The sequence below is a fragment of the Eucalyptus grandis genome, chromosome 2 (assembly GCF_016545825.1).
Source record: "Eucalyptus grandis isolate ANBG69807.140 chromosome 2, ASM1654582v1, whole genome shotgun sequence".
NCBI classification, from domain to species: domain Eukaryota; kingdom Viridiplantae; phylum Streptophyta; class Magnoliopsida; order Myrtales; family Myrtaceae; genus Eucalyptus; species Eucalyptus grandis.
Window position 1 is genome coordinate 44,767,860 of NC_052613.1, and position 70,588 is coordinate 44,838,447.

At 39.8% G+C, this 70,588-nt stretch overlaps 5 protein-coding genes and 2 pseudogenes across 12 annotated transcripts; 4 read left to right on the forward strand and 3 right to left on the reverse strand.

The window, feature by feature from the left end:
• The first annotated feature begins 17,791 nt into the window (after positions 1-17,791).
• Positions 17,792-25,212, forward strand: LOC104434578 (putative disease resistance RPP13-like protein 1). Of its 3 annotated transcripts, none has more exons than XM_039307448.1 (7): positions 17,792-22,281; positions 22,372-22,850; positions 23,450-23,512; positions 23,605-23,998; positions 24,459-24,519; positions 24,748-24,989; positions 25,093-25,212. In XM_039307448.1, exon 1 carries the CDS (start codon positions 17,876-17,878, stop codon positions 21,032-21,034), a length of 3,159 nt encoding a protein of 1,052 aa, XP_039163382.1. In that variant the 5' UTR covers positions 17,792-17,875; the 3' UTR covers positions 21,035-22,281; positions 22,372-22,850; positions 23,450-23,512; positions 23,605-23,998; positions 24,459-24,519; positions 24,748-24,989; positions 25,093-25,212. The 3 variants fall into 3 exon arrangements, with proteins under 3 accessions (XP_039163382.1, XP_039163381.1, XP_039163380.1); XM_039307447.1 differs by having other exon boundaries at positions 17,792-21,401; positions 21,524-22,281; positions 23,605-24,519; XM_039307446.1 differs by having other exon boundaries at positions 23,605-24,519.
• Positions 25,213-26,359: 1,147 nt separating this feature from the next.
• Positions 26,360-27,307, reverse strand: LOC120290749 (meiotic recombination protein DMC1 homolog). The gene is made up of 5 exons (XM_039307130.1): positions 27,216-27,307; positions 26,869-26,935; positions 26,684-26,780; positions 26,540-26,604; positions 26,360-26,461 (listed from the first exon to the last, which is right to left on the reverse strand). The coding sequence occupies exons 1-5, from the start codon at positions 27,305-27,307 to the stop codon at positions 26,360-26,362; spliced, it is 423 nt and encodes a 140-aa protein (XP_039163064.1).
• A 1,533-nt stretch (positions 27,308-28,840) lies between these two features.
• On the reverse strand, positions 28,841-31,362 carry LOC104423309 (meiotic recombination protein DMC1 homolog). Of its 6 annotated transcripts, none has more exons than XM_039307453.1 (4): positions 30,333-31,362; positions 30,189-30,254; positions 30,029-30,107; positions 28,841-29,765 (listed from the first exon to the last, which is right to left on the reverse strand). In XM_039307453.1, the coding sequence occupies exons 1-4, from the start codon at positions 30,435-30,437 to the stop codon at positions 29,587-29,589; spliced, it is 429 nt and encodes a 142-aa protein (XP_039163387.1). In that variant the 5' UTR covers positions 30,438-31,362; the 3' UTR covers positions 28,841-29,586. The 6 variants fall into 6 exon arrangements, with proteins under 6 accessions (XP_039163387.1, XP_039163386.1, XP_010045772.2 ...); XM_039307452.1 differs by having other exon boundaries at positions 28,841-29,774; XM_010047470.3 differs by having other exon boundaries at positions 28,841-29,780.
• A 736-nt stretch (positions 31,363-32,098) lies between these two features.
• On the forward strand, positions 32,099-37,470 carry LOC104434480 (protein WHAT'S THIS FACTOR 1, chloroplastic-like). Its single transcript, XM_039307131.1, has 3 exons — positions 32,099-32,167; positions 32,558-32,787; positions 34,237-37,470. The coding sequence occupies exons 1-3, from the start codon at positions 32,099-32,101 to the stop codon at positions 35,459-35,461; spliced, it is 1,524 nt and encodes a 507-aa protein (XP_039163065.1). The 3' UTR covers positions 35,462-37,470.
• A 4,095-nt stretch (positions 37,471-41,565) lies between these two features.
• LOC108957358 lies at positions 41,566-42,367 on the forward strand. Its single transcript, XM_018867827.2, has 5 exons — positions 41,566-41,728; positions 41,809-41,848; positions 41,928-42,018; positions 42,113-42,240; positions 42,323-42,367. Exons 1-5 carry the CDS (start codon positions 41,673-41,675, stop codon positions 42,365-42,367), a joined length of 360 nt encoding a protein of 119 aa, XP_018723372.2. The 5' UTR covers positions 41,566-41,672.
• A 3,352-nt stretch (positions 42,368-45,719) lies between these two features.
• On the reverse strand, positions 45,720-48,204 carry LOC104434479 (annotated as a pseudogene).
• Positions 48,205-70,475: 22,271 nt separating this feature from the next.
• LOC120290750 overlaps positions 70,476-70,588 on the forward strand; it is an 837-nt pseudogene continuing 724 nt past the window's right edge.

Consider the following 70,588-nt stretch of genomic DNA (forward strand, 5'->3'; position numbering starts at 1 on the left):
TCATCGTCGCCGGCAATCGTGCAGCGGAAAAGAACATGAACTGAAATCAAGCGGAGATCGCGAAACTCAGTTGAGGGACGAAAGCATCTTCGACGACGATGGAGTTGCAGGAGAAGAGACTTTCGATTTTTTTCTGCGGATTTTGGAAACGATCGCAAATCAGAGGGAATCTTATATACTATGAAGCACGGACACTCTCCGGGACCCTTCGTGTCGTGTCCGACACTCCGACACGCTCCGACACGCGGTCAACGCGAGTCGGAAAAACCGACACGCGGTCAACTATTTCCGACACGCTCCGACACGCGAGTCAGAAATTCCGACACGTGACTCCGACACGCACGGGGTTATTTTTATAAATTTTCAAAATTTCTGGGGTCTAAATATAAATATATGAAAAAAAAAATATAAAAATAAAAGCTAAACTTCAATCACGCACGGGGTCTGGAGAGTGGAGAGACTCTGGACTCTTCTCTTCAGTCTTCATGGGAAGTAGTTGTTGGAGGTGAAGGGGCTAGGCGAGGCGCTTCTTATTTGTATATTTTGTATTAACAATTTACGCATTGTGTCGAATCCGAGTATTACATTGATGCTTATTAGGAGAACTGGGATTGCTGAATTGTTGCTTGCAATTATGGTAGAAGGATACACGGACAAGAGTAAGGGAAATTCTGAAACCTAACAATGATCCAGAGATTAAGGCGGAGTTGAATTTGCTAGGCATTATAAAAATGATTTCAAATGGGAAGAGTTCTTATTTGCTGCTCTGCACCAAGTAGGATTTACCTTGAGTGAACGGACTGATTTTTGTCATTTTTATGTATTGAGCGGTCTATTTTGAATAAGTCATCTATGAAGTAAGTGGCATCAAAATTGAAAACCTGAAGGGCATATCGGTTTTGATATGATTTTTTCTCTATTTTTATTTCCTTTCACTTTTGATATGATATTAACAAATGTAGGATTATTGTTTTTAGTATAGATTAATTCTAGGCTCTTTTTAATATTATTATTTAGTTATTTATGCATTTTTATATAAAAATATTTATTTAATATTTAACGTGTCGGAATTCTATATTTTTGAGAAATGACGTGTTGCGTGTAGGTGTCGTGTCGTGTCGCGTGTCGGTGCTACATAGCTTATATAGAGAGAGAGAGAGACGGGAAGCATGGAAGAATGGCTCTCCACTTATTATTATTATTATTTTCTTTTTAAGAAAAAAAGAGGTTTGACTGAATTTCGTTATTCTGAGACAAATACTTATAAATTGAGGTTTAATATATCTGTTTTAAGAATTTGTCAGATACACTACTAAAGAGGGAGAGGAAAATATTGGTTTGATTTTTTTTTTTTTTTCGCATTATAACTCTCTCTCTTTTTTTCATTTAGCTTGGTTTTATATTCATCTTAATCATGATCAGCTTTAATTTTCTTAAATTAAACTATATTAAGTTCTTCTTAGAAAATGAAAATAATCAATCTAACTAGTTTAATTGCATTATGTTCAAACTCCATTCTTATTGCTCATAGAATCATGAAAATATCAACGAACAATTGAGTGATTCGGAAAGACTAGTAAGAACTTTCTCGTGACTGGTATGATTATACTATATTTAGCTCGGCACACATCCTAAAATTTGTAACTTGGTGATTCAATAAAAGGTGATGAACATGGAGCATATGTTTTCTTTTGTTGAACAAGGAGCACATTTAATTTTATTTAATGTCGAACCTTTTTTACTCCAATTTACAAAAATAGGCAAATCATACTTAAAATGTAGAACTATCAGTAATCTCCGACATATTTTTCCTCATATTTTCCTTAAAAATTGTTTTTTATATAAGTTTTTAAACATACGTAAAATGAGAGGAGACTTTTAGGTCTCTGTAAATTACAAGATACAATGTTTGGTTTCGATATGGTTTGATTTTATTTTTTTCACTAAACTTTATTATGATTTTAAATCGGACTTTTGATGTAATCTCAAACGCCTCAATTTTATAATAAAAAAAAAAAACACAATAATATCGCCATTTATAAAACCCTTGAGCTCTTTTAATTATTTAAATCAAAATATCATCTCTCACACTACGAGAGATGCAAAAACAAAACGACAAGCCGTCTCATCTCTACTGCCGGTTCCCTCTTCTTCATGCCTCGCTTCTTCTTCTTCTTCATTCTCCGCACAAACCACGCCTGAAATCTCATCCAGCTTCTGTCGAAGTTGAGACTGATGCTGATCGAGTGATTCGAGAGAGGTGGTAATCACGCATATACAACAATCTTCTCGAAAATTCTTAGCAAACTCATTGGAGATGATGTTGAGTAATTTGCTTCCAAATGTTGCAGCTAGATTTCTTCTTGTGTGCATATAAACCATGTTATCCAAAATTGTATGTGACAAATCAAACTACTGCTACTGCATAGCTAAATATATTGCACTGCATCATTTTCTGGTTTTTGCTTTATATCAAAATCCAATGGTTGATAGATATCATTTCTTTTGATTGCGGCGATTAGATCTCTTCTTAAGCCTGACAAGGTCCTACGACCTCTCAATAGCATGCTATGCTCAACTAAGTTCCTAAGAGCATATAAGGTTCATAAGAGCGGTAGATATTAACTTTTATCCCTCTTGACTAAGATTTATTAGCATCTTAAATTGAAGTCTGTGCGATGCCAAATCAAAGGCTTACCGTTAAATGCAAATTTCTTAAAAGAAAGGTCAAGCATCAATCTTAGCTCCAATTAGAGCAACGAAAGGAGTAATGTACCATGGAGGTTGAGCGTCAACCTCATTTGGAGCACTACGAAGGTTTTCCAGATCTCATACGATCGAGGAGAAAGAGGAGCATCAATGTTTATCGGTTATAATCACTTGCTATCATCTTCTGTTGCATGGCAAAAGGCATTGTGAGCATCATATCTACTTGTTTTAAGAAGGGATTGAAACTGTACGCCAATGTTTTCAAACTTGGGCTGGTCAGAGAAGCAGTTAGGTTGCCAGTTTGTGGTCCAAGCGATTGGACTAGGCGTGAATTGGTGATTGTGTCATGAGCAAATAATTCTAGATATGTAATGCTATCGATTGCCCATGAACACATAAATCGATCGACCTTGGTGTAAAGTGAAGTGCCGGTGGTCCGTAGGAGTTCAGTGCTTGAGTCCTTCCATGTGCAACAACAGCCGAAAGCCCAGTTCTATACCCGTGACTCTAAAATTGGGTTAATCCCATTTTGAAATACGTTTGTTTCGCTGGTTTAGCGGCGTAGGGGTGAGCATGGTGTGGGTTAGGCCAGTCCATCCCTTAACCCTATGACCAACCCGTATAGTACTGGTCCTCAATTTTTGGGACCAAGGACCAACCCTATTGAGCTTGGGACCGAGGACCAAACTGGCCCAATGGGTTCGACCCCAACTCGCCCGTGGACTTCCTGCTGTCAATCGGATTTCCACCAAGCCTTCTCCCCGAACATTGCAAAGACAACAACAACCGTCATTAAGTCATACTACGGGAGTCTGTTCCCTTTATTTATGTCGGTAGTTGGCAAACGACATTATGTCGGTAGTTGAGGCGGTGCAATCTCGTCCGCTGATAGAATCCTAGATCAATGGTTGTAATCCGAGGCCCTCAACTATAAAAGGGGTGCCCTCCTTCATTTGTAAACAACCACTACTTCCGCAATACAAAGCAAGTCTTCTTTCCAGAGCTCCTCTCTCTAGATACTTTCTCTCTCTACGATCCGGGCAAGGCGAGCGAGTGAGCGTTCGACGGTGCAAGGCTTGGCTTAGGCGTTTTGGCGATCCATCCCGATCCTAAAGTGCCCGAGTCGCCGCACGGTTATGATCCCAATCGATCGGCCCGTGACATAATGCTATCGATCGCCCATGAACACATAAATCGATCGACCTTGGTGGTAAAGTGAAGTGCCGGTGGTCTGTAGGTTCAGTGCTTGAGTCCCTTCATGTGCAACAACAGCCAAAAGCCCGTTCTATACCCGTGAGACTCTAAAATTGGGTGGATCCAATTTTGAAATACGATTTGTTTTGCTAGTTTAGCGACTGTAGGGGTGAGCATGGTGTGGGTTAGGCCAGTCCATCCCTTAACCCTATGATCAACCCGTATAGTACTGGTCCTCAATTTTTGGGACCGAGGACCAACCCTATTGAGCTTGGGACCGAGGACCAAACTGGCCCAATGGGTTCGGTTCGGTTCGGTTCCAAAGTCAACTCGGGACCAACCGATAATTTTTTTATTTCATTTTTTTGTACTCCTTAAAAAAATGATTGAGGACCAAATTGACCCAATGGGTTCGGTCCAGTTTCAAGGTTAACCCAGGACCAACCAATAATTTTTTATTTCATCTTTTATACTCCTTGAAAGGGCAACCGAGAACCGTACTGACCAATGGGTTCGATGATGAGTGAGATCAGCTAAGGAAAGCAAATGGCGAGGATCAAATGGGGTGAGCGTTGAATAGAATGAGCATGGAATGTTGAGCGGGGAGTAACAAGCCAAGTGAGCATCAAGCGCCGAGCGGCACGAGTGACCCAAAGTGAGTGAGGCGAGTGTTGCGTGGCGATCTTTTGATTTTGGCAAATTGAAGACTAAGAGACCAAGTAAGAAAAAAGAGAACGAATACTAGAGGATGATGCCATAAGGTGCCTTTTTGGACGCCGTGAAGACTCCTCACAAAAATATTTTCCTCATTCATAAATTAAAACTATCGACATCATAAAAGACATTAAAAACCTAAATTATTAAAGAACAATGTAAAATTACTTGAACTCCTCACTAAAAGGTTGTTTAATGTTATTGACACCATTTATTTTTTTCATGCTCTGAACCCCGAGCGCGTGCTCATCCCTCTCTGGTCGATAATATTTTGTGACTTTCCAGGATGAGTCACCAACCCTTTTCGTTTTAATGCACATGCGAAAAGTGAAAATAAATCCTCTGACAGTAATCATCTCAAGATAAAAAAGCATAACAATAGATTCACAAAATGAACATGTTTTTATATTCACATAGAGTCCGTACAAGGTTTATGACAAAAAGACTACAAAGATTGGCTTTCCAAAAAGAAATGGTCCTAACTGACCTACACTTCCGATCACCTCCTTTCGGCTCTAGGTACTCCACTCGACGATCCTGAAAATTTAACCCATAACGGGGTGAGATATAAATCTCAGCGAGTTCACACTCTAAACCTCGATTAGGGGGGAAATACGCCTAGAAGCGTCCTAACCACACAATCACACAATCAAGAAGACTTACCTCATCTTAGATTCACCCTGTAAGTTAGTACAGCTTATATCTCAAGCAATCACAAAAGTATGAGCAGTAAATAAGCTCCAATAACTGGAACGCTACACTTAATTCTCAAACCAGTACAGGGATCATGATTATAAGACCAAATCGTTATGACACGTCCTATAGCATGCCACACAATTTTGTCTCATAATCCGACGCATTCAACTCAATTAAACATGCATTCCTAGTTTTAATCTCGACATATAGCACGTCCTACTCTTTATTCGGTAGTCTTCTAGCATTGCCAAGTTTTGTCTCACCCCATTGAGCACGGCATATCTCTATCAGCGGCTTTCCCGAATGAGCATAGGGTCTAGAATCTACTGTGACCGGCTTTCTATTGTCTAGGGGCATCCCATATAGGGGTTACCGTCCAGCTTAATAGCCCAGGATGGGTTTTCTTAACCAACACACAATCACTTAATTATAGCCAATGGCACCGTGTATTGCACTCAAATATCTTAATTAAAATGGTGAACTTGGCATTTTTCTTCATATTAGAAATATATGGTAAAATAGTTGTGTGTGGATACATAGTCAACTCAACCAAAAAAAAAAAAATTTGATATCTTTCAATTTAAAATCTCACTGTTTTATATAGTATATAAAACTATTTTCGATGTCAAAATCCGACACCGAGATTTTCTAAACAAATATTGAAATTCATAATTTTTGAAATTAAATACTCAAAATTCCAATCGGTACTCAATTTGCATAATTTAACACTCAATTGTAGAATTAACCACACCACTGAAATCAGCACGAAATTTTGGTCACCGGCTATTCCAGACTAATTTTCGGAAAAATAATTAATAAAATTACTAAAATTAATTAAATAATTCAATTTAAATTCTAAAAATATTAACTTATGCCAAAATCCTAAATTAAATACCGAAACAAGCCCGAAAAATTCTCAAACCCTTCTAGAAAAATAGCACAATTTATCTAGGCCTTACTTAATCTAAGCTAACCACCTAACATGCATAATTGTATAATTAAATCACTAATTTAATCTAATTAACCACCTAATTCCTAATTAACTTAAACTAAACACCCCTTAAACATCATTAGCCTACTAAGAAGATTTTAGTGCATAAACTCACCGGTTTATTGCGAAAACTAGTTCACAATGCAACAGCGACAGAAATCCGAATTTTCGGCAACGTTGACGGACACTCGGACTGGGCCCAAAAGCCTTGCAAGCCCATAGCAAGTGTTGAGCTTGATCTTTGGCTTGGGTTGCAGCTGGGTTAGGCTTGCGAAGGGCTGAATTGCTTAATTAATGGGCTGGCTTTTTGGGCTGAAACTTGGGCCGAACTGCTGCTGTGGAGATGGGCTTCCAAAACTAACTGAAACAGAAAGGGGTCAAGTAAGAGTAATGCACGAAGAAGGGGGAATGGATGAGGATGAAGTGCCAAAAGTCCACAGCTTTATCTCTTTCACTAAATTCTTGTCCTCTCTAATTCTTTCTTGAATAGATTTTCCATAATTAAACCAAATTAAAATCCCAATTTTCAGCCTCATGCTTAATTTCGAGTTTCACAACTTTAGGATCAATTTCTTCACTCAATTTCCTAAATTGAGATCCAATTTCGATGAAGAAAAATTCCATAAAATTTTATGTAAGTCTCCAACACTCAAAGGCTCGACTTGGAAGTCCAAATTTCTTTTAATTTGGCCCATTCGAATTTCCGCTATTTTTCCGCAAGGTCTCAATCGATTTCTCGTAAAAATCTTGGAATCTCCGAAAATTCTTCAAAGGATGAATCAATGTTCCTAAAATAGATCGTGACACCACATAACTTTCAACTTCTGAAATCGGATTCAAATTCGCGATTAATTTCAATCCGACGTGCTTTTAGCGTAACCTAGTCTACTGAGTAATATTTAGGAATTCTTGGTGCAATTGACCTATGATCGATTTATCTCGAGTCACAGTGTACATCTTTGACTCATTGGTGACTCTCGATTGTCGTGAAAATCTCGAGATTTCAAATACGGACACTGAGTACAAAAATGACAGAAAAATCGGTCTAGTCTTTGTCGCGAGGATTTTGCAATTAAGTGGAATCACCCATGCACTAGTCACATATCTCCATCGAATCAACCTATTTCCGATCTCTGATTGATTTTTGGCAGTACCATAATGACCATTGCAGATCAACACGGTCGAGCAATCGATTCTTAGTCGAATTCTCAAAGCCATTGCATTTAGATTCCTTAATTGCTTCCTCAGATAATCTAATTATCTCGTGAGTGATCAGTTCAGAGAATAACACTAACAACGTATCGATGAAAGGCTCGATCTATTTAATCAAAAACCAAATCTAAAAATTCAGGCTGTTACAATTTTATTGGTCGGGTTTGATCGACACAGAAACTCTTAGGATCGAGGATCGACTCGCACAGTGCTGGTTCAGGAATTCTAGGACCAAGGATCAACCCAGTCTCCTTGGAAATCGGACTAGGATTGGCAAGGTTAGGTCAATCCAGGGTCGGTGCAGGGTTGACCCTGGACCGATGCTCAACCCTATTAGCAAGTGAACCAATGTTCAAACTGATTTGATCTAATTTTGGTCAAATTCCCTGCACATGCGTTTTTAGTTTTGGTGAGAAGATCAAAGGGAAAGCAATGGAATTGGCCAAAAACAGGGTCAAGAGCAATACTTTTTAATCGAATGATTACAGAAAATCTAAAGGATATCAACATTAAGAAATTTATAGTCTCCAAATGGGCTTGACATATAGCCACCACAATCTTTTTGCAATGGCTTGAAATTAACAAAATTATTAAATATTCTCTTTCACACGAAAGAATGAGAAATCTTTAAAAGAGATCATTAAAGTGAGGTCAAGTAATGAATTGAGAGGATGAATTTGTAAAATAAATTTCGCATAAACAAAAGTGCATTTGAGATCTAAATTTAGACAATCAACACATGATATATTCTTAGATAATGACTCACTAGTATCTTAATTATTATCCTTATTGTAATCAAGTACTTAAATTATTTTTTCCATTCAGTCAATTACCTCAATTTTTTTAACGTACATCAAGGCCTCTAGTAAAACTATAAACGAAAAATGTTGATATTATACTAAAACCATTAAATAGTCATCAACTGTCCATGTTGGCCACATCAACTGAGATATATTAGATGCTACAATCATCTAAGTCAACACACTTTTTTCTTTCCTCATCACTCAATTTGAGGGTGAGAAGCCATGTCACTTATTATGTTTAACTTTTGTTGAGCAAGTGAGTCATGTCAGCAAAACCATACAACATGGCAAAGTTATTTAACCAATGCCTCAGATTGAGCCACTTTTGAAATGTTGAGGTTCTTGATTGAAAGGAAAAAAGTTCAGGTACAAAATTGTAAACTGAACAAGAGCTTAGGTACTTACCTTGTACATTATTATTAGAATTAATACCCTGAAAAACCCCAAACCGGTACACCTGTAACAAATTTACCCCAAACTACTTTTTTTACCATGAAAAACCCCAAACTGGTACATATGTGCCAAATATACCCTGACTCACCATTAAAAAAAAAAACCATAAACTGGTACATTTACGACAAATTTACCCCAAACTAATTTATTTGACAGCAAAAAACCCCAAACTAATAAATTTGTGACAAATATACCCTTCGCTAAATTGAATTAATACAAAAAAATCACAAAAATTGTAAATTGTGACAAACGGATCATAAAATCCCAAATTGATATATCAATCAATTGCCACGTGTCATTTAATTTAATAATTTGATAATAAAATTTAACAAAAACCAACAGAGGGTAAATTTGTCACGGGTGTACCAGTGTGGGGTTTTCAAGTTATTATTAAGTCTTAAACTGCTCTAAGAATAATATCTCAAGGAAATGTTGTCCATGAAGGTGACATTAAGCAGCCATGCTAATGGCAACGACATGGCAATGGCTAGGGGACGGTGGTGTGCTCTCTTGTCCCATTCTTGCTTTTATTTTATTTTTAGGCTAATACCACAAAAAACCTCCAAATTGGTAAACTTCTGACAAATTTACCTGAATTAATTTTTTTTATCACTGAAAACCCCAAACTGGTACGCTTTTGATAAATTTACCATAAATTAGTACACTTGTGATAAATTTACCCTCTATTAGTTTCGTTTAAATTTTACTATCAAATTGTTGAGTTAGATAACACGTGACAATTAACTAATGTACTAATTTAGAATTTTACTCTCCGTTTGTCACAATTATATCGATTTTATTTTTTTGTAGTATTAATCCAATTTAATGAATGGTATATTTGTTACAAATGTACTAATTTGAGGTTTTTGTTTGTCAAAAAAATAGTTTTTGGTAAATTTATAACAAACGTACCAGTTTAGGGTTTTTTGTGGTCATTTGAATTAAATTTATTACAAATATACCAGTTTGAAATTTTTCATGGTCAAAAAATTAGTTTGGAGTAAATTTATCACAAGTGTATCAATTTGGAGTTTTTCATTGTATTAATCATTTTTTTTCCTTCTTGAAGTTTTTACTATTTTTTCTTTTTACTTTTCTATTTGCTTTCCTTCTTCTTCTTCTTTTTTTTTTTTTCCTTTTATTGAACTTGAATTTGAAAAGAACCATGGAAATCTAGAAATAATTCTAATAAACAAGTTCAAGTGAAATTACTCAATGAAAAAATGACACTAGGATTAAGTATGAAAGAGTTGGATGAAAATTATAGTGACGGTCAGTTTTTAAGTGTGGCGTGTAACGCCTAAGGAAATTGTACTAGTAATGGAAAAACAAAGGCACTCACGTAGGGATGAAAGAGGAGGGATGGGAGAAGCAAAGCAACAAAATCAATTTGCGTCCTACTAAGTCTTTGTCTTTTTTTCAATTGCTCTCTTTTGCTTCTACTTCACTTTGTAGGCAAAAAGTACATGATGTCCAGTAAAGTCATGATCTTCCTGAGTTAATGGTTTATTTACTTGTACAGAGCACTTGTGGACAAAACCTTTCTTGAAAGTCTTGGTCTTTGTTTAAACTTTTCAGTAGACAAAATTCTTGGTCCCCCTAGACTTTAAAGTTGTCTCTCTCCATTAGCTCGTTATCAATTTGCTTCAGCAAAACCCTTGATTGACTTTAAGAGGATTGATTCGCCCATGAACATTGAAAGATCTTTTCAAGTTCCTTCTAGCTTCCTTCTTATACTAATTTATAGTATTGTTAATTTTAAACAAGACATGTAATGTGTGGAAAGTCTACTCGAAATGGAAAAATAGACATTGACATTGGGATGGGAGAGGATTACATATATGTACATATATATCCCACCAAAAGCTACTAAATAATTAAGTAATTATTATAGAATTTCTATTTTTAATTTCTATATACCGGTTCGGTCTAGATAGATGGATGGGTAGTTCCACGCCTAGAACCAGAAACCGAACCAATATTCATCAGTTCCACTAAATTGGAATTAAGAATTGGACCGGCTCTCATGGGAACCACCAGCTCCGATTTCAATCCGGTCCGGTTCTCGGCAGTTCTTGGTTCTTTTGCACACCCCTAGAGAAGAGGATGTGAAAAGTGAAGCGATGAACCTAATTTGCTGCCAGCGCAAGTCTTGGTCTTCCTGGAATTGATCAAAGTTTCTTCCCCATTAGCTCTTTTTCATTTTTGCTTCACTTTCTAGATAAAAAGAAAAAGTACATGATATCTAGTAAAGTCTTGGTCGTCCTAATGAAAAGTCTTTTATGAGTATACTATCATGTCCAGCAATTTGAGTTAGACCAAAGATATTATGTTTTGATGCATATTGTGTCCTTGAGCGAGATAAATAAATTGTTCTCCTATTTCTCCACATCAAGACTTTTGGCTATCATTTGAAAGTGAAAACCTTTTCTTCTAGCTATCCAAAAGAGAATAGAGGTGATATTTCTTCACATGACCAAGGGCATGCTTATCATCATAAAAATTTTATATCTTACAAATGTTTTTTTTCTTTTTTGGAATATAGGCTTTTACATAGTAATTATAGTGCTAAAAATTTGCAATAAAATGGGCAATAATGACCTATTGAAGGGTGCGGAAGTAATTATTGGTGACAGTGAATTGTTTGATAGGAGAATCGTGGTCCTTTGAACCGAAAAAGTTAGCCCAAAGCAAGTTGCTTGATGGATTAGTTGGTGATTTGTGATTCATTTACAATTTTCAGAGTAAAATTAAAAAACTTGCTTTAGGGATTTGTTGGTGTACCCAACTCTTTTTCTTGTTTAGCCCAAGGTACGTGTTTCTATTCTCCTTATCAAACAATTAAAGTTAGTTGTCTTTGATGACTTGCAGATGTATAATAGAAAGTAAGATGCCATTGTTAGGTGGATCGTTAACATTTATTTTAGTCAGCACAAGTTGGACAAAGATGCTTATTTGTAAGCCGAATTAATCGTGGTAGCTTCATTCATCGCTAGACAAGTAAATGCGTCAGGCATCACCAACTAACAATGTACAATGTACTAGATATACTCTAGGCGTTACACTTATGAATAGGAAAATTGTGGAAATGACCATGATTCTCCTACCAGGGAGTTCTCCATCATCAATTACTACCTTAGCAGCCTTCAATAGATCATTGTTGACTGTCTTGCTGCGAATCTTTAGCACTGTAACTATCACATAAAAGCCTACATTGATCACATATTCACTAATAACACATGAAACAAAGACATCAAAATTATAAGGTTACCGAGTACTTATGGAAAAAAAGGCCTTGATCTTGGTCTTTATTTAATGTTTTTGGTAGGTGAATGTCTTGCTCTTCCTGAATGAAATAGTTTTTTTTTGGGGTCTACATTAGCTCCCTTATGCTTTACATAAGAGAGAACTAAGCAATAATATAGGAAAAACTCAATAAGTTGTGAATAATTACGACTGTTGCTCATGAGTTTCTAAATTAAAAGTTTCAGTTTAAAAAATGCATGCACAATGATTAAAAGCCGATGGGTTGCGTGGGTACTCTTTAAGTATATATATAACTGCTCTCTTTTTTTCGGTCGTGAATAACTCCTCCTGAATGAGCCCTCTTAAACCACTCGGATTCGCCCCAGTGGCAACCCTTCAAACATGGAAGGGGGAGGTGAGAGGTTCAAATCCCCACCTTCTCAGGAGGGGATGTGATGGGGACGCGCAAGTTTCAGGAGTGGGTTTCGACTCCCATGCCCTGCAAGAGGCAGGGCAAAAGTTTGAGAGTGAGTGTAGAGTAGGATTAGAGTAGGATGACCAAAAAAAAAATGAGCCATCTTAATTATTTACTTTACCTTTCCTAAAAGTTATTAATTTATATAAAAAGATGATTTAATCTAAAATCTATTTAGATATGAACCCAATTAATGAGGTCAATTATTTATTAAATATGAAATTATATTAGAATAATAATGTTCATACATGCACATATTTGAAGATCATTTGTAATTAAAAATTAGGAATTATAATAAAATGAATTGTTTATGTAGTTGATTGTTTCCAAATATTACTTAAACCTTAGAACGTGGCATACTTGAACCAAATATAATTTACCCACAACAAAATAATATCATCAAATGCACTAATCTAATTTGGTCCCAACAAGGCATCATTAATACTTCAATACTTTTGACATGTAAATATAACTTTATAACTATCATTTATAATCCCTAATAGTAATACATGACAAATAAAAATCAGAGATTATTTATTGTCTTATAGAAAAATATACAATTTGGTTGTGCCTTATGTCAAGCATTAGGGATCTAGCTAAATACGGAAAGAAAAAGACATTCAAGAGGGGGCGCTTATTGAATTTTACATGCCAGTGGTTGAAGCAAAAGCTCATAAAAAGAGCCCCATCAATGTGGTTGAAGCAAAAACTCCATAAAATGAGCCCAATCAATTTCATTCTATTTACTTCGACCAAAAAAAAAATAAATCATTCTATATTTATGGCTTCCAAAAAATAATAAAATTGACTTAAATAAAACCAGATAATGAGGTGCATGAAATTTCTTACCTATATGCGGGCAATTAAGTATCTAAAGTTTTTTGTTTTTCCGTTCATTTAATTACCTCGACATTTCAAATGTGGTCGACAGGAGACCTCCATTAAAATCACACAAAAAAAAATGATATGACACCAATGCTATTAAATAGTCGAAGCTTTTTACACTTTGGCATTAGATAAGATCCTCTGGTATCAATTTTGTCTCTTGAGGGTCAGATTAGCTGTTTTAGATTATATCAATTGGTCTCTCAAAGAGTTGGAACAAATTATCTACAAAAAAAAATATATATTATCTAGGCAAATTAGTTGTTATTGGTAAAGAAACCATAGTAAGGTTTTAAATTATGTGTGCCCGTACAGTTACATGTGATGATAATATTATTAATATAATGTCCAGCTGAATGAAAATCGTGTACTGAGAAAAAAGTTTATTTTCAATCAAATGGTTGATAATCTACTAAAAAAATTTGAGTGTAAAGCTTGAAGTTTTATGATCGAATAATCAGAAGAAAATCTAAGGGAGATCGACGTTGAGAAACTTTGTAGTCTTCCAATGCGCTTGACATTTAGCCACTGAAATATTTTGGCGCATGAAATTAACAAAATTATCTCCTATTTTCTTTCACATGAAAGAATGAATAATCTCATAAAATAAAATTGTTAAACTGGGACCAACCAATGAATGGAGAGGATGAGTTTGTAGAACATATATCGCATAAACAAAAGGTTGTTTGAGATTTGAACCTAGACCGGTGATTGTATAATAAGCTCTTTGGGACAATGACATCGCAAGTACTTATATTATTACCCATTTTACAATCAAGTATCTAAAGTTTTTTCATTCAATCAATCATCTTAATTTTTCATGTGGGTCAACATGAGGCCTTCGTTAATTTTGCGGTCGGAAAAGGCTGACACAATGCTAAAGTTATTAAATGTCTATACTAAATTCCAATATAGCTTCTTGAGATGTTGTCACATCAGCAGAGACATTGGATGCTAAGTTTGTCTAAGCTAGTGCAAAGTCTTTCTCTCCACATCACCCAATCAGCAAGGTAAGCAAATCGTGTAAATAAAGTTGTAGCAATTTTTTAAGAACGCCAAAAATTGAGACAAATTCGAAAAAAGAAAAAGTAACAGAGATAAATCCAGACATAAAGCAGGGAAGTTCTACTAGTAATGGGAAAAAGAGATGTTCTCATGGGGATGCAAGAGGAGGGATATGAAAAAGCGAAGCAACAAACTTCAATTTGTATCCAGTAAAGTCTTTTGGTCTTCCCAACATTTATTGAAGTTTCTTTCCCATTAACTCTTTTTCTCTTTTGCTTCACTTTCTAGACAAATAAGCACATGGTATCCATGAAGTCTTTGGAGAAATTCTCTAATATTACCAAACAAGCACTTGTGGACGAAGAGTATCTTATTTTGATTCCTCTGACCACTGATGTGCGCGTGAAAAGCACCCAAAATTAAATGGCTGACAGAGTGCTATAGCCTTGTCCCAAGAAAGCATCATTACTACTTCAAAATCCATAAATCTATTATATAATGAATAATTCAGTTTTGAACATTGATACAATATCATGTCAACCGTGATATATTAGATGCTAATATAATCTAAGGCAACACAATTTCTCTCTCCTCATCACCCAACCTGTAGGGTAAAGAGTCATCTCAACTATTATGTTTACCTTTTTACCGAGTAAGCAAGTTATATAAGCAAAATTACATAACATGGCAAGTTATTTAACCGATGCCACAAATTGAGCCAAATTTGAAAATTTGAGGTTCTTGATTTTATAAAAAGAAAAAAAAAAGTTCATGTACTCAATCGTAAACTGAACAAGAGCTCAAGTACTTACGACATCACTATGCTTAACTCTTAAATCGCTTTAAGAGTAACATCATTCTTGCTTTTTTCCCCCTTTCTTAAGTTCTTGTTGTTTTTTCTATATATTTTTTTCTTTGCTTTTTTTTTCTTTTATTAAACATAAATTTGAAAAGATGTATGAAAATTTAGACATAATTCTATTAGACAAGTACAAGAGATATGACTAAATGAAAAATCATAGCACAATCAAGCATGAAAAAAAAGTTGGACGAAAATTAAAGTAAAAGTCAATTTTAAGCGTGGCATGTAACACGTGGGGAAATTCTACTAGTAATGTAAAAATAAAGGCATTCACATAGGGATGGAAGAGGAGGAACGTGAAAAGTGAAGTAATAAAGCCAATTTGCATCCTACAAAATCTGTCTATCTTCAATTGCTCTCTTTCGCTTCGGCTTCACTTTCCAAACAAAAAGTACATTATGTCGAGTAAAGTCTTGGTCTTACTGATGAAAAATCCTTTATGAGTATACTGTCACGACGAGGAATTTGAGTTGGACCAAAGATGCCACGTTTTGATGCACATTGTGTCCTTGAGTTGGACAAATCAATTGTTCTCCTTTTTCTCCGCAACAAGACTATTGGTCGTTGTTTGAAAGAGAGGACATTTTCTTGTGGCCATCCAAAACATAGGATGAGAAGTGATATTTCTTCACATGACGAACCTTAGAGGGCATGCATATCTTCATAAAAAATTTATAACTTACAAATATTTTGTTGGTTTTTTCTTCTATTTTTTTTTAGTATGGGCTTTTACGCGGCAGCTATAGTGCTAAAATTTAAAGCAAAATGGACAACAATGATCTACTTAAGGTTGTTGAAGTAGTTGGTAACGATCATGAATCACTTGATAAGAAAATCATGGTCCTTTGAACATAAGAAGTTAGCCCAAAGCAACTTGCTTGATGGATTAGTTGGTGATTTGTGAATCAATTACTATTTCCAAAGTAAAATTAAGCAACTTGCTTCATGGATTTGTTGCTGTACCCGACTCTCTATCTTGTTTAGCCCAAAGCACGTGTTTATGATCTCGTTATCGAACAGTTAATGTTAGTTGTCTTTGATAACTTGCAGATGTATTATAGAAAGTAAGATGCTATTGTTAGGTGGACCGTCAACATTTATTTAAGTTGGTACAAGTTGTACAAAGATGCTTATTTTTCGGTCGTATTAATTGTGGCCATCTTCATTCATCACTAGACAATGGTCAAGCATCACCAACTAACAATGTACAATGTACTAGATATACTTTAGACATCACATTATGACCATGAAAATCGTGCAAAGGAACACTATTCTCTTATCAAGAGCAATTCTCAATCATCAACTACTACCTCAGCACCCTTCAATTAATCATTGCTGCTCAACTTACTGCAAATCTTTAACATTGTAACTGCCACATAAAAGCCTATGTTGATCGTACATTCACCAGTAAGGCATTAAACAAAGACATTGAAATTATAAGATTACAAAGAATGTATGGATGCCCAAAATTTTGAAAAAAAGGCCCTGGTCTTCCTAAACCAAATAGTTCAATCTTTCCATTAGCTCACTTCTACTTTAAAGAAGATAGCACTAAGCAAAAAGACAGAAAAAATTCAATAAGTTCTAGATAATTTCTATTGTTTCTCATGAGTTCCTAAATTGAAATATTCAATTTAAAAAATACATACACACTGATTATAAGCCGATGCGTAGCATGGGTACTTACAAGATCAGTCCTCCTTAATGAGCCCTATCAATTATTTACTTTCCCTTTCATAAAATTCATTAATTTAAAAATGCAGGTGATTTAGTCTAAGATCTATTTAGATATGAACCCATTTAATGATGTCAATTAGTTATGAAATATAAAATTATATTAGATTAGTAATGTTCACACATGTGCTACGCATAGACGAAGACACTGTGCACATATTTTGAGATTAAATATAATAAAAAATTAGGAATTAGAATAAGATGAACAATTTCTGTGGTTGATTTTTTCCAAACATTACTTAAACCTTAGAACTTGGCATACTTGCACCAAATATAATTACCCACAAGAAAATGACATCGTCAAATGCACTGATCTAATTTGGTCCACAGAGGCCTCAACTACAAGCAATGTCGATTTTAATTGACCATTAAAAGTTTTTTTTTTTAAAAAAAGCAAAAAACCAAAGACGAGACTTACACCAGAGCCGGTGAAAAGCACCAAAATTATTTACTCGAGGCCTATAAAGTCTCTAAAGGAAATCTAAAGGAAATGGCCAAGCAAAAGGGGCAAGAGCAATGCTTTGTGATCGAATTATTGAAAATCTGAAGGAAATCAACATTGAGAACTATATAGTCTTTGAATGGTAAGTCCTGCAATGTAAGCTATAAGAAGTCCAAGAAAGGAAGGACTTGTGGGCAAAAGATATTTTATTTTGATTTCTCTAACCATTGATGTGCATCCATGAAAGTCTTGGTCTTTGTTCAATGTTTTTGCTAGACGAAAGTCTTGGTCTTCCTGGACTTCAGTTTCCTCTTTTCTAACTCACCATCACTTTGCTTCACCATGACCCTTGTTCTCTATGGTGATTGATTCACCCATTTTCTCTCTCCATCAACTCATTATCACTTTGCTTCACCATAACCCGTGTTGTTCTCTACAGTTTACGAATTCACCCATGGCCATTGGGGAGATCCTTTTGAGTGCCTTCCTTCAAGTCTTGTTCGAGAAGTTGGCTTCTCTGGGATTGCGCTATGTGCAAAGGGAAGGAGCGCCACCCTTCTCTGGAATTAGCATTGACCTACTCAATAAGTGGGAGAAGATGCTTGTTACAATCAATGCAGTGCTAGCTGATGCAGAGGACAAGCAACTATGCAATAAAGGTCTAGTGAAGCTATGGCTAGATGATGTTAAGGACTTGGCCTATGACATGGAAGACTTGCTTGATGAGTTCGCTATGGAAGCCACCCAAGCCAAGTTGAAGGCAGAATCCAGCACAAGCGGAGGTCTAATGAAATGGAAGTTCCCTTTAATTAGCCAATATAAATCCTCCATATCAAATCCAAACCCGCGCTCACTTGTGTCGGAAGCTGAGGTACAGAAGATCTCTGACAAGTTGGAAGAAATTGTCAACAGGAAGGCTCATCTAAGCTTAATAGAGAATGCTATGAACAGATTTGACTACACCAACAAAAGGCTCCCCAGCAGTTCTTTGCCAGAGCCTCGATTTTTTGGCAGGAAAAAGGAAGAAGAAGAAATATTTGAACTCTTGACTGGTGAAGCCGAAAATGTCGATACCACGTTGAGCATAGTCCCCATAGTTGGGATGGGTGGTATTGGAAAGACGGCCTTGGCTCAACGATTGTATAATGATGTCAAAGTGACTAGCTGCTTCGAAATAAGAGCATGGGTTTGTGTTTCAGATGTTTTTAATGTTCTCGACATAACCAAGACTATTTTGCGGTCTATCACTAAGGTGTCTAATGAGGGTGAAGATCTTAACACGCTTCAAGTTAAGTTGAAGGATAGTCTATCAGGCAAAAAGTTTCTGGTGGTTTTAGATGATGTTTGGAATGAAAACTACGAAGAATGGACTACCCTCTTAAAGCCATTTGGAGCTGGGGCTAAAGGAAGTAAGATCATCATAACGACTCGCAACTATACTGTTGTTTCCATAACAGGAGCTTCGTCATATCCTTTGAAGGAGTTGTCCCTTGATAATTGTACAAGCTTATTAGCCTTTCATGCTCTTAAAACGACAAATTTTGAGAGGCACCCACATCTTGAAACAATAGGCAAGAAAATAGCCGAAAAATGTAAAGGTTCACCTTTGGCAGCAAAGGTATTGGGAGGTCTTCTACGTGATAAAGGGAATCCCGATCAATGGGAAGCTATCTTAAGCAACAAAATGTGGGATCTTCCAACGGGAGAAAATGATGAGGTTATTCGAGTTTTGAAATTGAGCTATGTCCATCTTCCTTCTTATTTGAAGAGATGTTTTGTTTATTGTGCAATATTTCCCAAGGATTACGAAATTGAGAGGGATGAGCTAGTGCACTTATGGATAGCGGAGGGTTTTTTGGATGGAGGAAGATCAAAGGATAATATCTTGAAATGGGGACAAGCTCACTTTGATGAGTTAGTATCTAAATCATTTCTTCAACGATCAAGTGTCAACGCATCTAAATTTTCAATGCATGATATTTTTAATGATCTAGCAAAGTCAATTGCGGGTGGGACATGCTTTAACTCTGAGTCTGAGCTGGCAGATAATGAAGATGTTGCATCTCCCAAGAAAGTTCGTTATGCATCATTCACCTCGTCGTGGTGTGTTTCATCAAAATGCATGGAAGCATATCATCAAATGAAGCTACTAAGAAGTTTAATATTATCGTCTAATGGATCTCCTCAAGGTTACCAATTCCAGATTTCCAACAAAGTGTTACATGACTTGCTAACAAAATTGAAGTACTTAAGGGGGTTCTCCTTAAGTCATTGTTCCATCATAGAGGTCCCGGATTGTGTTGGTGATTTAAAATATCTTCGCTATCTCAATTTCTCGTACACATATATAAAAAGGCTACCTGAGTCAATCGGCAGCTTGTGCAAATTACAAGCTTTGATCTTAAAAGGTTGTCAACAGCTTTCTTTGTTGCCTCAAGGAATCACAAAATTGGTTAGTTTACAGTTTCTTGATATTAGAGATACAAGGAGTTTAAAGGAGATGCCATTGAGTATCAGTAATTTGAAGAATCTTATGATCTTATCCAAGTTTGTGGTAGGACCAGACAAAGGGTCACGGTTAAAGGAGTTAAAGAACTTGCCACACCTTCAAGGAGAATTGTTCATATCAGAATTGCAAAAGGTGGAAGAAGTCAGAGATGCAATTGATGCCGATTTAATTGGAAAGAGAGGCCTTAGCAACTTATTCTTGCACTGGGGTGAAAATTTTGGAAATTTGCAGAATGGGAAGCATGAAGCACTGGTGCTTCACTATTTGCGACCTCACATTAATCTTGAACATCTCTCTATCTCGCACTATGGTGGTGCAAGATTCCCCTCATGGTTAGCTAGTCCATCTTATTCTAAGATAGTTTCTTTATGCTTACGGGATTGTCCTAATGTCACATTGCTTCCACCACTTGGACAACTACCTTCACTTAGAGAATTATCTCTTGAAGGTCTACATGCAGTAAGCACTATAGGCCCTGAATTTTATGGAGGTAAAAGGCCTTTTTCATCCTTAACAACTTTGAAGTTGGAAGAGATGTTGGCATGGAAGGATTGGTCTCATTATGCTAGGGGTCAAGAAGAAGATGTCGCATTCTCTTATCTTCAACATCTTGTTGTCCGGGGATGTCATTCGTTGGTTGGGACATTGCCTGGTCAACTTGATCTTCTCAAGAAGCTAGAAATTTATTCAAGCCCGCATTTGAATAGCTCAACCAATGTGGTTTGTCTCCCATCTCTCTGTGAGTTATCCCTTGAGGATTGTAACGAGGAGATCTTAAAAATTTTTGTAAACCTAACTTCTTTGACCGTTCTCAAAATTGAGAATCTTGTAGAGCTTGTTTGTTTTGATCATGGGTTTACGAGCTACTTGGTTAAGCTAAAGGAGCTTTATATAGGACGGTGTGACAAGCTAAACTACTTGTGGCAAAATGGAAATGAGATGCAAAATCTTGCTTGCCTTCAGAGTGTAGTAATCTATAGTTGTCCTCAATTCACATCTTTTGTGGCTGGAGATGGAGAAATGGAGCTATCCTATAACCTTGAAAAGATGGAATTGAGAAATTGCATGAGTTTAGAAAACTTCCAAGCAAGATGTACACATTAAGACATTTGAATATTGAAATTGTCCAAAAATCATGGGACTAATAGTTTCTCAAGATGACCCCAGCAGCAATAACTCGATATCTCAACTTGAATTTCTCAACATAAGTGAATGTGATTCTTTGATTTCATTTCCATTTGCTAAGGGTAGACTTGCTTCTCTGAAGAAGCTTACTATTCGGAAGTGTGAGGGGGTGGAGTCCCTCGAAGAGATCACAACGGAATCGCTGGATTCTTTGGCTATAAAGAGATGTGAGAATTTGGTGAGTCTACCACGATACCTTCACACGCTCTCCCATCTCACTCAGTTGAGCCTAGAGGAGTGTCCAACATTGGAGATGGAGGACTTCCCTCCCCTTCCCATCACCCTGGTGAGACTTGATCTTCGTTTGGTTCCTAAGGTAAAGTCTCTACCACAGGAGTGGCATCATCTTACGTCCCTCCGGTGGCTACAAATTTCAGAGGTGTGAAAATATCAAATGCTTGCCCGAAGGAGGTTTGCCTCCCAATTTGCAATGGTTTTAATTTGGGGGTGCAACAATATGAAGCAACCAGTGAGAGAATGGGGCTTACACATGCTCACATCGCTCGAGTTTCTGGGAATGGACGGAAGCAGCATGGGAGGGGAGAGAGACAAGGTGTGGTTTCCTTCGGAGGAAGACAATGAGGATGCCTGGAGTCTTCTCTTTCCTTCCTCTCTTGTCTCTCTTATTTTGGGAAATATGATGAACGTGGAAAGACTATCAAGTGGCCTTCGCAACCATCTCTCCTCTCTCCAACTGTTATGGATTGAAAATTGCCCGAAATTGAGGGACTTGCCAAAGGATGGTCTCCCTCCATCCCTCCAACGATTGTATATATGTGATTGCAAGGTTCTAAAAAATCGATGCTCAAAACACACCGGCGACTATTGGCCCCTCATCCAAGAGATCCCGGACATCGAGATTGATTTCCTTCGGATCCAATGAATTGATTCGTCCTAGTACGGTCAGGTTTTCTAGGGTTCGGGTAAGTTTATGGTTTTGAAGGCATCGATTTCCCATTCTGCTTCCTCAACTCGATGCTCAACACAAATCGATACTTTCCCGTGGAGATGCTCCGCATGAATTTCCGGAAATCCAAGAAATCCTCAACATCGGCATCGATTGGGTTCTCAGAGCCGATGAAGTGAAATCGATCCACTTTCGCCGTCATTTGCTAATTGCCGCGATTCAATCCCTTCCACCTACGGTCGGAGTTCTAAGGGTTCGGGTAAGTCCTTTCGTTTTGAATGCATCGATTTCGTGTTTCCGTTCTTCAGTTCGACGCTTAATATGGAGTAATTTCTTCCAATGCGCGCAGACGTTTGCTTCTCGGGTTGTAGCACGACTGAAATTCAGAGCTGAAAAATTGATAATTAGCTGCTTGAATATCCAGCAAGAGCTTCCTTTAGTCTCCGATTGCACTGGCTTGCGAAAGTTGATGATGATGATGATGATATTCTTGTATGCCACAGCTGCATCCATGTCCACTATTGCCTTGGGCTGGCTTTTCTCTTTAGCCACCGCAAAGCTCTTTCAAACGGCAAGTAATTCAGCCTCCTCTGCGGGCAACCATCTCCCCTGTTTCAGTTCTAGCCTCAATCCCAACAATTTTTGTTCATATATGGATGCAAGATTTTGAAAAATCGAGATGTTTGAATGTCACCGGCAACTATTGGCCCCTCATCCAAGAGATCTCTTTCATCAGCATTGATAGCTTTCAGACGCAATGAAGTAAAATCAATCATGTCCGAGCCATGATAAAAGATTTGTCTCCGTTGACTGCTTTTTATTAATCAGGTAATGCTTCCAACTTCTTTTATATTTTTGCTTTCATTTGTTAATCGTTCGGGCATTCATTCGTTGATGCATTGTAAGCTTTCTAGGTTTGGGTAGGATTTGGTTTTTGAGGCATCAATTTTGATTCTGCTTCCCCAATTTGATGCGTAATACACACTGATATTTTCCCATGGAGGTGTTTCAGTTACCTTGTCATTGTCTTGCACTAATTGAACTTATCGGAATCTGGTCTTTACATCGAAAATACAATAGAACCATTCGGTTATTATAGCTACAGGGAGCCTCTGTCATCATACATCTGACTTATAATGGAATGGAAACCAATGTGATTGTTCCAACTTGCAAAATATTGGAATAGAATAGTTATGCTAGCCTGAATTACAGAAATTTATAATACCAAGTAGTTCCAATATTTGTGCCTATAGGCAATATTGGGCTTTGCACATAATAAATGTGGAAATCTTTTTGTTTTTAAATGTGGACTTTAAGTTCTGCTTTAATGACCAGTGACTACTATAGCATTATCTTTGTGAATTGTTAGTTTCTTGTCTAAGGATAGATGGGTATGATTCTGTGTATTTAACCATCCCAAACTGTAGGATTTGGATGCAGTTGAGGCACTCATTCAAGGTCTGGTCTTGTTCCAAGGAGGAATTCTGATGGTGAGATTGATTTTTCCTGCTAACATACTTTAATTTGACAAATGATGGATCGTCTTTACAGCTAAAAGCCATCTTTTCACCTTGATTTGCAGGTTAGTCATGATGAGCATCTAATATCTGGAAACGTGGACGAGCTCTGGGTGATTTCTCAAGGCAAGGTGGCGCCTTTCCATGGGAATTTCCAGGATCATAAGAAGATACTTCAGTCCTCATTGAATCAGGCGAGTTTAGCTCTTGTCATCAACCAAGAGTGTTTCAACAGGATCACATCACATCACCTTACAAAACATAAAATGAGGCTTTGTTACAGAGAGAAAGCAAAAAGGGATGAAGAGAGGATTGCTGCTGATATACAGGATGTACTCACGGTTACAGCAGCCCCTGTTTGTCATTTTGATTAGGGCGGATGAGTCTTAAGTTTTTGACATTGAATATGCAGTATCATTTGCCAGTAGCTCAAAAAACTGAGTATGGATTGCGGTCCTGGTAATAATTTATGACCCTTTGCCCATTTTTATCTTAGCAACAGGTTCGTTTGTTGTGCCCTTGGAAGTTTGACATGGAAGTGCTTTTTTTTCTGCATTAATATTAACTTTCATTTTCTTCTTTTTTGTCCTTTTTTTTTAATCCTAAACTCTCGAAACTTTCGCACAAATGCACAATGTTGACATATGAATTCACATATTTATTTTCCATATATATATATTTTAAATTTGGATAAGGTTGTTAATTTTGACACGAAAAGAAAAGCTTCTTTTACTTGAACTTAACTCTAGACAACCGAGTCCTTTGATTTGCCGGAGCAACCTAGGGGATAATTCTTTTATCATGTGCTACATGTTATATTCTTTTATTCTTTTACAACATGCCACCTTTGTATTTCTTTGCATTTTCCCAGCATCTTCTTCCTTGTGCCCTTAGCTCATTCACTGCGGTTGTTTTACAGATACCATGGTGATCTGTATTGGCAAAATCTCTTGGGAGGATCACGTGCGAATGTTGCCGAGGTCAGATCAATATAGGCAATTATATGTGTCATTTTTCCAAATTAAAAAACAAAAAAAGCAAGCTTTTAATTATCATTTGGTGCACTGATATGTTCTGAATTATCTTCTAGTGAATATGATCTAAATAAGAATAATATCTTTCGACATGTTCAGGTCAATATTCAAAATAAGAAGCTTTCTTTCTTCTGGTTATTGTATGGATATTTGACGTGTTACCCTCTGTGGCAGGGTTGCTCACTGTTGTGGATGACATCTTCTGCTCATTTCAAGCACACCCAGAGGGTGTTGCTCTTCTCAAGCAGCAATATGGATTGAACGAGACCACCAATGAGGTCATTGCTGTCATAGAAGCTCATAGAACTCCGAGAGATCGGAGGCCTTATGCTGCCGATCGAGTTATGAAAGACATCACTGGAAAGTTTGCGTTTGTGCTCTTGGACAGCCCTCCAGAAACCACTTTTCTGGCTGCTGTAAGTAACAATAATTTTCATGGTTTCATTCTGGGGATATCTCTCTCTGTCTCTCCCTCCACCTGCGATCTGTCTAATCCTTTATGTCCTCTTAATCATGCAGGATGTTGGTGGAAGTGTCCCTTTCTTCTGGGGAAGTGATTGTGAAGGCAATCTTGTTCCCTCGGACGATGCAGGAGTCATAAACAAGGGCTGTGGGAAATTGTTGCACCATTCCCTAAAGGTAATTATCTTCACGGATCATAAATGCAGTGTCATTGGAGTTTACTCCGAGCATTGGAACATGAAAAGTAAGGATGGATGAGCTCTGCTGATAGGAGAATGTTATGTTTTTGGATAACATCATATTGGAAGAGCAACATTGTAGGTTAAAATGCACATTTCAAAACGTGCATACATTGTAGGTTAAATCATTCACCATTTAACATTGCCTTTTTTTGAACTCAGGATGCTTCTTCATCAGCTCTGGAGGTTTGCAGAGTTATGAGCACCCACCAAATGAGGTGAAGTGAATTCCTGGGGTGGATAGCTTGGGCTGAGTGCAGGGCACCACATTCGAAGTGGTGCAGAGACTGAGAAGGAGTCTAACATGCCTAGAGTTGGGAGTGCTGCGAACTGGTCCTTGCACTACCTAGTCATATGGTTTGTGGCCCTTTCTTGGCCAGGCCATTAGCTATTGAATGGCCTTCTGTTGCTTATGACCCAATCACCCTTTCTCATACATCGACAATTTTCAGCTCTGATGGTCGGTTGCTCCATGTTGAGAGTTTGAGAAGACGTTGTTTTATGAGCTGTATTTGTTTTATAAAACCAAGCAGATCATGCTATTTGCAATAATATCTTTCTGGCATTTCATTAAGCCATCATGCTGAGTTCATTCAATGTAATGTTTTTTCGCTTAGATGTCTATTATGTAACTGTAATCTACCAGTAATGGTTAGAAAGATTCTTGATATCCACTTCTTTTTGTTTAATTCCTCTGCACGAAATTCGCATACATGTTCATGGATCTCCATGCAACATCAAGTATACTGTGAATATCATGCTTAAATCAGGTCTATGTAGACTTAGTATTGACTTTCTCACAGATTTTGACATAGACTTCCAGATATTTTATTTAGTCTCCGTAGTATGATCTGGTAAGCTCCAATGAAGTATATAACTAGAGGAATATATGGCGCAAAAAGGATATAGCTTCAGCTTCAGGTAGATTTGGGCATCAAACACCTTGGAGACACGTTTCTCCCACGTTGTCGTGCATCCATTAGAAAATTTTATACAATTTAGCCTTTTGATGGTTGCACGCTGAAAAATAGCAATTTGGGGATAGCACTATGCTCATACTAGTTCTTGAAAATCTCAAGAGCCAACTATTTGGTGTAGTGCATACAGCAGCTGCAGTCCATGTACACTGCCACATTAAATTCCTCAGCTATCTTAAGTAATCGAGAGAGCATTTGTGCCAATTTTTGCTGCAATTCGGAATCTATTAGTCAAACAAGATGAGCTGAAAAATCACAACTCAGCATGATTTGACAGTTTCAATGGACCTGGCGCTCTGCAAGTTCTCCCCTTCTAGTAAACTCCACTTGAAACAGAGCAATCACTGAATCCACAAATCTGAAAGATATTGCTCACATAAGGTCAACCATCCACACCTCACAAAATCTGTGCAGTTTGGTTCTCGAGCAATCTTACCAATAATTTAAATGGTTCTTCAGACATTGTGGCAGCCAAACCTAGAAGCAAGTTGTATTGATGCTCATAAGTATGGGCACGGGCATAAATGATCTACAAATTCATGGAAAGACTAGATTACAGCAAGTACACTAGCAGAAAAGAAGGAAGAGTTGCCAACAGTGTAGGAAGCATTGCTTACTTTATCTAGGACTGCACCAGGATCCATGCCAAATCTCTCAGCTATTGGTACAATACGATCAGGGCAACTGCAAGTGTACAAAGTCAAGAAAGTGCATGTGCACTTACATGGATGTAAGCCGAGTATGAAACAAAAGCAGCTTTTTCTAGGTTAAGAAAATGACCGACAGATTATATTAGGATATAAAGTTCCATCTGTGTCGACGTAAGCTGCCTTGCCATTCCCCCTCTCATGTGAGTAAGCAGCTGGAAAAATTGTTAGGATCATGGAATCCACAAACCATAAATAAAGAGTGATGGAAAGAGGGGAAATACTGTTGTAGGTTTCTAACGGTTATGACAAAGTACGTTCTCCTAGCCTCTTCCCTACTTGGTTTGAACCACTGCATATCATGCATTCCAATGTACTGACTGTAGATTCCAGAAAATGACAGTGCCATTCTCCCACAATCACCTGATACATATGTTCTGATGCCAAGATCAACCACAGCTGCATTTCTTTATGAGAAATTCAATCACCGGGTTACTATTTGCGTTGCTCATCTAGGAAACATAAAATGCAACAGAAGTTAATGCCAGAAACCTAATATGCAATTCAGACCAACCTGAGCAGAAACACACAGGGTATGTGCAAGCTGAGTTTTCCCAGACCTGAAGTGACGTTAGCAGCATTTTCTGAGAAAACCAACTAACAAAAGGTCTTACTCTTCTCCTTATGCTGATGCATGTGGCCTCCAAGCTGGATCGAAAGAATTCGATAAGAGGGCCATTGCCATGATGCATGAGTTACTTAGCTTCACAATGGAAAAGAGGTTGGTAACCAATCACCTCATCCACTTTCGACGAGAATTCACAATGCCTCAGAAGCTGATGGGACTCCTGTAGAAGCATTTTGGCATTTGCTATGTCTCTCAGAGGGGGAAAAGGTTTAGTGTGTTCTTGACGGGAGCTTATGAAGGTGGAGCTGATTCAGAAATCTCTGCTGATTATTTGGAAGGAAAAGGTCCTAAGCCTTAATGGTTATAGAGAGAGGAAGAAAAAGATAGAAACCTTTACAGACTTATCAGATATGGAAGATAATGATTTCCATGAGGGTAGCCCTGAGGATGAAGGCATCCCAATGCAGCTTGAACAAGCTGAAGCCATAAGTGAATTGGAGGATATTCAAGGTGGAGACAGCTATTTCATGGATATTAGTGAAATTGACCAAGCATAAAAGCCTCATGATTCAATTTAAGGTCAAATGTTCTTGTTCGAGCTGTCAAGATAACTTGCTTTTTCAGTCTTTTTCTTCACAAGTTTGAAGTTTTGAGTATCTGCTATATAGATTTAATTAGACAAACTCCCATTTGCATCTGTAAATTAAACCAATAGTAGGCTGATCCAGCTTATTCTTCATTTGTCCTAAATATCACCTTTGAAAATAGGAAGACTCGTTCTTTAGTTTGAATGATAGATGGCTTTCCTCAGCTTTTGGCGGTTCTTTCGTATACCTCATTGATAGCATAAATTGTGTTCATGATTTGTTACATGGACTAGCATCTGCTGGACGCCATTTTGCAAGAAAGTTCTTTTACTTGTCAAAAGAAAATTATTGCAAACTCAATGGAGATGATGTTGGGTAATTAGCTTTCAAATATTGAGATTAGATTTCTTCTTGGCCTCATAATAACCACGATATCCACAAATGTTAGCCTCAAACCAAACTGATATTATGTGTAGTTAAAAACATATTGCACCGGATAATTTTATGTTTTTTTTCTTTATGACAAAACACCGTGGTTGATAAATTTCATTTCATCTGAAGTTATTCGAAATGACACTAAATAACTTTCTTTTGGTTACATCTCTTTTCAAGCCTGAAGAAGTCCTATGACCTTTCCATACATGCCATGCTCGATTAAGTTCCTTAGAGCATATAAGGCTGTATTATATAAATCCAATTGGCTAAACATAAATAGAAGCAGCAGAAAGGATACTCAGGCCTTACCCTTACGATATATTTTGCAATTGATACACAAAGGTGACAATGTAGTTGACAAATCTTTTGGGTCACCATAGAGAAAGTATCTCATGTCATTCCATGAATGGTTTGTTGTCGAGCACAAGAAACTTAAGGACAAGCTATGACAAGGGTGACAAAGTGTCCATTGCAGAGTGAGGAAATGAAGTGCTTGGGAGCTCATTATATGCCTCTAGCTGTCAATATGATGAGTAACATCAAATTGCAGATTAACAAAAGAAAGCATTTCGCCTGCCTTCCTGGTTGGAGAGACTTCTTTAGTCCTTCACATCAGCGATGCCTCCTGGTGTTATCTAAAAACGTGTGTTTGTCAAGTCCAACATATATGGAATATCTCGGTCTCATCCTATTGACAGATGAGCTCTTGCTAAATTTTCTGACAAAATTGAGCGATGGTCTTGATAAATGTGCATCGTCTACATAACAGTGGAGCTAATAATAATATACCAGTCCTACTGAGGAAAATTATCAATATCCGCTTCTTTTTGTTTAATTCCTCTGCACAAAATTTGTATTCAACATGTTCATGGATCTCCAGGCAACATCAACTATACTGTGAGTATCATGCTTAAATCAGGTATCCACCAATCCCTATATAGACGCAGTATCAACTTTCTCACAGATTTTGATATAGACTTCTAGATATTTTACTTAGTATCTGCATTATGATGTGATAAGTTTTGATAAATTATATAATCAGAGGAAGATTTGGCACAAAAAGGATATAGCTTCAGCTTCAGGTAGGTTTGGGGCATCAAACACCTTGGAGACATGCTGCTCCCTTCTGACTTTCCTAAACATCAACCTAATCGTGGCTGCACGAGCCAGAACATGCCCGCCTGCAGGTTTCATTGGGTCTGATGACACACCTCCGCCTGGATCAGCTATGACTGAAACAAATAAATCAAAGACAGTCAAAAAAAAAAAAAATTATTTTCCTATGTCATGGACTGCAGCTACTGTATGCTTCACCAGTTTACACCAAATAGCTGGTTCTTGAGATTTACAAGAATTAGTATGAGCTTAGTGCAGTCCCCAAAATGCTATTTGTCAGTGTGCAACCATCAAAGGGCTAAATTGAATAAGAACTTTGAATGGATGCAGGACTACGTGGGAGAAATGAGATGTGATGCAGTACCTTGATTGGTCATGTACACTGCCACGTTAGATTCCTCAGCTATCTTAATTAAACGTGAGAGCATTTGTGCCAATTTTTGCTGCAATTTGGAATTCATTAGTGTCAAACCAGATAAGCTGCAGAATAACAACTTGCATGATTTGATGGTTTCAGGATCAACCTGGTGCTCTGCAAGTTCTCTTCCAGTAAAATCCACTCGGAAGAGAGCATTCACCGAATCCACAATCTGAAAAAGGCACTCACGGAGGTCAACCATCCACACCTCAGAAAATCTGTCGGGTTTGAATCTCAAGCAGTGTCTTACCAGTAATTTGAATGGTTCTTCATACATTCTGGCAGCCAAATCAAGAAGCAAGTTGTAGTGATGCTCAGAAGTAGAAGCACGGGTGTAAATGATCTTCAAATTCATGGAAAGACTAGATTACAGCAAGTACACTAGCCAGAAAAATAAGAGTTGCCACCAGTATAGAAATCATTGCTTACATTATCTAGGACTGCACCAGGATCCATGCCAAATCTCTCGGCAATTGGTACGATTCGATCAGGATGACTGCATGTGTACTAAGTTAAGAAAGTACACATGCGCTTACATGGACAGACAACATTTATGAAACACAAGCAGTTTCATCAAGGTCAAGAAAGATACAGACAGATTATCATAGGATACAAAGTTCATTGTGTGTCAATACAAGCTACCTTGCAATTTCCTCCTCTCATGTGAGTTCGCAGCTGAAAATTTTTACGAACATGGAATGCACAAGCCATGAATAAGGAACGATTGAAAACAGGGGTAAATACTGTTGTAGGATTTGCAAATAAGTAGAGTATCTTCAAGCATCACACTCGACTAATGATCAACCCAAGTCGAGTCTGACAATAATTAAGGCCTTTACTCGGTATGACACAGTACAAACTCTTCTGGCCTTTTCCTGCTTGGTTTTGTATGGGCGTTCCAGTATACTGACTGCAGATTATAGAAAATGAGAGTGCCATACTTCCAGAATCAAATAATACACATGTTCTGATGCCAAGATCGCCCACATCTTTATTCTTCATAGAAATTCAATCATTATGTTTCTATTCGAAATTGTTCATCTGAACCAAAAATGCAACAGAAATTAACGACAGAAACCTAATATCCAATTCAGACCAACCTGAGTAGTAACACAAAGGGTATGTGCGAGCTGTGTTTTCCAAGACCTGAAGTGACGTCAGCAGCATTTTGTGAGAAAGCCAACTAACAAAAGCAACTAAAAGTTCATCAAAGGTAATGTCTTGGGACTCTGATTTTCACCCAGATTCGCCAAATGCTTCTGTAATTGACAGAGTTTCGATACCACCTGTTTAACATCGCCAAACCGATGAAATTTGCTTTTGTTGAAATGCATAAAGAATGAGACAGACAATCTGCAAAAGAAAGTCAATTACCGCCTAAAAGCTCACTTCCAGTTGTGATGCGAACAACTGACTTTCTCTTGAAATAAAGACATTAAAAGTACTTTGAGCAACACATAGGCCAATTTGCAGGCTTTATTTCAGGGGTCAATAACTCATTGAGGTATTCCAAAGATGCTTATAGAAGTTCAAATTCAATGGAGCCACCATCTCAGATCAAGAAGAATTTAGGCTCTAACCACTATTTTTTCAGCTGCTTCGCATATCTTGTCAACTTTTGCCTCAGATAGTCCTTTTATTCCAGTTAAGTGCTACCAAATACCAAAAAAAAAAAAAAAGGCAAATCACTTGGCCAAATAAGAATACATTCCTCAACTTAATTCTCGGGACTAAAGATCAGATATACCTTCTTTGTACGCATCATCAAGCCACTGCAAGTGTAGATTCCTGCATCCTGGAGCTTTTCACATCTCCAGCATTTATTCCTTGAGAAATAACTGCAAACAAAATAAAGGAAGAAGTTCAGAGAAAGAAAATGAGAACAACTCACCATCGTGTAGAATGTCAGGACAAAAGCATTTCATAGATGATCAATGACAATCTAGCTTTCCGACAGTGATTATTGATGAATTTAGCTTAGGACATTCGTTATTAATCCAGCTATATCACCAATACATGGAAAATAAGACATACAATGGTGCAATTCCAATGTCCCGTGACATAACAAAGGCTGGAATTGCTCTTGTATGATCAGAAGACGAAAACTGAAAACTACTGCACGCGCAGAATATCACGACGAGTTCGAGACAAAGGTCAAGACGTAAAAACACTAATGGATTCACGGAGATGTCTGGGGAAAATCGAGCTAAACCGATCAACCAAACCGAAATCGAGCTCGTCCGGTTAGCAGTATTCAAAGTCACTTAATATCGACATCCGAAGAGATTCACACTCATAGTTCCATCGAGCCATTTGCATCTTGCTTTTGACTTCAGAACAGAGACGAGAAGATCACGATACTCGTCTCGGAATCAAACGACGCACTGGAACATCAAAAGCGATGAGATGAACAGAGAGGAGTTGCCTGCACTCTGTTTTGCCCCCTGACTTATGTTTGTCGATCGTTTCGAGCAGGTCTTCTTCGTCGTGGACGCCTTCTCTTTCCACGATCAGCAGCTGGCGGCTCTGCTCTTCGGCGCAGAGCATCAACGAGAGAACACGAGACGAAACTCAGAATCGTTGCCGGCGATTGCATCGGCGGGAAATGGACGACGATGGAGTTTGACGATCGGCGATGGAATTCGCTGCGTCTGCGCAGAAGAAGAGAGTTTCGTATTACGATCGCAAATTGGAGGGAATCTTATGTATAGAGGCGGGAAGCGGGGAAGAATGGCTCGTGGCTTTTTTCTTTCTTTTTTTTTTTTTTTTATAAAGAAAAAGGAGATTCGATTAAGTTTTGTTTATTCTGATATAGATCTTATAAATTGAGGTTTGATGGATCTGATAAATTCTTATAATCTTTTAAATCCTTTCCTAAAGAGAAAACTGGACTTGACTTTTTATTTCCCATTGAATAATCAATTCGAAGTAGCTCGATTTTATACTAATTTTAGTTCCACTTGTTTTATAATTTTCTCAAATATGATCAAATGAAGTTTTTCTTAGACATGGAAACAAACCGACTTGCATTGTGGTCAATTCTTGATTTAATTGCATTGTGGTCAAACTCCATACTTACAGCTCATAAAGTCATGAAAATATGAACTAACAATTAAGTTATTCGAAATGGCTTGTCAAATATTTGTGCATGACCTGGTTTAGTTGTATTGTGCCTAGACCAGCACCCATCCTAAAATTTACAACTTCGTGATTTAGCATGGATATGAAGCACATTTAATGTTTAAAATTTGATTAGCAATCTCTTCAATATTTTTCCTTAAAAATTATTCTTTTAAGTAAGTTTTTGAATTTATGTAAATCGAGAAGAGATTCAGCTATCTACAAATTACAAAATACAATGCTTGATTTTGATATGATTCAATTTATTTCTTTTACCAAACATTATTATGATTTTAAATCGGATTTTTCATGTAATTTTCTAACACCTCAATTTTTTTTTTTCTTTTATAATTTTAAAAAAAAAACGCAACAATATATCACCATTTATTAGACCCTCGAGCTCTTTTAATTATTTAAATCAAAATATCATCTCTATCACGACGACAAACGCAAAAACCAAAACGACGAGCCGTTCCGTCTCTACCGCCCGTTCCCTCTTCAACGCGCCTCGCTTCTTCCTTCTTCGTTCTCCGCACAAGCCCCGCCTGAAATCCCAACCGGCTTCTGTCGAAGTCGAAACTGATGCTGATCGAGCGATCCAAGAGAGGTGTTATAATCTCGCATTCACGGCGATCTTCTCGAAAACTTTCGTCTCGGGTTCTTGTTGTTCCTCGTTCCGTTGCACGTAAGGTGTTTGATGTTTGTCCTGAGTGAGAGGCGTTTGCTTTTCTTGGGCTTGTTTCTTGAATTTGGAGCGAGACACTAGCATCTTGAGATGACCCGTCTTCGAATCATTGGTAAAACCGTAGCTTCCTCGAATGAATGGGGCGCGGCAAGAGAGTTCGGTTGCTTTGTCACCTCGCCAGTGATTTTGTGTTTTGATTAGCTTATTTGTCCTTTAATTGTTTTTTGACTATGTGTGTGAAAGCAAGAGTTAGTCGGTTTGTTCGTGTGCCTACCCTGAGAAGAAACTGGAGTTTTGGCGAGGAACTTTTTACTTACGTGGCCAGCAGCATAGATTCATGACTCACCAGCAAGAGAGTGCAAGATAGGAGCAAGGACAAGAGGGTCCATGATCTCGAAATTGCCACCGAGAAGCATAAAGTGGTGTCGAAGGTGTTGGTTCTGATGGAAATGTTGAAGAAGGAACCCGAGATGATAATCCCTGTGAGGTCGCTGGATCGATGCCGGAATCAGATTAATTTGCCCAGGCCACACAGTATAGTGGATTTTATTCGGAAGTCGCCGAAACTGTTTGAGTTGTGTAAGGATCGGAAGGGGGTATTGTGGTGTGGAATGACTAAAGAAGCTGAAGACTTGTTAGAGGAAGAGGAGAAATTGATTAGGGAACACTCTGGCAAGGCTGCTGAATACGTGACTAGGATGCTGATGATGTCAGTCAATAAACAGCTTCCACTGGACAAAATTGCTCATTTCAGGAGAGAGTTTGGTTTGCCAGCTGATTTTAGGAGCAAGTGGGTACACGAGTATCCACAGCACTTCAAAGTGGTTAGATCTCCAGACGAAGATGATTATCTCGAGCTTGTAGAGTGGAATCCTGCTTGGGCCATCACAGAGTTGGAGAAAGCTGTATTGGGGGTATCAGAATCTGCCTCTCATACACCAGGGTTGCTTTCCCTATCTTTCCCCTTGAAGTTTCCTGCCACTTACAAGAAGGTGTATAGATATGGAGGGAAGATTGAGCACTTTCAGAAAAGGTCTTACTTATCTCCTTATGCCGATGCATGTGGCCTTCAAGCTGGATTGAAAGAATTTGAGAAGAGGGCCATTGCGGTGATGCATGAGTTACTGAGCTTCACAATGGAAAAGAGGTTGGTAACCGATCACCTCACCCACTTTCGACGAGAATTTCGTGATGCCTCAGAAGCTGATGAGACTCTTTTGAAGCATTTTGGCATTTTCTATGTCTCTGAGAGAGGGAAGAGGTTTAGCGTGTTCTTGACAGGAGCTTATGAAGGTGCGGAGCTGATTCAGAAATGTCCGCTGGTTATCTGGAAGGAAAAGGTCTTAAGCCTTATTGGTTATAGAGGGAAGAAGAAAAGGATAGAAACTTTTACGGACTTATCGGATGTGGAAGATAATGAATTTCTTGGGGGTAGCTCTGAGGATGGAGGCACCCCTATGCAGCTTGAACAAATAGAAGCTGTCAGTGAATTGGAGGATGTTGCAGTTGGAGACAGCTCCTTCATGGATATACATGAAATTGACAATGAATACAAGCCTCACAATTCATTGTAAGGTCATGTGTTCTTATTCGAGCTGTCAAGATACTTGCTTTCCAGTCTTCTTCTTCGTAAGTTCAAAGTTTCATGTACTTGTACAGATTTAATCAAACAAACTCTGCTTACATCTATAAACCAAGTTAACCAATGGCGGACTGATCCATGTTATTCCTCATTGGTCCTAAACATTGCCACTGGAACTCCTGAAATCAATGGTTCAGAAAGAATGCGTGGATGATGCATTTGGCAACTCTCAGCTCGCTTTGGTGCCACCAAGTACATCAGAAGCAATCTATGTATGGTGACCGGTTCATTCTCAGTTATTGGCCCGACTTAATGAGTGCTGCAATACTAATCCAGTATTCTGAAAATGAACTTGCCACCCTGCATTTGGATCTCAATTGTTGGATCAAAGAGATGATTGGGTAGTAGCTGTCAGGGAGAACATAGCCTATCTTCCACTATGATAATCGACATTCTCTCTTGTTGTTACAAATTAGATGCCGAGCTCAGTTTTTTACCCGTAGGACTCAAAAACTGGGTGGATCTAATTTTGAAAACCGGTCTGTTTCGCTGATCTAGCAATTGAACTGGAGGTCAAACTGGTTTGATCTGATATTAGCAAAGACCATCCATGCATGTACAGCCAGATTGATTTACTTGTGCTTTCTTTGACAAGCAACCAATCGTTTTTACTGTGAATCCTTGATCTCAATCTATTGTTGATGAATCAACTGCTCTTTCTTAAGTCATCGAGACTAAGATGCCAGAAAAGAAAAGGATGTACCGAATTTCTTTGCAATCAACCAATCTCCAGTAAAAGAAAGGTGCAATGTAAGCAAACGATCGCTCCAGCAAGAAAATCCCTCAACATTGTTGTCTGTCCATCCTTAAAGAGTGCGTCCTTGTCAAGGAACATCGATCTTCTTCTTCAACATGGAGACTTTCAGGGTTTAGGAGCATGTTCTTCTCGCTGAACTACTTCACCTGCTCCCTCATGAGGTCACTTTCGTGGAACACTTTCGGCAGTATCCCCCTGAGGACACCCATCTCCTTCCAAGAGTCTTGCAGGTCGTTCTCAAACTTGCTTATTATCTTCTCGTCCTTCTTCAGCATCTGTTTTTTTTTTTTTTTTTTCTTTTCTTTTTGTGTGATTCCTATGATGAAGTCTTTCAGGAAGTAAAGCAAATGCTCAAAAGTGATAAACAAATATACGTAGAGGCCATCTTGCAATGAGATGCGACTGTTTTTATCATTCACACAGGTTGTCTTCAAAGAGTATGGAATACCTGAAGTTCCATGTCCTTTTAACTTGTGGGCGACGCAAGAAAGATTGCCTAGTGCGTTCTGAACTTCGTGTTTGACAATATCAGCACTTCTTACTGCCGTTGCAAGTTCGGCACAGAGCTGCTCAACTTGCAGCCCTTTAGAGCAGAGCTTCTCTCTCAATAAGCTCGTCATTAAACTCTCTGCTTCAATCTCTGATGTCAAAGTATCATGTGGTAGAACGGAAAAATTCTTGAGGATCCTCTATGGGGATGTTGTGGAGCAATAGTTATGTGTGTCCATGAAGAGTAAAAACCTTCAAGTTAGTGTCTTCAAAAACAGATACTGTCGGCTGGATATTCAAACTAAAGCTGAATCTTGAGAATTGGTCGTATGCAGGTGTACAACATGCATAACGCCATCTGTAGACCCAACAGAAAGCTTTAAAATGTGCAGGGAAGGGACAAATCAGAGCAAACTGAATGGATGATGGAGAAGGAAGTATCTTACTGCGGGAGAAAATGAACAGAGTCGAAAAGAGCATGCGACACGATCACATGAGACTAAGTTCATTAAAAGAAGAAAAAGAACAACAAAGTATTAAAAATCACATAATGAGAAAAGCATGACTAAATTTACCAGTAAAGGCAATCTTGCTGTTGTGTTTTGCAAAGGCCAAGTAAGCGGCAGATTACTCGGTGCATGTAAGATTTCTACCACGTTCCATTGAGTTTTGGCTGTAATGAATAAATTGTGAGAGACAGAGTGACTAGTGGGTGATGGGAAAGGGCCTGCAAGTGGCCCGGCAGCAAGTTGATGTTGCTACTGTCCTTTGATTTCAGTAACAGAAGACATACAGAGCAACCAAATTCTCTCTAAGTTCATCTAAATATGAAAAGTCTTGCAGTTTCTTAACTAGATTTTTGTTTTTCCCTTTTGGTAACTTTTTCTTGACTCTTTTGGATAGGTTTTCCTTTTGATGACAAAGACACTTAGTTAGTAATAATAAAATCCATTTTATTAGTAAGTAGAGTTTCTCTAGAATTGCAAATAGAAAGAAGAAAATACTAAAGTAAATAGATTTCGAGCTCCATTTTTTGCTAAAAATCTCCATGAAATACACAATTTTTTTTAATACATATATCTCGCCGATATAGACTTAAAAATGGACAACACAATTTAAAATAGTCAAGATAATTGTCAACCCAATCCCATAAATATCTTATAACCTGATATTGAATTAGAATTTCTCACATCTTACACTCATTCAATTTTCCTAAATGAATTTGCACCTTTAGACAGTTATCTTGCACAACAATCATTTATATATATTTTTATTTGTTTTAGATACACATAAGTGCATGCTATTTAGCTAGTATGTAACAGTACAATTGTAAGTCTATGTAAAGCACGTGCAACAACAATATTCTTATGAAGTCAATTGTATCGCATAGTCTTTCTTGAACTAATACATGTTAAAGAGGTAGATCGGGTTGATTTGGGTCTAATCGAAAATGATCTAACCCACGTCAAGTTGTTTAACTCATACTGACCCATTTTTGTGCAATATAATTTTCAACAGCTTATACCCAACCCAATCTGACTCCAACCCAACCCATATCCACATAACTTATATTCCAATTTTCAGCAATATAATTAAAGTGGGTACATTTCAAACTCGTGCAATGTGCATACCCATATTGCCACCTCTACTCAAAGTGTGTAGTCCTACTTTGGGCTTTGGAATTCGTTTTAATGGTTGAATTCGGCCAGTCGAATGTAAAGAGCTAAGTCAGACTTGAGCTTTCATAAGGAACGTGGCCCTCCCTCCTCCTTGGCGGCAACCAATTTGCTCGTTTTCTTCATTAAAAAGTTCCGTTTTCTAGCACGATCTTTTGATTGGTGAGGTTTCCCTATTCTTCTACTCTCATAAAGTTTTCAAACTTCTCTCAACTTTGCATTTGTATTTTCATCGCCCTGCTTTCTACATCTTTTCCATACTCGGCATTATCGTCCTCCGAAAGATCTCAATGTACTATTCATTTATTTAAAAAAAAAAAGACTGTATCGATTTAAGGTTTAAACGTTGAAATTGCCATTTCATCCTTAATAAGTCCATCTTGAGCTTTTTCCCGTGTCATACATGTGATTAGTAGAGATGGCAAATTGGGTCACACACCTGTATTTTAATTCATATGGATGATCTATGGATTGCTTAAATAAAGGTTCAAATGGATCTAATAAAATAACTCCTAACCAATCATGGGTTTTAATAAGTAGAAAGAACCCACTTTTGACCTTTCTAATCCAAGGAAGGTACTTCGGACCGATGGTCACTTTCTCTGTTGGTTTCAGGCCCAAAGCAACATTGGCCTTTTTCTTTTTTTTTTTTTTTTCTCTTTTCAATTTTCGGTTGCTGAAATGATTATGTTTAAAATCCCTAAAATAGAAAAAGGTTTTACTAGAGTTGAAAATTTTCCCTCTAGAAATAAGAATAAATATTGGTTTTGGTATGTCATAAGTCAACCCCCCTTTATAATCTAACTAATATAAAAAAATTCTTTGTTAATGATTTATAAAATCTTGCATATTTTGGAGTATATTATGATGCCTGAAATTAAACCGATTGCTTGTCTCTTATACCTACCCCAACATAGTCGCCATCTTGACGATAAAATGATTTAATAACGTAACTTCATTGTGAAGCTAGAAGTTAGAATACCAAATTACGCATTTCCTATAGAATTTACAATCTAGGTATTTTTCATATTTCTTATTTTACACGAGAGCAAAAATTTATATCATATATATCTTTCTAGACATGGTTTCTTGTGCTATATTAGATAAATTTCTAACTCCGGTGAAAATGATAGATGGACTCTAATAATTTAATTCGTCGATTTTGAATCAAGGTTGGATTGAATTTAGATCGTTAAAATTGAATCGGATGAAAAAGGGTTAATAACTCAATATGAATTACAGTAGTATGTGACATCAACATCAATAGTGAAGTGCGCTGTGACATCAAGAAGCCCGTACGATCATGGAATGATTTTTGGTCCTCTGGCCTCAACTCTAGGAATGAATCAAAAGTGACCAAAACGCACATATGCTCAGAAAGAGAGAGTACATGGATATATCCCACCCTCTCTGTGAAAGGGTAGTAGACTTAAAAGGCTTGAACAGAATGATTAATTGGATCCATCGGATCGTTGTCTTAAACAGAAAAAGGCAAAAATGAGTGAAGAATGACGTTTGAAGGTTAATCATCCGCAGGACAGGAAGATAATATGCCACCAAGGCAATTAAAGGAACTGAAGAAAGGCGAAAAAGAGTTTACAAAACTTTCCAGGTCTCATGGGCTCAAGCCCATGAATGAATGAATGCGCGTGTCAGCCAGCCGGAATAGAAGGCCCATGATCTCAAGCCCATCATTACTCGAAATTCGCATTCTTAACTCGTGCTCTGGTTGAAGAAATCACAGAACAGAAGCTCGAGCAAAATTGCTCTCGCTTTCCCGCGCTTCGGTTTTGGGGTGATGGAGTCTCCTCAATCCGTTAGTCTTGATTGCTGCTTGTGTTGATTGTTTGTGTGAATCGCGTTTTTTTTGCGGTTGAATCGAGAAGGAAGCCTCGCGAGACGTGATCACGAACAGCAACTTCCTCTTCCCTCATCCCCCATGGACGCAACTCGCAAGCACCAGGTTACTCTCTCTCTTTCTCTCTCTGTGATTAGCTCGCTCGCATGGCGGTGCTGAATTGTCGACGTATGGATTATGTTGATTCGCGCAAGTAAGTTCGACATCGGAATTGCTCAAACCCTAAGTTTTGTTCCTGATTCATCAATGAAGCGAGCAATGGAAGGTGACACGTCCACAATGGCCAGAGCTGTGAAGCGAGCAAGGGAGGAAGAATCCTTCCTGAAGGGAGCAGAGGAGTAAGTGTCACCGATTTCTTCTAAAAGAGTCAAATGTCATTTGTACAGTCCATGCTAGCTATTTCGGCCTTTTCCAGTGTTCTGCAGGATATGGCTTGAACAGATATGCATGATTGGAAGTAGGGACATTTGGTGTAAATTAGTTGTTTTTCATGTTAGAAAAAATAATTTATGCAAGGAAGTCAATTGCACAAACATCAGAATATGTAAGTTGCAGTATCATGAACAAGCGGCCCCATTAGGGGTGTGCATGGTCCGGGCGGGCGGTTCACGACCTAGGCGGGAACCGCCCGTTTGTTGCATGGATCCATCCGGGAACCGGACCGCCGGTCCGGTCCGGTTCCCAGATTGATCCATGAAATTGATCTTGACACGAAACAATTTTGGTTTTCAACATAGAACGATTATGTGACATCAAAGCAAGCCAAAGAAAGAAAAACCAAATTTAAGTACGTGAAGATGCGGTTACAAATACGGTCCGGGCAATTTCTGGATATTTTACACACCTCTAGAAGTGAGTGAGATGAGAGGTTTCTTTTAGTAATTTTTTTTTTAATATTAAAAGGTTCCGGTCCGGTCCGGGTGGGTGGGCGGGCGGGCGGATCCGCCCATGGAACCGGGAACCGGATCGGTACCCACCGGTTCCCATAAGTGGAACCGGGAACCAAGGGGAACCGAACCGGTTCCCTCAAGAGCCGCCGGTTCGGGCAGTTCGGTCCGGTTCGGGTGGTCCGGACGGTTCTCGGTATTTTGCACACCCCTAGACCCCATGTATACTTCTACAGCTACTCTAACAGCATTTAGATACTTCTTTTGCATGCTAGCGGAATGCCTTTAGCTGCATTGTTTATTTAGAAATCTCCAAGCCGATTTGAAATAGTTTTGATTTTGCAGTCAAGCATAGTCTCAAAGAGATGACAATATGCAGTACACGATGATCGATGAGCAACTATAGAGGTGATTCAACTTCTTTTTCTTTTTCTTTTTTATATATATTTTAAACTTTATTCTTGTTTTGCAGGGAGATGGCTGAAATACAGTTGGGCATGGAACAATTGCGGTTAGATCTTGAGGCAAATGGGTAAATTAATTACATGTGCAATAATGTTAATCTATGCTTGAGTACAATGATTTTAACTGACGAATTTTTTCTTTCTGTAGAAAAAATTTGGCAGATACATTGAAAAAAAGATCTGAAGAAGTAAGTGAGAACCCTATAGTATTATTGATCTCGACAATGTTATTTTGTTCAATTTAACTTGATTTGACGTGATATGCAGTGTGAAATTTGTTTGAAAGATGAGAATAAAAAGCTTAACAGAATCTACAAGGAGATTAACAATTACCAAGCTTCCCGTGACAAAACTAGAGGTATGTTAGTTGGGTAAGTTTTTCCGATTATAAAGTTCTCGGTTAGTGTCATGACTCATTTGGTTACTTCGATAATGTACTTATCTTTCCATAGATGTTTTCCTTAAATTTGAAGAGGAAATGGAAAAGTTTAAAGAATCGAGAGAGAAGGAAAATGCTTTGGTGGTAGCAATGCGAGAAAACATTAATGAAGCCAATGAATACATAAGAATGAGAAAACAGGTGATTTAATGTTTCAAGAAACTTGTGTTTTTAGAGTCATGGTGCATATTCACATGTGGACATTCTTTTTTTGGAAATGCAGGGTCATGAATATATGAGGATATTGACGAAGATTATCAACTCATGAACTATCTGAAGGGTTTTGAGATACTTGTTGGAGTCAAATAGCATCTCTGCCTGTCAAACGGAAATGTATCCGTGATACATCCCAAGCACCTCCTTCCTCGACACTTCTACTAATTTCCTCAAAATGAAAGCATAGTCCTCTCCATATGGGAACTCTGATGTGAAAAGCTAGACCGGACTTGCTATGCATCACTGTGCATCATATATGCATGGTTTCTACATGTATTCACAGACCCAATTACTCATGTTTAGTTACAAGGTTCTGCGTTTCACTAGATGCAACTGACAGTAGTCTATCAATCAAGAATCTGACTAACAAAACCATGTATGGACACCTTATCTTTGGTCTGCAATCAGTGCCTCAAACATGCCGCAGCTTTCTCGAGAGATTTACCAAGAACATCAGGTGTGGTGTGCAGGTCTTGAAGCAGTGGCACTCAATTAACTTCTCTTTCTTCAGTTAAAATGATGCTCTAGTCATTCACAAATGGACGCGGAATCTCTTTCCCTGGAATTATTAGGTTTGTAGATGCTGAGGATGCTTTGGTCAGTGACAATACCCGAGCAGAGATGCCGATAAGTAAAAGAGGCACGGATGCATCCTGAGATGAACGTGTAGCAAATTTATGAGTGAAATCACCTTAGAGAAATCATCTGTTTCCTGAGAGACTCCCCTCCGTGAGCCTCGTTTTTCTTATTCATAAAAACCAACAAAAAGGCCTTGCATCTAGAGGCAAATCAACCAATTCATATCTTTGTTTCATTTGTAAAGAACCATCCTGCAAGCGTTTCGATCAATCAATGAGCCTCTCCAGATCTCCTTTGGTTCTGTGTCCATTTCTGTCCGATTGATTGTGCCGACTCCAATCTGAACATTGTTACTGTTTTTGGTTTGAGCGGAACTTGGGTTGTGGATTAGCAGGAATCTGGCTTTTGGTTGATTTGGCGTGCTTATCTCGTTGGGTAGAAATCTCCTTGAAAGTTAGCTTAAGCGGTTGATGCCAGAGCATGGACCACCATCGGACGGAGCCCTAGGCCAGGATCATTGCCGTGAATGGTGGCACCATCGCCTTCATCCTGCCTTCGTGATCATCGTGCCTCGTGGGGTTGATCAAGAAAAGGGAGCTTGAGGAGGAAGATTCAGGTTTTTTGGGTACTGAACTTGAGGAGGAGGTGGAATGGCATGCGCTTCAGGTTTTTTGGAACATAAGGAAGAATGTTAGCAAAGAACTCCGCCTTTGGAAACAAAAGGAGAAGATTCACACAGGCTTTGAGAATTTGCAAGCGAGAGAGCTTGCGAATCGCACTTGGCTGGCTTGAGTTCGCTTTGCCTTCTCCTCGACTTTTCTTTTGTTCCCCTTTATATTTAGTAGGCAACAAGATATCGATAAAGCGAATGCGCTCTGTTCACTTATCATGTGTACACCTTAACTTGTAAAGCTTCCCACGTGAGTAAGAAACCCTCAGAGACTATGGCGGTGGCGAGGATGGAAGCGGCAACAAAGAAAGGAGAGTGAGGGAGCTAGAAACCAGAATGTGCGGTATTAGTGTTCACGGATAGCCATGTTGTCCTTACAAGCTACCTTGCTGCAACTTAAAATCTTTTGTGGTGAGAAAATAATGAAGTCTCAGTATCTGAAAACCAGTGGAGTTTGAAGACTAGCATTGTTCATGGGTCTCATTTCTATCTGACTCTATCTTGATATATGTTAATAACGTAACCTATTAAACTAATGCATTTTATTGACATAAAGAATGTACTTGTTAGTTACCATCCTTCCTCTACGAACTTAATGTATCCTCTTATGATTGCCTATGCATAAATACCTAATAGCTATAAAACATAGATTGCTCTTACCCCAAAGAGTCCCCGTCTTCCCAAATTCTTACCGTGTCCTTTTTTGTTTCCTCCGCTTTCTTGTAAGTATTGGTTTCATAACTCTAAATGGATTCAAGAAGGGGTCAGGTCGACGTTGGCTCACCGTAACGTAAGTGGGTCTGTGCAGCTACGAACAAAATATTTACTTATAGGCATTTGGGAAGAGAAATGCTTTTCAAAGCATCTTATAAGATGAGGACATATTGGTTTGCGGTTGTCTTTCACTCTTCATCTGCGAGAAGCATTGAAATTCACCCTTAATGTCGACCCTAACTATATTTGATGCCTAATGTCAATATTTTACTTGCGGCCGATGCACCTCAGTGTATCAAGTCCTCTCGAGATCTAACAAAATACTTTGTAAAGCTTTTAAACAGCAAACGTGATCGATGAGCGAGTCAATAAAATCGGACGGACGTTTTAACAAAAAATAAGAAAAAAAATCATGCTCATGCAAGACCGCTCAACAAAAGTTGGCATATTTTCACTCTTCTGCCGAGGGAGTGACTTGCGCCTAACTGCTCGATTTGCCTTTTGGGCAAATCGGCCACCCTGCGCGAGGATCGGGTCCACGAGGCAGGATTTCGAACCTTGAGTCCCCGTATAGACCATTTCATCAGTTTAGCCATCATTTGAATAGGGTCTCCACTTATAAATTCATCTGCATTTGCGGTTTTAGTTTTATCTATGAGAATTGGTTATATAGCTCTTATGCGAACACGTATCAAATGTATATCTGTAATAATTTTCCTCTTCCATTCACTATCCATAGAAATGATGAAAGGAGGGCTTTTTCCTTTTTAATAACTTAATCCTTTTTCTTTGGGTGCGTTGGCTTGGAAGTTTGAGCTATAAAAATTTCATTTGATATGGGAATTAATGCTCAGCGATTTCTATTGCGCATGCAATGCTCGACGCGCCATTAATAGAGCACATTTCTCACTTGCTGGGATTTACAGTCTAAAGTGCAAGGGTTTTCCAAGTTGAATAGCCTTGTGCACCAAAAACGGAAATTTTAATGCGGAGTTTCGGAAGGAATATCAATCCGCCCATGATAAGTTTGGTGCTCTTTTGCATCGCATGACCTGTGAACGAGAAGATCTTCAATTCCTACCCATACATAAACCAAAGGGGAGCTTCTGACGATTTAATTCCAGTAGAAATTTTTCCAAAGCGTGAGCGACAATCCCCAAAAGCAAGTTCAAAGATTGCCAGAAATGGCAAGAGATAGGGCTGCACCGAGTGCTTCTTGTGTATATCCAATCGCCTCGTATCGTGCTGTGATGAAGTTGTTTCAAATAGCTTAACCTATAGATCATGTGAGACGGGAGCATGTGCGACGTCGCTACCTCACCGAGCACGTACAGAGAAGTCCCGAGGGGGCAAAAGTACAGATGCAACAACTTCACTTTGCAGGATGGTATGAACAAGAGAGGTTGTTCGAGTACAGAACACGGGGCAAGCGCGTGGTGTTTTATAAGCCCTTGGAATCGGGAAGATCGATCCACCGGAGCTGAATCTCCACTTCTCCACACTCGACATTTCTCAGTCCGAGGCACATGTCTTAGACAACCCGTCCTTCAATCCAGACGATGCAGCTTTCTTCAGTGAGGCGGTTTCGTCTAAGACGTTGCACTCTCGTCATGACAGTGCCGCTGGAAAGGCCTTGCAGATTCATCTCGAGAGCTTCTATGAAAGGTTTTATGTCGAACTCATCATCTCCCGTTCTGTCATCTTCGCTGAACGGGTTGTGATCATAAACAGTCTGCCACGAGGATATATCAACATCTATCTTCCCCTATTCAGGAAAAACTTCAGTAATGCAGAATGGCGCCATCTTAATTTCTTTCAGGTTGACGAATCAAGTGTTCATTACATAACCTAAGCTGGAAATAGGTTCCTAAATGCAAGCTACGATGGGTCACGTTGGAGCTTGCGGAGTTCTTAACAGTGGTAAAATTGGCATTTACTTTATGAGATACTCTCAAATGCGCTAGGCTATTCATATCACGCTGTGGATCCTAAGGGCGATTGGAATGGTGTCAGAACAACCTCGATTCTAGACGAGAAGGAAGTCTAACCATATCAAGAGCTACACTGTCTGCAATGACCGAACTTTGAGAAGACTGATGAGGCAGACTGAAAAATTTGCAGTGAAAGAAACTTGCATGTATATCCTTTGAAAGAATAATAAGCAGGAGAAACATTAACATTACAAATGTGAGACGGGGAGTGAAAAGTGATACGGTTAATAGAAAAGAGGTAACCATTCTTTAAAGAAGCCAAGCCAAGAAAGCAACTGGTCTTGTGCTAAACGACACATACATCACCATTCAGCACCCTAAAGACATGGCCTCTTGTTCGCTTTAATGTCCTTAAAGCGGAAGAGTCAATGAATATGCAACTCACAAGTAAACTCTTTACTTTTGTTTTCACACTCCGTTAATGAATGCAGGAAAATTTAAGAGGCATTGGGACTACATCCTTTAATGCAATTCCCTTCGTGCGATATGAAATTTGTATGGACACTCGACATATCTGAACTATTGGTAAGTTGAGATACAAACTAACGAAACCTAATGTAACATGTTTGTAATATGGTTCAGCATGACCCCTAAAGTTGTGTGCAAGTATGCTAAACTTAATGATGACGTCTTTTACATAAAAACTGGTCTTAGTACAAGATACATCATTCAAAGATGCAGTCAGACGGCTTTCGATAGTTTGTAACTTAGGCACACTGGTGACGAAAAGACTGGCAAACAAAGAGGCCAATGGGGACGGAGCATCGTGAAAATAATTCATATGTATCCGACTTAAGTCACGAAGGGGAAGAGAGAGAGAGAGAACTTACCAGCTCGACTGGAATGGTAGAATCAGAAACAGAGAGAGTCGGATCTCCGTTCCACTCAAGATTAACCTCCTTCTTCATAAGACGAGTTCTTCAAATTCTGCCTCATTTATCCCCCCTTTAACTAGAGGATTTATAAGGGAGATCGTTTCAAATAGTAACAGCTTTGACAACAAACTGCCATATAGAAGCATATCCAACTAAAGTAAGCTCCTCACACAGGAATAGTGAAGCGCAATGTGACATCAAGAAGCCCGTACGATCATGGAAGGATTTGTGGTCCTTTGGCCTCAACTTCATGAATGAATCAAAAGTGAGCAAAACGCACATATGCTTAGAAAGAGAGAGAGTACATGGTTATATGATTATAACCCACCCTCTCTCTGAAAGGGTAGTACACTTCAAAGGCTTGAACAGAATGATTAATTAGATCCATTGGATCGTTGTCTTAAACAGCAAAAGGCAAAAATGAGTGAAGAATGACGTTCGAATGTTAATCATCCGCAAGACAGGAAGATAATATGCCATCAAGGCAATTAAAGGAACTAAAGAAAGGCGAAAAAGAGTATACAAAAACTTTCCAAGTCTCATGCGGTGAAGAAGCGACTCCGATGATCTAGTGAATAGCAAGTTTGTTAAAATGTAGGCATGAATAGCAAGTTCTTCAATCGGGGCTGCTAAGGCAAGATCTAGTGAAAAGTAATTCATTAGCGAATCACCAACGTAGATAAAGTACCAATGTCCTCATTGGCAAAAGTGGATACAAAACTTATCAAGGCGAAAAACGCATGTAAACTCTTGACAGGAGACGTCTTCAGGTAATGTCACTTCAATCGGATCATTTGGGCAACGATCCAAATCACTGAAAATATGTAAAAGCACACCCCTATCTTCATTTTCCCGCAAAATCGGAACTTGGGCAAAATAGGGTCAAATCATCGTATGTGAAGTGTTGCATGCAAGAAAAAATGAGGGTAAAAACGGAGAGGGACTAAAGGAGGAGGCGGACCTGCATACAGCCATCTTGACGACGACGTAGGGATCATTGGATCTTGACGCCGCGCTCGACCCGGATCCTGAAGAGGCCCAACAGTCTCTCCATCATCGAGGTCGACGGTGGTGCTCTGGGCGATGGCATCTCTCAGCCTCTCTGTTCCCGTGTGTATGCATGTATGTATGTACACTCGTCAAACATCTAAATCTCCCGACGACAATAATTAATTTAAGGAAAACGAAAAAGTCAGAAACACGATAAGGTCGTGTAATTGGAGTAACGTACTAAAATTATTTGACGAAAAAGAGAAACTTTGGTGGGATCGTGGGATTTCTCGATTTGTCTTTTTCTGGGACGGGAAATTCGCGTCGGACACTCGTTGAGTGGCTGATCGCCAATAGGGTCTTGATTAATTTGTCGTTATGTATACTTTTGAGGAGAGAGAATTCTGGGGAAAGTAGTCGGATGACATTTTGTCTGAAGTGAAGTTGTGATGTGATTGGTGTGGGCGGTCTGACTAGTCGGAGACCGTATCTTTTGTTTTTGTTTCTGACGCGCCACGTGGCGTGGTTTCCTTTCCATAGAGAAATCCCAACTCGGAATCAAGAGGCTGCCATAATAATATCATAGATCAGATACGGAGTGAATCTCAACCGAGTAAATAGGTTCAAATGCGCTTGTCAAAAAAAAACAAAAAGGTTCAAATGCGTAAATCGTCAGGTTGCATGAGAAAGAACCATTGTCGTACGAGCGAAATTCTGGCACAATTTATTCTTCGATATCTGCATCAACCTCGTAAGTTCAAATATACAATCTCTAATTTTCCATTCATTTTCCTGTACATGCCACGTGTACGTGTGGCTGTCATGTGTGAATTATCGGCCCTCTATCGAAAGTGGGTGGGCCACCTTGTCTTTCGCACCTCTATTTTCGCAATGGAGGTTGTTAACATTTCAATAAAGGGGCCCGCTTTTTGCTCTGATAAGTAAAACAGGGCCCACCCCAAAAAATTTTGGTTTTTCAACATATATTTAGGAGAACAAGAATTTAGCTTTGTGACGAAGTGTGAATATATAAGAATGATTTTTCTATATTTCTATCGTATTCTTGTTAAAAAAACACACACACACCCACACACACTGTAATAAAAACAATCGAGTTATATAGCTAGAAACACCTCGGATCACATTTCGTCATCGAAATAAAATTTCTAATAAGATAAGATTGCGTTAAATAACATATCGAATTGCAAAATTATGCTAGCTTATTTCTTGGATTAGCAGAAGAAAGAAGTCTCATTCCTTTTTCAATAAAGCTTGTAATTTGTTATTAGGTCTTTGCTAGCACTACAGAGGATCAGACTTCTTGCCTGATAGTTTCATGATCTTATATCCAGGGAAGTATGCAACCGCAAGAGCTACATCAGCAGCAGCTGGAGTAGTTACGGTAAAAGTTTCTTGCGCTTGGCTTCAATATCAATGGGTCTACTGGGTACCGCTCTGTCAAAACTGACATTAACTGTTTGCTGATACTACTATCAAGTTTTTTTAAATACATGAAACTTTTTTATCATTTTTATGGAGTTTGCCAGATGATGACGTCTAGATAATTACTGAAGCCTATTCTAAATCCACTAACAATTTTTGGCTTAGGACGTTTTGACATGTGTTCATGTTGCTTTGCTTATAAAATCTTCACGTTTCCGCTGCACATTATCTTCAGGGGCTACTTCTAATATTGAAGAAGTTGCTTCCACTGGAGTTGGTAACCCTATTTTTTTCCTTCCTATTTATGTCAGGTGAATGTGCACTCCAATTCCTAATAGATCCAGGTTGATCTGGCTCTTTAAAGATTTAAGTAGACTAAAAGCTAACCAGTGATCTTCGTGTTCAGGAAATGAGGTTTACAGAGACAGTGATAAAGTAGCTCATCTTGTGAGGAGAACTGAAGAAAGAGCTCGCTTCACGGCCATTTCGCTCACTGTTGACACCCCAAGGCTAGGTCGCAGAGAAGCTGACGTGAAGGACACGCGCGTCCATAAACTGGCCACATTAGAAACCATTTGCTTGTTGTTTAGTTCGGTTTGTCTTTCGTAAATCCCACGGTGAAGAAAGGCTTCAATGGATCGTATGGATTTCTGATTGGCTCCTTACAGGTTCACCTTGCAGTCGTTGTCGACATTGAAGAACCTTGAAGGTCTGGACCACGCAAAGATGGACAAGGTGAGTGATAAGTCTCGTTCGGCTATACTATAATTGGCAAAAGTATCTTTTCACTTATGATTTGCATATCTTTTTGGGTTTATTTCGATGTTAGTATTGCCCTCCCAGACTAATGATCCCGAAACAGACCAAAGAAAAAAGACCATTGATTCCAAACTCGCTTCATATGTCGCCGGTTAAATCAATTGCACTCTGAGACGGGAGGTAAGTTAGCCCTTGAAATTGCGTTTAGTCTTTTTCCTTCGAAAGTCGTCCACTGCCGTGTTGTGCCATTTAATTGGTCATGACAACCTCATTCAAAAAATAAATTCAGCTCAAACTCTATTTATGGAGTCATACAGAACATAGAATAGAAGATATTTATTGCCTTCTCCATCCATTCCAGAATGTTGCCTGAGCTGAGAAATGGATGCTGGTTACTTATTGATCCATCTTTGGCCAGAAAAGCAAATATCTGTTACATCCATGCAATGTTGCGATTTTGCTATGTCGAATAACAATGATAGACAATAAGAATTCGTATGAACTGGGTTTCAAATGAAGTTTCTTGTGTTGTATGATTATTGGGCAAAAGCGACCGCGTCTGGGAAACTTTTGAGGAAGCCAGCGGGGTAAAAGCACATAGATCTAGCGACCATATTTAGTGAACTCCATGCATACCGATGGTGATTGATCTCTTCACTTGTACGAAGGGACAATAGGTAAGGTTAAAGATTTTGGTATTCGTAGTTTGGGAACGTATATTCTCGTGGAAAGGAAAATCTATTGATACTGTGTTGAAGCTCCACATTTTCATTTTCATCTCTAGCTTGGACCAGTGAAGTACAGACAGAGACGGTGCTACTCGACTGGCATGCAGTAATTTTAAAAGCCAATGCTTGCCTGTTTAAGCTCTAAAGAAAAAATATCGTGAATTGGTTCGATTGATGCGTCGCCTTATTTACTGGGGTAAGAGCAGGAAATATTCTACATCTTGTGCAGTTGATGGGTTTCTGCACTATTAAAAACCTGTTTGGATGAGTAATATATGGAGTCGTGCTGTCTTCTGTCTTTTGGTGTTTGCTAATTGGTTTTGGGAAGGTTTTGGATTTAGTCGGTGAAAAAGGGTTCTTCGATTACAAGTTCACCGTGAGCGGTTTGTCTATCGACACGTCCTGTGGGTGATTTAGCATGTGAGTTTAGGAGACTTTGAGGAGCTGAAGGATTTTGATGGCCTATGAATTGGCTGTTGCTGATTCTGCTATATTGCGACTGTTGTACAAATTAAAGCAAAACGAAGTGAGTATCTTTCTTCTGAACTCCCATTCGGAAGTACATGGCATCAAACTAGAGTATTTAGCTGCTGTTATGATCAGTTTTGGAGAAGTATAGAATTGAGAGAATGATAACGTTTCGCAGCTTCAATCTCTTCTCCGTGGTAAGAAAGAAAAAAGTGGACGCCTTCTTAATCTCTTGCGATGTGCCTTTGCTTGGTTACAGAAATAATAAGTTAATGTAGAGGAGTATACAGCAGATTATTCAAGCTTTATCAGCACGTCTAGCGTTTGCGTTTGTAAAAGTTACGAAAACAATTCCTAGGGCTTGGGGCTGCGGAAGAGCTGGTGTCTTGTTCCCCTTGGGAATCTTGAAATATGTGTACTGATCGAACAGCTTCAGTTGGGGAGATTACGAGACTGTCCTGTTCTTTCAGTTTCTGATCATTTATATGCTCAGGTAATCTTGGTATAGTGCATCTCTGCTTCTTTGTGTTGCGGAGATTGTATGGCTGTCCTTGGTTTGGTTCTGATTGTTCCCAGAGTAGTCTCATTTAAGAGGCGGTTCAAGAGGATCACAACTTAGTCCAGATCTTTAAGAAGTCATATACTCAGGCAATGCTTGTGCCAATGCTATAGTTGAAGTTCTTGGTAGAAGTGGCAAAATGGGTCTTAAACTTATATATGACCCATTTAAATCATAAATGGGCCATATATGAGTCACTTATTTTTTGAAGAAGCTAGCTAAATGGATCTAACAATTGAAGATTTAAGATAGATGGGTCTTAAGTGGGTCTTAAATGAGTTGGACTTAAAACTCATTTTCAACTTAAGCCTCACAATCTCTCTCTTTCCTCTTTAACTACACAAAAATATTTTTTAAATAAAATTGAAATTATAATTATTTTTATATTTTAATTTTCTTTCCTTTTCTTTTCCTTTCTTCCTCCTTCCTTAGCTGGTGGCCAGCATGATGACGACCAGCAACCGGCTAGGCGAGGCTTGAGCCTTGCCGATGCAGCGAGCCTCGAGCTCAAGGCTTGCCTATAGCTGGTTGTTGACCGTCGTCGTGGCCACCGACTAGCCAAAGAAGAAGAAAAACAAAAAAAATAAAAAGAAAAAGAAAATTAAAAATTATATTCTTAAAAAATAAAAATAAAAATTCAATTTAAAAAAATAATAATTACAATTCGATTTTAAAATAATTTTTTAAAAAATTATAAAAATTGTCCATTAGATTTGTGTTGCATAAAAGTATTTTAGCAATACCATTAAAATAAAATAAAATAAAGTTTTCTTAGATTTAGTTAAATGAGTCTGATATTGATAAAAAATTTTGCATTACAATAAATGAGTCATAAACTGGTTAAAAATGAGCTGATTTGGGTTGGACCATTTATGACCCAATCCAAATCCGACTCAATCCACCCGTTTAACAGGTCTAGTTCTTGGTTTGCTTCTTATTGTTGCTGCTAGGCCTCCTGGGATATTGGTGACCGATGAATCCAGGTAATGCTTGTGATTTATATGCTATAATGCTGATGAATTTGTGCTGAGGATGTGATGCAAAAACATTATTGTTAAGAGATTTTGCAAACAACTTTTATTTGCATTTCTCATGAAGGTTGGGTTTTGACTCATTCATTTCCGAAATATTTCAACCGATTGAACTGCTCTTTAGTCATGCTTCAATTGAACGTGAGACGTGACCCAAATGACCGAAGGTCGTGGATTCACATCTACTAAATGCCCTTAGATAAGTGACCACATTATTCTCCTGCCAGGAGACAAAATTGCTTCCCAAATTGTCCTCTCACCTCATTTCTCCTCTATTCTCTGTCCCTACGTGTTGACACCTCAATTTTAATTAGGTCTATTTTATTAATTAAGTTTTTATTTTGTCTTTTTCGGAATAATGAACAAAAACCAAATAAATAGCAAAAACAACAAAAAATAGTAAAAATAAAGGAAAAGAAAAACAAAAGCAGCAGCCCCCTTTCTTTCTTTTTCACACGACTTGGCCCCACCCCTTTTTTTTTCCTTCTTCTTCTTCCCTCTTCTTCTTCCTCGCTCCTTCTTTCTCCGCCTGTAGTTCACGCGCATAAGACGACGACGCGTGCAAAGGACGGCCTACGGCCGAGGAGAGTAGGCCGACGTCGACCGGAGAAGATAAGATCGCGAAGCGCCATCAATGCCAAGCATGCTTCGCTGGATGAGCTTGGATGGGACGCCGGTTCAGCCAAGGAGAACCGCCCGCGCGCGAAAGGGGACCGGCGGTGAAGCTCCGTCGACCGGATTCCCTCGCCTATAAAAGGGCACCACCTTCATCGAAGAACGGCACGGGCGAGCTCGGAAATCCTTCAGAGACATCGGGAAGGATTGAAGGACGAGCGCGGGAGAGAACTTTCAGTCGCGAGCTGGTGACCTCCCGAGAGACTTCGGGGGAGGCCGCCGGCTAGCGAGTCCGAGAAGGTCGAGATCCGGCCGGTGGAGGCTCGGATGGCGCGAGTGAAGCAAGGTCGGGTTGACAAGCGAAGAGGTGAGATCCGAGCGGAAGGAGGCGCGAGAAGATCCGGAGAGAGAGGGTCGAGATGCCGGGCGCGGATCTGGAAATCTGCCGTGCTAAGTCGCCCAGAGCCGGGCCGCCGCCGTCCGCGTGGCCGAGCACCGGTCAGCGCCGTCAAACGATCTTTGTCGCCCCCGTGCCTCGCCGCTGCTGTTTTCACGCCGTCCAAGTTTAAGGGCCGCCGTCATCAAGCCGTGCCGCCGTGCCGTGCCGACGCCGAGGGACGGTGGCACGATCCCTACTCACGCCATCCCCATCGCTGCTTCCCCTCTTGAAACCTAACCGCCGCCGTCCGCCATGTCGCCGCCGTCGTCAGGCGCCGCGCCGCTGTCCGGTGACACCCCCAACCAGCGATCCGCGTCGCGTCGGGTCGAGCCGGGTCGGGTGTGGTTCGCGAAACCGGGTAGGGTTTCGCGAGACCTAGCGGACCGAAAATCGGGCCGGGCGCACCTCACCGGGTAGGGTTTCGGCCAACTTGGGCCATTCGCGCGTGGGCGGGTAGTTTTCCTGGAGTTTTTTATAAAACGGGCCAAGAGCGGTTTGGGCCTTTTTAAAAAAAAATGGGAGGAAAAAAACCTAAGTCGGGCCCGCACGAGACACGGAGCGAGCGGGTCGGACCCAACCCAGGATCGACCCGGTTCGTTTTTAAATATTATTATAATATAAAATAATATTTAAAAATTAATAATAATAAAAAATAAAAAATGTTTTAATTTCCAGAAAATCAAAAATATTTAAAAATGTCGAAAAATGTTTTATTTTCTAAAAAATCGAGAAAAATAAAAAATAATTTATTTTCCAAGAATATTTTGAAAAATATTAAAAAATATTTTATTTTCCAAAAAAAAGCCAAAAATTCATGAAAAAGCCAAAAAAAATTCAGAAAAGCCAAAAAAGACTTGTATTTTTCCAAAAAATACCAAAAAAACCCAAAAAAAAATCCCTTTTGTGTCCAAAAAATTAGAAAATGACTCAAAAAATGTTTTTCCTCCCAAAAATGCATGGAAAATCTCTCAAACATCCAAAAAGCCTTAGGGTTTAAACAAGATTAGGTACCGAAAGGGCATTAGTGATTAACTAGTGTAATCAAGTCCCGATCCTAATTTCTGCGGTTGTGCGGGGAGCGAGTATTTCTCCCGATACTTCGCTTGGGTTTCTAATCGACCCACTCCAAATCGATTAGTGGCGACTCCATTTTAAAAATTGATTTATAGGTTAAAAACTCAAACTATTAAAGTCGTGAATTGGTGGACTTGGGAGAGTCCGAGCATAATTAAATTCAGCCGAGCCATTAGCCTCCTTAGGCGCTCGTACCCGATTGCGGGCGCCGGAAAAAAAGAGGTCGCGACAGCTTGGCGACTCAGGGACTTTGAGGATTTAGGCCATTTTATCTTTGTTTAAATGCTTTCTTGACTTGGTTTTCTTTCTTTTATGCGGGGGTAATAGCTTAAAGTTTTTTTTTATTCTGTTAAAATAAAATGTTTTTGTGATCATAAACTGTTATGCATGCTTCTTGTTTTAAACACTACACATGACACACACAACCCCGACCGCCGGACTGGGCCGCCATAGGACTTCTAGGATGGTGTTAAGAAAGATACGACCTCGAACGCAAGACCGCGATGTAGAGGTTGCCTTTCTTTTCCCCGAATTTCCTAGCCGAGGTTAGGAGGGTATGCTGCTAACGCGAGACTGCGACGGGCGGATATCCTTTTAATCTCACTAAGCCTTCTGAGTTAGAAATCGAGCCGCACATCCCACGTGCATGTCTTTGTGCTTGCCATTTTTCTTTAAAAGTAAAGTGATTTCTTTAATGTTACTCAGTCTTTTTATTTGGCCCATGGCAATTTAGGATAAGCTTTTCAAGTCCCAGTTTATATGCGATGGGGAAAGAGCGATATCCGGTTCTTTCCTGCTCCCAAGGCGGAGCTCTTCGGATGGTGGGGTCGGTTAGATCGGTTGCCCAAGAGCTTGTGAAGGCCAAAGTCGGTCATCTCCTATCATTGATCCAAATCACTGTTGCCTACGAAGTCATACAAGCCATGGCACATTTACAGTGCCGAAGACGGTTACTTTTATATTCGGTAGGTTTGAGCTAACCAACCACGGAAGAATACAGCATCATCAACTGGAATGCCTCTTGAGAAAAAGCTTATCGAACCATCAACAGGCCTCATCCCGATACGTGGGTTAGCACGGCTTTTAGAACTGAAGTCCATACTATGATACAAATTCTTGAAGATAACCATAAAACCTGCCCTTTGGAATTTATGAATGCATGTTTCCAAAATCAGCCTATGACCCGGAAAAGTGAAATTTTCCTCTGGCCTTTTTCGGGCTCATCATCTTCCCCCATCAAAGAAATGCCATAACTCCCAAGATGGCATGGAAAGTTGATTAGATCTTAAGAGGGGGGAATTATGTCAACATGATTTTAACTGAAACATTTTTGTCCTTTAATCGTTTTAAAGACAACTCAGAGAAAATCATGCGAGCCTCTCCTGAAATTTTACAAGTCTGCTTCTTTTCTCACCTAAGCGAATTTCGAGACTTCATGCGATCATTTGAAACGAATGCTTTTGAAAACCCATTACAAAAATTTATGGTTTTAGGACCGTATATTCCCAATCAAAGCTGTTTAAATTGGGTAAACTTCCTAAGAGACCCAGCTCCTGAGGCATTCCAATGGTGTGCTGGTTGGTTCCATGAAAAAAGAGCTCGCTTCGCTTATAAGCGTGATCTCCCAATTCCGTTGCTTGGCCGCACCGGCGCCATTCTCTATCACTCTTATCGGGTGCACGACAATATGGAGCCCTTCGGGAGATCCCATCGTCTTCCATCGGGAAGGTCTCTTGATTCTTTTCAATACAAGCCGTGACTACGAATTCGAAGTTTCTACCGCTCGGGAAACTTGGGACAAGTGCCATCGCAAAGGATCGTGGTACTGAAGGGCTTGAGGGAGAAGAAAAAGCCCACCACGCCTCCATGTCCTACATCCACAACCATCGCATCCCGAAAAAATGGAAGCCATCGGTCCCTCACTCAATCGGCGAGAGCGGCCCACACGAGCAAGCAAAACTCATGGAGAGGGATTTGGGAATGGACTGGATGCACACCTCAGAGCCAGCCCAAGTAAGCAACCATTCTCGCAAGAACAAGGCTCCCCGTCGCATATAAATTGGCAATCATGTGCCCCTTAGTATTAATAGTGTGAAAGTTTCGTCCCATTGTTTAGGGACTTTTGTTTAATATCTAGTATTTCATTCTGTCATTTCAATTTCAAGTTCTAGACGTCAGAAGTCTGCAGCCTATAAAATCCTCTTTTGATAAATAAAAAAGCAGTTAGACCATTGCCATGGGTCAATCTTTGTTTACTTTCATGCTCATTCATTGCTTTCGCAACAAACAGGTAACTATGAATCGGCAGCCACCAATCACTCGCGAATGGCCTCATACAGTTGGGCTCGATCAGAATGATGTACAAAATCGCCTCATTAACATTGAAGATGGCGTAGGACAGATGTCCATTGTCCTTCAACAACTCTCGAGACAAATGAAATCCACTCAAGCTGAGCTTAACTCTATAGTTGCCTTAAACACCGTCATGACACCTGCAAATTTGCCAGAAAATAGCCGAGTACCATAGACGGTTTGAAAGATCATGAAAAGTTAAGTCGGTGCAGGGGCGAAATCCCATGGACTGTCCAATTACGCCGGCATTGAGATCCCCGAAAAACTCAAAGCACCCGAATGCGAAAGGTATGCTGATACCCCCCGTCCAGAGACTTACTTACAGGCCTACCTAGTTCGAAGGATGATTCAATCGTACCAATCGAGCTTGACTGGCCCTGCCTTGCGATGGTACATTGTCAAAAAGATTAGTCCCCTTAAAACCTGGAGGGAACTAATTCATGTTTTTCACCAAGAGTATAATCTTGACATCACCCTACCCTACGAAGAGCCGATGATCGCGGAGCAAAAGGAACCGTTAGTCGCTGAGATAGGAGAATAGCATGTCAATGAAGCCTTGCATGATAAATGGGCAGCTGAACAACACCCTATTACTGGAAAATTTCCCACTAGGAAAGGCAAGGAGCCTTTGTACGAGATCCAAGACACAGAGCCTGTTCAAGACCGGGGCACGACAAGACAACTCCCAAGCTTACTCCAAGAGCTAGGGTCCAAAAATACCAACCCCTATCAACTTGGGAAGTGAATCGGATAGTGAAACTCCAATGTCTCTCACTTCCTTTGTGAGTGAGCTGGCAAAACGAAGGGCTTTACTCAAAGATCTGGACCGGGGGCCAAGAAAAGAAAGCCTAAGCAAATCAATGCAGCGTCTGTCGACGAGCCACCACACCCAAGCTTCGAGCATTCCCAAGAATACAGCTTTGAAGGCTACCATCCCCAAGAATACAACCCCAAAGGACTTCCAGCGTTATTTCGACAATGGCGACGATTCATCGTATACTTGTTTCTTAGTCTCATCCGGGGATGAAGGCCCGTCAGAAGAGGAAGCATACGTCTTTATCCGCCATGATCCTAACGAAGTACTAAGCTCTTCCTCTAACCATGAGGATAGCTTCAATACTTTATCCTCATTTGGAAATTTTGACCAAGAAGAAAGCAATGGGGTAATCTCAGTAGAATCCAACTCTCCTGAAACAGAAAAATTCACCACTACAACATATATGCAGTGGGAAAACCAGTGGCCTAACCAAGACATACCAGGCTCGTCTTGCCCTCGTAGGATCATGACCCCTATAGAAATGTGGATACCCAATCTCCGCAAGTATAACGGCACGACTTGCCCCGTGACCCACTTGCAATATCTCCATGCTAAAATGAGTCGGTACTATGGCCCGATGTCATTCACCGCTCAGGCCTTCCAAGAGAGTCTTACGGGATCTGCATTACAATGGTTCATCACAGCGAGATATCTACCTCATGAGAGATTGGAATGAGCGTCTTCTTGCATTCACGCCGGTATCAAAGCCGGATTGGGAATGAAGTGCCTTGTCGAGCTTGGTTCACTTCAAAAGAAGACCAATGGAGGATTTCCGAGCGTATGCAAGGAGGTGGGAGGCTTTTATGATGCAAACTTACCCTCAGTTGGTCGAAGAAGAAATGATAAAGCTGTTCATAGGGGCTTTACCTCGCAAACATCGTTGTTGGTTGCATGGGTTGCATCTCCATAGCCTCAATGAAGTGGTCCTTTCATGTGAATATTTCGAGTCTTTGGAGGCGAAGAATTCAAAGGCGCTTAATTTCAAGACCAGCACTATCAAAGCGCTCCTTTAGGGGTTTTCATGGGTTTTACTTGTTTTTGTAATTATATGTTTATTATCTTATCTAGTGTGCTATGGTTGTATTTTCCATTCCAAGTACTCTATTGTACAGTTATAATATTTTGTTTTAAAGAGCATGAGGCGGTACTCCAAACCAGCCCGGTGATGCTATCCAACCATGAAAAAATATATCATCCAAGGAGAATGCGAGGCTGGGCTTCCTCATGCTTTTTCTCCCCTGAATACATATTTTGAAAACAAAAAACACTTCATCACCAAAATCTTTAAAAAAAAATGATAAATTTAATCATGTTTGTCTTTCTGACTTACTCACTTCATGTCTCAGAAGATCATTCCCGTTCCCTTTGACTTAGTGCAACATGGGGCATTTGAAGCAAGCACATTATGTGAACTCACCGAATTCAGTGACACCCTGCCAAGAAAGCAGGGGCAAACAGAAAGGATCATTACGTTTCAAAATGGTAAATCCTATTCCCTAAACATAATGTCAAAAATGACATCCTCTCTCTGCCGTCTACAGGAAATGAATGATGGGATGTAATAGGCACGAGGCATATTATCAAACTTGAAGCATGCATAACATGATAGCTCAAAGGCGGGATGTCCCGAGTTCATTGTGAGGACTTCCGGCTTCTACGAGCCAAGAAGCACAAAGAAGGATTTGCTTCTCTTTCTTTAAATTGGTTACTGTCAACAGGGAAGAAATCCAGACAGTTGAAGCAGTCTCTAGCCCATTATTCAAAATGAGGACCTAGAAACCTGACTTCTTGTTCCAGATGCATGCTCTCACAAGAAGTAATTGCCATTAGAAAATTAGAGGTTTTGATTGTCCATCTCAGATTCCACAGAAGCTTGAGGTACATGACTTTTGCCCAATGATGCCATAGTTAAAGACAGAAGGAGAAATTCCACAGAAGGAAGGCGTTGAAAATGAATCAACGACCAGCAATCATACATACATGGTCACAAGTGAGGAAGGCCAATCGAAAGAAATGTCCAACTATGCTAAGACGAAAAGGCTGTCATCGACATTTAAACATCATCAGGAGTCAACAAATACAAACTTTGGAGAAGAGTAATTTGGTATCATTCCTAATACTCCCCCTTCTTTGAATTCACTTTTGACGTATTTTCCCTATTGACAGGAAACATTGGGAATCAAAAACCAAACTTGATGGTCGATATTGGCCCAGTGAGGTTCATGAGAATGACCCACATCAAATTCACCTGGCTTCGTGTAAAAAGACATGTCATCCGGGAGCAAATTCGAGAGAATAATTGACCTAACGAAGCAAGGGACATAGGACTTTGTGTCCCCCTCTCACTTGAGTTCACCCAATCATCGCAAACCAAGAAAGGGTAAAGTTGTATCGATTCCGATTATTCGACTCTTGAAAGAGTTCATGACTAACACATTCCCTCTTGTTTGTTGCGGGATCACCCGATTTGTCGGGAGTAAAGATAACGAATCAATGTGAAGCATGTCTTGTTTGTTGCGGGGATTACGACTATCAAAAACAAAAATCACAAATCAATGAGAGACATGACAAACTCTCCTAAACGAAATTGCGTCCTGAGTAATCGCCAAAGCAAATGACAGAAAATCTTCAGGCCTCAACTCACATTTGATTTTGGCTAGACTAATTGATCTACTTGTACATCTTCTCTTCTGCGAGGGGGCAAAAGCAGAGATGCCCGATCAGATTCCCAACCCCGACCGATCATTCATGTGTCATATTCCTAATCAATAGGGACAACCATCGACGTCCATTTGCGAATAAACCCTTTTGATGTTCAAAATCTAACATATTTGGAAACACCATTATGTTAGCCCTAAAGTTGTCAATAGGGTCTTTTGCGAGTCAAAACTATTCACTTGTTTTGAAGAGTTCAAACTCCATCATATTCAAAATGTTGCATGTCATTTCGGATGAATTCGCATGATGATTCCGTCTGTCTAAATCACCGATTCCACTGAGGATTATCATAATAGACAGCTAAGTGAAGAATACAAGATTAATTAAGCATGCTGGATGAGGCGCGTCAGAATGATGGAAGGCAAGCCATATCCTACACACAGTTCCCCATGTATACACTTGTGAGATGAGTACAGAAGATTCCATGGCTGCAGGGTAAAGAGTTCTCTCACGAATGGTACGATAACCAAAACAGTGAGAGGCATTTCATTGCTCACCCCATTAAGCCTCATACACTGGTGAAGCTTCTCTCATATCCCGTCAAAGAACCACCCCCTTTGGGGCAAGTCGAAAGCAAGTCGGCATCACAAGGTGAGAAAGGGGATAGAAATTTTCTTGCTTACACTTGCATCAATCTTCGAGTGTCTTTATTGCATATGAACACTCGCATTAATTTAAGTGCCCTAGAGTCATGAAGAGCAATTCTTTCTTTACGAACTTGTATCTATTGTACAACTCAATTGAGTCTGTAAATTCACCCTCACATGGAGGCAAAGCAGAAGCTACTGCCGTTTGAGTAGCATAATCAAAAGCGCCGTCAAAAGATGAAGACTCAACAGTCTAACAAAGGCGTTTGCTTGAACTTGTCAAGATCAGCTCTCAAGCAACAAAGAATGAAAAAACATGGGCATAAAAAAGCAGTGTACCTGGTAAAAGCAAGGTCAATGGCCATAAATGAAGAACTGGAATAAAAATAGGGGCATGAAAAAAGCAGTGTGCCTGGTAAAAGCAAGGCCAATGTCCCCCAGTCAAAAATGCAGCCAAGAAAATGTTGCTGTTGTGGTCCATAGAACCTCCATTTAATAGTGAGAAGAAAGACTAGTGACAAATGCCAAGGCAATGACTAGCTCTACCTTTTTACACATGAATCAAGCCTACGTTGCATCCCATTGTAAAAGTCTCTTCAGACTAGGGGCACTTCAATTAACGTAGGATTTCATATGTCTATAAGCATCGCTCGAAGAAGTACGAGCAAGACTATTCTATCTCTTTTCGCAGGACTCTTGACTTGCAAACCCGGAGATGATCGTGCAGCACTTTGTTCATGAGCCTTGACCTCGACGGTCCCCTTCGATGAGCCACCTTGGCCAAGACTTCATCATAGTTTCAACAAAGACCTCTCACATTGGTAAAGTCGCATGTTTGCGAGAATACTCGGACCCCTGGCGACATGATAACGGTGAGATAGTGTGGTCCTTATGAATCCTGCATCAATGGTCAGGATAGCCTTTTCCATGAGAGTGAGTGAAAAGTCCTTTCAGACTGAAAGTCCCTCATCTGGCATGCTCGAGACATCTACATTCTAAATGAAGGTTGTCTTTCAAAATCTTCCCCAGTGAAAATCAAAAGATGCAAAACTGACAAAATTATCATGCATGAATCTCATTTGAACTCATGAATTTACAGCATATACAATCATGTGTGCATATTGTGCAAATAGTAGACATACTCTCAGAAATCAGAAATATTGCCAGGTAAACATATCCCTGTCCCCACTTGTCTTAAAGTACCTACCACTGTTCAGGTACTCTCTTATTGACACTCAACCTATTTGAGTCGTCCCTTGAGTTTGGGTGCCTACTGTTGTTTGGGTATCCCCATTGTCTTAGAGTACCGGCCATCGTTCGGATACTCCATTTTCCTGACACTCGACCTATTCGAGTTGTCCCAAGAGTATTGATACTTGTGACTGACTAAGTATCTCTTTATCATTGAATACCTACTGCTATTTAGGTATCTCTATTATCTTTGAGTACCGGCCACCGTTCGGATACTCCCTCTTCCTGACACTTGACCTGTTCGAGTTGTTCCCAGAGTATTGATACTTGTAACTGACCAAGTATTCCTTTATTGTTGAATACCTACTGCTGTCTAGGTATCCCTATTGTCTTTGAGTACCGGCCACCGTTCGGATACTCCCTTTTCCTGACACTCGACCTGTTCGAGTTGTCCATGAGTATTGATACTTGTGGTGACCAAGTATCTCTTGGAATACCTCTTTTGTTGTCTAGGTATCCCCATATCGTCAAAGTACACACCATTGTCCAGGTACTTCCTTTTCAAGACACTCAACTTGCCCAAGTTGTCCCCAAATAATAGCAGTTGTTCAAGCATTCCACTACTTTGTGTGCCTACGCCTACCCAGGTATGCTTTCTTACACTTGGACCAACTGAGTGGTCCCAGATCGTATCATTAAATACTTGTGTTCATCCAAGTATTCCAGTACTTTGTACACCTGTAGCTATCCAAGTATTCCACCCCTTTTAAGTGCCTGCGGCCATCCAGGTAAGCCTCGTGCTACATTCAAGTTCATGTTACCAGGAGGTGAGAAACCTTCATGAATATGCGGGACACGTCCTCGATATTCCCATTTACTAGGAGGTGAGAGACCTTTATGAATATGCGAGGCACGTCCTCAATATTTCCCAATTACTAGGAGGTGAGAGACCTTCATGAATATCCAAGGTACGTCCTCGATATTCCCAATTACCAGGAGGTGAGAGACCTTCATGAATATCCCAGGTACGTCCTCGATATTCCCCATTACCAGGAGGTGAGAGACCTTCACGTATATGCAAGACCCATCCTCGATATTTCCACACGAATATCTCAGGTATGCCTTGATTCTTCCTTCAGAGTTTATACCTGTGATCGTCCAGGTACCCCTTCGATACTTGTGATCATACAGGTATCCCCAAATAGTTTGTACCTGTGAACGTCCAGGTACCCCTTCGATACTTGTGATCATCCAGGTATCCCCAAATAGTTTGTACCTGTGAACGTCCAGGTACCCCGTCGATACTTGTGATCATCCAGGTATCCCCAAAGAGTTTGTACCTGTGATCGTCCAAGTACCCCTTCAATGCTTGTGATCATCTAGGTATCCCCAAAGAGTTTGTACCTGTGATCGTCCAGGTACCCCTTCGATACTTGTGATCATCCAGGTATCCCCAAATAGTTTGAACCTGTGATCGTCCAGGTACCCCTTCGATGCTTGATATCTCCAAAGAGTTTGTACATGTGATCGTATAGGTACCCCTTCGATACTTGCAAACGTCCAGGTATCCTCCAAGAGTTCGCACTTGTGATCATCCAAATACCCGTCCATTGCCTATGATCAGCCAAATACCCATTTCGACGCCTGCAAAGGCCCAAATATCATTCATGTTAGTACTTGTGAATATCCAAGTACTCTTTGATATGCTTGTGAATGTCCAGGTATCTTCCAGAATAAATGCGCTGAGAAAGGTCGGCGCATCCTCCCGAGAAAGGTCGGGTTCCAACTGGTGTCTTCGACAGAAGTCAGACGCCCAACAAATAGATGCTCTGAGAAAGGTCGGCGCATCTCCCGAGAAAGGTCGGGTACCAACCAGTGTCCTCGATACAAATCAGGCACCCACAAATTGATGCCCTGAGAAAGGTCGGCGCATCCTCCCGAGAAAGGTCGGGTTCCAACCGATGTCTTCGACGTAAGTCGGACGCCCCACAAATCGATGCCCCGAGAAAGGTCGGCGCATCTCCCGAGAAAGGTCGGGTACCAACCGGTGTCTTCAACGGAAGTCGGACACCCCAACAAATATGATGCCCCGAGAAAGGTCGGCGCATCTCCCGAGAAAGGTCGGGTACCAACTGGTGTCCTTGATACAAATCAGGCACCCACAAATATGATGCCCTGAGAAAGGTCGGCGCATCTCCCGAGAAAGGTCGGGTACCAACTAGTGTCCTCGATACAAATCAGGCACCCACAAATAGATGCCCTGAGAAAGGTTGACGCATCTCCCGTCAAGGCGACCGAAGAAAGGTTCGGGTCCTAGACAAATCATGGATTGTTTTAACAGGCGACCGAAGAATGGTTCGAGCCCTGGAAAAGCAACCTCTTCATATCACCAGGTAAGATGACGCCTTGATACTTGCCAAAACTCGGGGTTCACACCCTATCTCACTCACTCTCGGTAAGTAACTACATGTATCTTCTTATCTGTCTTAGTATATGTAAAGTTATATTGCTCTTTAGAATAATAAGTTCCAAATAAAATATAATCTACTACGCATGCATGGATAAAATTGAGGCATCACCGTCTTTGAATGCAACCTCTGCGAACTCACCTTCAAAGAGGGTGATTGACACCTCAATTTTAATTAGGTCTATTTTATTCATTAAGTTTTTATTTTGTCTTTTTGAATAATGAACAAAAACCAAATAAATAGCAAAAACAACAAAAAATAGTAAAAATAAAGGAAAAGAAAAACAAAAGCAGCAGCCCCTTTCTTTCTTTTTCACACGACTTGGCCCCACCCCTTTTTTTTTCCTTCTTCTTCTTCCCTCTTCTTCTTCCTCGCTCCTTCTTTCTCCGCCTCTGTAGTTCACGCGCAGAAGACGACGACGCGCGCAAAGGACGGCCTACGGCCGAGGAGAGTAGGCCGACGTCGGCCGGAGAAGATAAGATCGCGAAGCGCCATCAATGCCAAGCATGCTTATTTGGATGAGCTTGGATGGGACGCCGGTTCAGCCAAGGAGAACCGCCGCGCGCGAAGGGCGCGGTCGAAGCTCCGTCGACCGGATTCCCTCGCCTATAAAAGGGCACCACCTTTGTCGAAGAACGGCACGGGCGAGCTCGGAAATCCTTCACCGAGAGACATCGGGAAGGATTGAAGGGCGAGTGCGGGAGAGAACTCGGGTCGCGAGCTCGGGCCGACCTCCCACCGAGAGACTTCGGGGGAGGCCGCCGGCTAGCGAGTCCGAGAAGGTCAGATCCGGCCGGTGGAGGCTCGGATCTGGCCTGAGTGAGAGAGAAGCAAGGTCGGGTTGACAAGCGAAGAGGGTGAGATCCGAGCGGAAGGAGCTGAGCGAGAGAAGATCCGGAGGAGAGAGGGTCGAGATCAGGCGCGAGATCCGGAAATCTGCCGTCTGCCGAGTCGCCCGAGCCGGGCCCGCCGTCATTGTGGCCGAGCACGGGCCCCGACGCCGTCAAACGATATCTTGTCGCCCCGTGCCTCGCCGCTGCTGTTTTCCCGACGCCGTCCAAGTTTAAGGGCCGCCGTCATCAAGCCGTCTTTGCCGTGCCGTGCCGACGCCGAGGATAGGTGACGACGATCCCTACTCGCGCCATCCCCGTCGCTGCTTCCCCTCTCGAAACCTAACCGCCGCCGTCCGCCATGTCGCCGCCGTCGTCAGGCGCCGCGCCGCTGTCCGGTGACACCCCCAACCAGCGATCCGCGTCGCGTCGGGTCGAGCGGGTCGGGCGTGGTTCGCGAAACCGGGTAGGGTTTCGCGAGACCTAGGCGGCCGAAAATCGGGCGGGCGCACCTCACCGGGTAGGGTTTCGACCAACTTGGGCCATTCGCGCGTGGGCCGGGTAGTTTTTGAACTGGAGTTTTTTATAAAACGGGCCAAGAGCGGTTTGGGCCTTTTTTAAAAAAAAATGGGAGGAAAAAAACCTGAGTCGGGCCCACACGAGACACAGACGAAGCGGGTCGGACCCAACTCGGGGATCCGCCGGTTCGTTTTAAATATTATTATAATATAAAATAATATTTAAAAATTAATAATAATAAAAAAAAAAAATGTTTTAATTTCCAGAAAATCAAAAATATTTAAAAATGTCGAAAAATGTTTTATTTTCTAAAAAATCGAGAAAAATAAAAAATAATTTATTTTCCAAGAATATTTTGAAAAATATTAAAAAATATTTTATTTTCCAAAAAAAAAGCCAAAAATTCATGAAAAAGCCAAAAAAATTCAGAAAAGCCAAAAAGACTTGTATTTTTCCAAAAAATACCCAAAAAACCCAAAAAATCCCTTTTGTGTCCAAAAATTAGAAAATGACTCAAAAAATGTTTTTCCTCCCAAAAATGCATGGAAAATCTCTCAAACATCCAAAAGCCTTAGGGTTTAAACAAGATTAGGTACCGAAAGGGCATTAGTGATTAACTAGTGTAATCAAGTCCCCGATCCTAATTTCTCTGGTTGCGCAGAGCGAGTATTTCTCCCGATACTTCGCTTGGGTTTCTAATCGACCCACTCCAAATCGATTAGTGGCGACTCCATTTAAAAATTGATTTATAGGTTAAAAACTCAAACTATTAAAGTCGTGAATTAGTGGACTTGGGAGAGTCCGGGCATAATTAAATTCAGCCGAGCCATTAGCCTCCTTAGGCGCTTGTACCCGATTGCGGGCGCCGGAAAAAAAGAGGTCGCGACACTACGTTTCGAAAAATTGTCCCCATCTCTGTTTCTAACGACGAAACGTGCTGTGTGTATGTGAAATAGAGTGCGTTCAATAATAATTGGTGATTATATTAAATTCGGGATTCCCCCTAGACATCATCACACGACGGGAAACTGACTTTGAAGGATAAGTCCCCGACAGAAAAATGTAGTCCTTTGTTTGCATCGGTTGGAGGCTGCTAAAGACGACATTATGAGGAAAGAAGCAACACAGAAAACTGGACTTCCTCAAATTATCAAATCGGACGTGGCTTTGAAGCTGGTAAAGGGCTTTTGATGAGTCGTGGCCGATGAAGCTCGAGTGTTGTGAATATTATACTGGTTCATTGCGAGTCTCGGTTTACCACCTAATTTCCTATGGTGATTATTAGTTTCATGAAATGTTTGATGATTGCCAAAGGGGTTCTTTGGTAATAAAGCTATCATGGAGTTCAAAATTTAATCATCACACCATGGTCACATAATGAGTCCCACTCAGACCCGACAAGCTAATAATGTATCGTCCTGTTTTACTTCCGATAGACCATTACGATTTTGTTTATGCTGGTTATATTATGATTGTTGGTTTTCTCTTCACTTTTAACTCATTCTAAAACCCTACTTGTCATTCGATTTCTACCATCTGCCATTTCTGGAAACATGCTTATGTACAATATGACTGAAGTTGCTCAAGACGAGCAAAGAGAGGCAGAACCGTCTAGGTCAGTGAAGGCTATCTTCTTAATCTTCCCAATGTGATATTTTCCTAGATGTAGCAACGTTAAATCGAATTCAAATCTTTCTATAGACTCGGTCCTGGTGAGTTTTCGCGTCAAATGAGACCTGGACCTTCAAATGACCTCGTTTTATAGAAATCGTATGCCCACATGCAGTCAGAAAAAGGAAAAGCTGTGAAAGATGCTGAGGAGTCCAACTTAGCTGCAAAAGATCCGGGTGGTGATAGAGATAACGATGGCCGGTTAGAAAGCAGAACGACTATTTTTCGCAAAGAAGAGTATTTACTCCATCTGTCTCTTTAACAATGAAGAGGAAAAGTAGATGACCCCGGAAAAGTTCAATTTTCCTTTTTGGTCGTGGAAAGGACAACCTAGACCGCTGAAGTTCGGGGTTAGTTCTTCCAGAAGATAATTTCCCTAATCTGCTGAGATGGAAAAAAAAGTAGGGATTCTTCATTTTCCTACATCACCATGGGAGCGGTCCACTTATTCAATGCGTTTCCAATGTGTCGGCCAAGTGAGGCTTGATACGGTGGCTAATATCTCGTGTTACTAGTTTTGATCTTCTTATCGTGGGTCTTGTGTTATCTTTAATAATTTGTCACTTTTTTTTAAGCAAAGAAAGATCATAACCATAATCAAATCGAAACGAGTGTCCATAGCTAGGAACAAGCTATCAGCAGAAAACGTGGGGAAACGTAGGCCTAATCAGTCACTTCGGAGCTGAAAATACCTGGGCTAACCCTAGTCTAAGTACCTTTTTTCAAAAGCAGGTGGTTCCCCTAGAACCACCCCTCTTTCTCCCCAAGTTCGTGTAATATTGCGAGGCAAATTTTGCGCATCAGTATAACATGACTATGCCTTTTTATGGAAGCTCTCGGTGAGCCTCAGAGCTTGAGCACTCGAGATAGGTCTTGCACATGAGCGCCTCCTACTCTTTCTAAAGCTTTCAATCTTGGATCACTAGGGACGACCATGATTTGGGATGGGCTGGTTTAGCACCTAACCCAAGGGCGATATCAATCTATATAATATTGATCCTCAATTTTTAGGAATAAAAACCGATTAGGAGCAACTCATGACCAATTAATTTTTTTATTTCATTTTTTATATTTATTAAAAGAGCAAATATACTATTTCACATAACAAATCCATCAACAGTATGATATTGGACAACCAAATTATGAAGTCCAATACATATCAAACATTAATATAAGATAATATAACAACATAACATCCACACTTACTAAAAGTGACAAATCATAAAAAGAACAGGTGAGGCAAGCGATGAGAGATTAGAGGTGAGTGAATAGGGTCGAGCCACAAGGCCAAGGCCAGTGAAGAGGGTTTCTACTTTTTTGGATTGAATTAGGGCTGAATTTCTTTCTACTTTCTAATTTATATGGCAAACTAAATTGCGTAAGAAAGAAAAGAACACAAGACAATATATATAGTTTGGATCAGTTCGGAGTTATCCCAACCCCCTTAGGAATTGGCTCAGGACCAACCAAATTGGGCCGGTTTAGGGTTGGTCTAGGGTTGATCCTAAATCGGTGCTCACCCTTAAAAATCACTTTATCAATGTCAATTGCCTCCTAAAACTCATTATTTAGATACAAGTGCTTCTATTGTAGTTGGTAGAGCCACCAAATGTCATTGTGTCAAATATAGAACCATTAGTAATCTTCGACATATTTTTCCTAAAAATTTGTTCTTTTATGTAAGCTTTTAAACGTATGTATAATAAGAGAAGCCGTTCAATTGTCTATGAGATACAATATTTGGTTTTGATATGATTCAATTTTTTATTATTACTTAATTATGATTTTAACTCGGATTTTTTTATGTAATCTCAAACGCCTCAATTTTATAATTAAAAAAAAAAAAAACACAAGAAACCATTTATAAGACCCTCGATCTCTTTTAATTATTTAAATCAAAATATCATCTCTCTTGCAACGAGAAACGCAAATATCAAAACGACAATCCGTTCCATCTCTACCGCCCGTTCCCTCTTCTTCGTGCCTCGCTGCTTCTTCTTCTTCTTCGTTCTCCGCACAAACCCCGCCTGAAATCAGAGGAAGGGGAGAGATTGATTAGTGGACACTCTGGCATGGATGTTGAATACATGACTAGGATGTTGATGATGTCGGTCGATAAATGGCTTCTGTGGATAAAATTGTTCATTTCGGGAGAGAGTTTGGTTTGCCGGCTGATTTTAGGAGC

Excerpts from the sequence above, each read along its gene's own strand:
- LOC104434578 (XM_039307446.1), top strand. The coding sequence starts at position 17,876 with ATGGCCATTGGGGAGATCCTTTTGAGTGCCTTCCTTCAAGTCTTGTTC.
- LOC120290749 (XM_039307130.1), bottom strand. The coding sequence starts at position 27,307 with ATGGCACTGTCATTTTCTGGAATCTACAGTCAGTACATTGGAATGCAT. Across the intron at positions 26,605-26,683 it reads ACCATTTAAATTATTGGTAA|TGGATTCAGTGATTGCTCTG; the intron begins GATTGCTCGAGA and ends CTTTCAGATTTG. Across the intron at positions 26,462-26,539 it reads GAGAACTTGCAGAGCGCCAG|CAAAAATTGGCACAAATGCT; the intron begins GTCCATTGAAAC and ends TCCGAATTGCAG.
- LOC104423309 (XM_039307449.1), bottom strand. The coding sequence starts at position 30,437 with ATGAATTTGAAGATCATTTACACCCGTGCTTCTACTTCTGAGCATCAC. Across the intron at positions 30,255-30,332 it reads AAGAACCATTCAAATTACTG|ATTGTGGATTCGGTGAATGC; the intron begins GTAAGACACTGC and ends TGCCTTTTTCAG. Across the intron at positions 29,781-30,028 it reads AGTGTACATGACCAATCAAG|TCATAGCTGATCCAGGCGGA; the intron begins GTACTGCATCAC and ends TATTTGTTTCAG.
- LOC104434480 (XM_039307131.1), top strand. The coding sequence starts at position 32,099 with ATGGAAAATAAGACATACAATGGTGCAATTCCAATGTCCCGTGACATA. Across the intron at positions 32,168-32,557 it reads CAAAGGCTGGAATTGCTCTT|GTCTTCTTCGTCGTGGACGC; the intron begins GTATGATCAGAA and ends CGTTTCGAGCAG. Across the intron at positions 32,788-34,236 it reads CAAATTGGAGGGAATCTTAT|CAAGAGAGTGCAAGATAGGA; the intron begins GTATAGAGGCGG and ends ATGACTCACCAG.
- LOC108957358 (XM_018867827.2), top strand. The coding sequence starts at position 41,673 with ATGGCTGAAATACAGTTGGGCATGGAACAATTGCGGTTAGATCTTGAG. Across the intron at positions 41,729-41,808 it reads TTAGATCTTGAGGCAAATGG|AAAAAATTTGGCAGATACAT; the intron begins GTAAATTAATTA and ends TTCTTTCTGTAG. Across the intron at positions 42,241-42,322 it reads ACATAAGAATGAGAAAACAG|GGTCATGAATATATGAGGAT; the intron begins GTGATTTAATGT and ends TTGGAAATGCAG.